Consider the following 72089-nt stretch of genomic DNA (forward strand, 5'->3'; position numbering starts at 1 on the left):
GTAGTTTTATTATAGAGCATTCTCATAAACTACAGGCCTTATTTGCTACATTTCACCCTCATTTAAACTTAGATGGAACACAGTCCTCATATTTAACATTTCACTGATGCTAGAATTAAACTGATGATGACATATCCATCTATTAGTCTATGAGTTTTGTCATTAGTTTTATGTTTATATCAGGAAACTTGTAACCATGGCAGAAGAGAATAAGAAGTAAGGTTTCTACATTGTGCTGCCAGTTAATCTGGACAATTTATCTTAACCTAAACAATAAGTGTACAAATGGCCTAGAAAACTTCCAGGGAAAATAACGTGGTCACACTGGGGTCAGCACCTCTGGATGTTTATTGGGTAATAATTTTGTTCCAGCAGAGGCATAACCCAAAGGATCACTTATCAGGTCTTTCCATATCTAGATTTAGTGATTGTATCACATAACTGGGGTCCTTAATGATGATGGAAAACCAGAAAAGATTGCACATTTACATATATTCTAAAAAAGTTGCAATAATTTTAATTGCATTCAAATGGTTCTTGGAAACATTTTAGTTGTAAATATGGCACTGTAGAACTGATCTTTGGAATGTAATGCATAGTTTGAAATTTTCTTCCCTGTACAAACCTCTGAGAGATTTCTTTTTAACAGCTCTGAAAACAATACTGCCATTAAAAAAAAAAAAATCCCTGTATGTAGGCTACATTGATTCCAAGTTCTCCATATATTCATGTTAGCACATTTACCATTTGTGTATTGCTGTTTCACACAACCTCGTGTCTGTGTCAAACCCAAAACACAGAGGTATGAGCCAAACCTTTCATGATTTCCAGATCCATTATTACAATACAATATTCTAAAAGAAAAGTCTCCAGCTACAGGTTGCTTCTTTCACTGAGGAAAGTGTTTGAATTTTGGGTTGTTACTGCTAGCAGGCAGTCCATATGGTGCTAAATCCTATAAACTAACTATAACTAGGTATAAAATTCATAGGGAAAAATGTAATTTATCACAAGTGCACAGCTGGTGTCTGCCTCTAAGTAGTTGTTTCCTAATCTGATACCAACCTGTTCGCAGCTCTGGTATGTTATTGAGCTATAAAATCAATAACAAATACCATGCATGATTCCCTGAGAGATTAACCATTTATTCCAGCTGTGAAGAACGAATGAAGGTTAAAGCAAAGTAGCTGCTTTAAGAAAGGTTTTCATGAAATGAAGCAAAGCCTTGTATAGATTAATTGATATTAACTGCAATAACAACATAGAATGGCTTGTTTGTTTTAATTATGTTTGTTTCTTAAAACAACTGACTTTCAAACTGAGATTTACATGCAGTTTGCTTTCCCTGTGCTCCCAAAAGTGCTTGATACGTGATTTACATTTCTTCTTTCCCCCTAAATGTTTCACAGTTTCTTTGCTCTTTTCTTTAATTGCTACGAATATCTCGGGGAGGATTGCCTGGGGCAGATTGAGCACAAACACCGAGAGCTGCAATGGTGAAGAGATGCAGTGAGTGAAATTGTCGTGCCCTTTCATCCTGGCTCACAGCTGTAAAAGCTGCGGATGTTTTAATGTGTGCATGTGCAGTGGGAAGGAAGTGAGAGATCAGAGTCGTGGGGAGCAGCAGCAAGGGTGAGAAATGAGTGGGAAGGAGGGAAGGGGGAGCGAGCGGGTGCGGGCGGGCACAGAGGGGCAAGGGGCGAGCGAGTCCAGGGGCCGGGTGAGAATCGGGGGAGAGATGCAGCCTGCCAGTGCTTCCTGCCGGCCTGTGGAAAGGGGATCGGGGACGAGAGGAAATGCAAGGTTTTGCAGTATTCCTGGGGACTGACTGCCGGCAGAATCCAAAAAGCCTAAATTTTTAAGCAAAATACAGCTCTTAGCCTTAGATGTGGTAGAACCAAACTGAAAGTAGTGATTCCAAAGAGGGAAGAAGCACCTTTTGAGTCAAATCCTTTGCTGTTTTATGTGCAAAGATATCTGATATAATCTTGCCTGCCTGTTGCTTAACAGCAGTGAAAAAAAAATAAAATGTTAGTACCTTTTTAATAAACTTAAACATTCCTGCTGTGATCCTTAGATTTTTTCAACCCTCTGTATGATAGTGCTTAGCCCTGTGTACCCGCTGCTCTACCTCCTTTATCTCTGAGCTGGTTGCAATTCATTGTTTTGCATTGTATGAAGTTTGTAAAGGACTTTACAATGAAAGACACTTGGGGTGAGTTTACTTGAGCCTAATTCCATCAACTGCTCCTCCTTGTTTTGCTGAAATAAGATCAGAATTTGACCTCAAAACACCCCAGTGAGAGCAGTATTATTTATACTTATTTTGTAAAAGGATAAATTGAAGCACTGGGTTTAAGTGACTTGCCTGAAGGCATGAAGCTTCTCAGTTCCACTGCAGAGACTTGAATGCATGAATCCAAATGCCAGTGTCCTTGCCTTAAATGACAGATGAACTCTGCAATCAGGATTGTGCTCAGAAAATATCTACTAACAGCCATGGGCTTATAAAACCAATCTAAGCCAGGGAAGAGTCCAGTCTCTGTCTACTTTCCATGAGGAGAAAAGCAGTGCTGAACTGCTTTTTTTCCTATAGGTGCAATGTTTGCTTTATAGGATAGGGAAAATCCTCTTTGGAAATGTAAGTTCTGCAGGTTAGGTGACTGTCCTGTAACAGAAAGCCAATTTTTTTCCCCTCTCATCTCTGTGATGAGTACAGTTAAAAAAAAAAAAAAAAAAAAAAAAGACCAACCAACCAAAAAAAAAGCAAAGGAAAAAGAGAATTCCCAAAGAAAAATATGTGCCAAGTTTGATTTAATAATTTTCTTTTTTTACTCTATTTGTAATTTAATGGCTTTAATTATTAAAGTTTATTATAACATTTTAATTGTTTATTCATTGATCTGAGACACTCCATGAAATTCCTTCACTGGGATCATTGCAGTAAAATTGCAACACACAGGAGACAGATCAAGCTTATAACATTGGCAGTCTCATGGGTACTAAAATATCTTCAAAGTCAACGCATTTGCTGATGGGCAATAAGAGAGAGGTAACAAAAAGTAACTTCCCCAGTCCTCTGCTATTTTTAGTGCCTCTGTGGTTGTCTGTACACTTTTTTCGTGTAGTCTGCTTTATCAGTCATAAAGATAACTGAGCTCAGCTCCAGCCTTGGTAGCATTATCTCAGGCTGTCATAAGAATACACTGAACTCTGGAATGCTGCATGTCCATTGTGAATGATGGTCAGCAGAGACAGCACAATGGGGGTTATGCTGTGTCTTTTACCCTGCTTATTCCATTTTCAGATGTAATGTCAGAAGTCTGATGCACTTTAAAGATTATGCTGGATTTTTAAACTGTTTTGCAGTAAGAAATTTGATGCAGCAGATACTGAGAAGAGCTGACAAAGAAATTATTTGATGTTCCTTTTAAGCCTGTGGAAAGTCTGCTCTCAGACTGTAATTTCCTGGAATTTATTATTCACAATTATTCACTGTATTTTGTTTTGGCAAATCTTTTTAACTCTGTTTTGATCACGCGCAGTCTTCCATGAATAATCATCGTTTCAGACTGGAGCTGTTGTGATAGGTCAAAAGAGAAATATGGCACTGTCATGTTTGTGACTGCAAATGGAAGAAACCACTTCTAGTGCAGCATTTGCAAATGTGGATATAAAATTTGGCACCTGTAAATATTCATGTACATACACTTGCAACTATGCTCTGGGCTTGATCCAAAGCCACTAGAGGTAAAAGAAAGAATGAATATTCATGTTGGTAAAACTTAATTCCTAGATGGCTCACTGAAAGCAAATGTAAAGAGAAAGCAGTATAGACAAAAATGCCTTAATGCCACTAAATGTTCACAGGAAGAAAGTCCTACTTATTACATTCTGATCCTGATGGGGTGTTTTTGCTTATGTGTCAATGAAATAACACACATGCATACAAATATAATTACATTCTTACTTTTGGGACTTTCTTTCCAAAACACAGAAGATTTGCTCCTTATCAAAGAGAAGTTAGGAAGAAACTAGAATTCCAAAATATGTAAATCTAGTTCAGCAGAAATGAAGCTTTTTTTTTTCTTTTTGTGTGTATAAGAGGAAACTGAAAATGTTGAAAAGTGTTATTTGATTTATTACACTTTCCCACAAAGCTCAATGCGTAATACAAGCAGAAGTTAACAGCTTCACTGTGGGTAGTGACTCTTTCATTTTCTCTTAGAACACGCACCTAATTTCCCACATATGTGAAATTACAGTAGTTTCACGAATACAAGCCGCACGGATTATAAGCCGCACCCCCGGTGCCTCGACAATGTTGCTGTCTTTGTCAATAGACAAGCCGCACCCCGAATATTAGCCGCACTTTCGTTCGTCGCGAGAATCCGTGCGCAGCTTTCACAAATTGGCCAATTAGTAACAGGATCGCGGCATAGCGGGCTTTACTGGCTCGGGGCGGGGCCAGGAAGGCTCGGCCCGCTCATGGTTGCCGACGGGGCCGGGTGGCCCAGCTCAGCGCCACGGCTCGGCGGGGCTGGCCGGGTGGTACTGCCGCCGCCGCCGGGCTCGCTGGCCCCCCTCTCCCATCAGCACCGCCCCGCTGCCGCGTTCCCTAGCTCCGCCGCCGGGCTCGCCGGCCGCGCCGCGTTCCCTAGCCCCGCCGCCGGGCTCGCCGGCCGCGCCGCGTTCCCTAGCCCCGCCGCCGGGCTCGCCGGCCGCAGCGCGCCGCGTTCCCTAGCCCCGCCGCCGGGCTGCCGCCGCCGCCGCGTTTCCTCGCCCTGGCCGGCACTGCAGGCCCCCGCACCGCCGGGCTCCCCCACGCTGCTGGCCCCGATTCTGCTGGGCTTCCCCCGCTGCCAGGCAGCCCCACCCGCTGGCCTTCCTGCTTCTGCCATGCTCCCCTGCACTGCTAGCCCCAGTTCTCCCGGGCTCCCCCGCCCTGCTGGCCCGGGCTCTGCCGCCCCCCCTGCCCCGCCCTGCTGGCCCAGGCTCTGCCGCCCGCCCCCCACACTGCTGGCCCCGCCTCTGCCAGGCTTTCCCACCTCTGCCGGGGCCGGCCGGGCTCCAGCTTGACTTGGGGCTGCCGCGGGCTCTCACTTCCGTGTTGGCAGCTTTTAGAATTTTGTTAATGTATTAGCCGCCCCGGAATATTGGCCGCACTTCCGGGTTTCCACCAAAATTTTGGTCAAATTGGTGCGGCTTGTATTCGTGAAATTACTGTATGTACATTTCAGACCTCTGTTTGGGTCAGCTTTTACTATTTTTTTTTGTCTAACAGAAAGGTCAAAATATAATATTAAGAGTTAAATTCTTACTAGATGAATCTGAATGGGAAAAAGCCCACTTAGAATGCTGAAATTTCTCTCTAAGGCAGAGGCTGAATTTGGGAGATGCAGTCATTTGACTCTGACCTTGGTTTTGCTTGACTTGTGTTCGTCTGTTGGCAAGTAGCCATCTTCATGCAACACTGCTATGGCACAGCCTACAGGTTCCATCATGGCTAGTTCAGTTCTTTCATGAGAAATGAGGTGCCAGGATAGAATATCACTCATACTAGACCAGAGGGCTGTGTACTATACAGAAATCTATCACTCCTGTGATCAGTTAATTAACAGATTTGGTGCTAACAGTACTATACATCTTGTAATATCAGGCTGAATGGTGGAGTTCCTGTGCTTATATCTGCATGTCTAGCAAAATATGACCATGTACAGTCAGGAGAACCTGTCATTTCGTAGTTCAAGTACATGGGCTCTATTGTCAGCTGGCATAAATGTCCCACTGTCACTTACAAAGAGCAGTGTTGTCTTGGACTGAGCTCTTGCTTGTTTATAGACTGTTTAAAGGAAGACAGAAAGTAACCGGACATAATTTCATATAATTCACCAAAAATTCCAGAAGTTCTTAGTGGTATGCTTCTGTGTACAAGCAAGGGTTTACCTAATGTAAAAGAGTCTGAACCCTAAATACATCGAACAATTTTATTGCAAAAGTGAACAACTTCTTTCTGTACAGGAAGAAAGCACCTATGAATGAGGAAGAAGATGTATATACATGAAACTAATTCTTCTGCTCAAGGGCTAGTTTGTATCCAACACAGAATATTCATAGTCTATTAGTCAGTCTTGATAACACTGAGCTTTGCACGTGATTTTCCCTATTTCAACTTCCAGACATGAAGAATAATGCCCAAATGTTGCCACAGAATTAAATGGTTGCAATTAGACAGTGACAGTAGCTCTGCAATTTTGGAGCAGTCTCCTCATCTGCATTTCAACGGTTGAGCTCTGGAAGTGCTTAGAGAAGAAAGCAGATTTTTTTTCTTTTGCTGTCACTGCCTCTACCACTACCTTTGTAAACTGTGTGACAGCATATTTTTTTTAAATATTTTGGTAGCTTCCCTTCTACCAGGTGTTGTTTTGCCCTGACAAACCTGAAGGTTAGCACTGGGCAGGTGTGAAGCTGCGAGGGGAATAATTGCTGCAACCGACAGTGACGAAAACAGCTCTTCAGTATGGATACTGATTTGAAAGAAGCATCTTGTATGAACCATGGACAATCGCATTTAACTCTAAATAACATGAAATGAATTTTTGATTTTCCCAAAGTGCTTGAAATTTGACATGGGAGGAAGAGCTACCTGGTATTCCCAGTCTTCCATCTAGTTCATAAATGCCTTTCATCACAAATTGGGACATAAAGTTGCAAATTCTCTCAATATGATATTTCCAAATACCAAAGTAGTCCCATGACTTGCTTAATTTAGTTAAGAATAGAGAATTTCTTTTTTACTTGTTTTGACTTTTATAAAAAATGGTTATGGATAATGAGATTTTTGTTGGGTGGATAAAGGTTCATAAAATCAAAAACCAAACCAGTTACTCAGACAAGGTTATTTGACCTTGTCAAAATGAAGTATTTCAAAAATCTCATGTAAAAATAATATTTGAGAAAATGTTTGAGGCAATTGAATCAGCATTCTCCAATGTTAAACCCTTTTACTTGTAAAAAGAGTAGATCAGCATTAATAAAACAGTGAAGTGAAAAACAGTGGTTGTGCAATATTTTCAGAGGGCCTGAGAGATACAGTAGGTCAAAATGTAATATCACTGAAGCTCGTAGAAATTTTGTCAATACTGCAACATGACTCATGTTCTACCCTGTACTTATGAAAATTCAACATTATCTACTTGATAGACCAGAAAACAGCATCTGTATGTACATATCAGCTGAGGATGCTGTACACTGAAGTTCATCAGCTGAGATTGTGAATATTGCAGTCCAAATGCATAAATTTAGCTTCATTATTTGTATTTTTGCAAACTATAAACTAAGTCTGATGAACAATGACCCTTTATGGCTACTCTGGATGCACAGTGGGTGTATCAGAATGAGATGCTGATTTTATTTGGATTTCTGCCCTTTTGTCCACAGGACCTCAGTTTTGGCATTGTTTGCCTTTGCCTGCAAAGTTCATTTCTGTTTCAGCATCTGCTCATGGACAGGAGTCTGCTCCCACTTTTTGTTTTATGGTACATCTATTGTTGTTTCACCACTATCTATACATGTGTTTGCTGCTCCTCCTTGCTTTCTGCAGCAGCTGCGCTCTTTCTTCTCATGTCTGCCATACCAGACATATCTACATGCAGCCAGGCCTCTACCTCAAGCATTTAATTTGTTCCAGTAAGGAATGGTTTTCATTTTCATTCTAAATTCATTTCCTTTTTACACAGATCTGTTGTGATAATCCTACCTTTTCTACTGTATTGTATTTAAATTACAAATGCAGAAACAAGACTGAGGAACGAAGAAAGGTCAAAACCAAAAAAACAAATTTATTTCCTAGCATCTTAAGATTTTTTTCAAGCTACTTCTGGTGAGAGGTAAGTGTGGGGAAAGTTTCTTGCATCCTATTTAATGTCAAGTCATTTGGAATTTATAAGTACTCGTAAAGCTTCTCACAAGGATTCAACTGCATCACAAATCCTATTGATAATTATTAAGAAATATATAATCAAATATTTGCACAAATATTTGAAAATAAAAAGAAAATATTTATTCTTCATAGTAATTTTTTGTTTTTTACTCTTTAGGGGGCTTTTTTAAACTTGTTTGTTATTAGAAATTATGTCCTACAACTTCCAGATTAATATCACAGAATTAAAAGACTTTCTGTAAAAAGCTTTCTGTTAACTGCTCAAAGGCAACTTTTAAGTCTTGCCAGAATACTTTCTCAAGGATTTTTTTTCTAGAGAACCTATTTGTTGCTGCAAGGTGCAGTGATGTTGAACAGGTAAGATTTTCATGCTTCAAGTGCTCATGTGGCTTCAAGTGCATCTGAGGTTTGCTCCAACAGATCATAGAAGGGCATCAACCTTGATTTTCTCTTTAAATAGCCCCTGCTCACAAGGAAACTACTTGAGATAACAAATAAGTTTCAGAGATCACACTGTAAACCTAAGAAACCCTCATGGACTGAAAGCTACTTAGTCTTGTAAAGAATAATGTTTGGATAAATGACTGTTATCTACTGATGCTATTTGCACTAAAATGCTGGAATGTTGTGGCTTCATCTATGATAGTAAACTGGATAATGCTAGGGCTTGTTTTCTTGTTCCCACATTAGCTGGCACAGTCTGGACCCCTTCCCATTGCTAAGTTCTCTTATTTGCACAGCAGCCTGCTAATAATTAAGCTACAAACTGGAGACAAATGGAAAACAAGTCCTTGCTTTCTGCTGGCTCCCAAATTTTGCCCAAGAAATTTTGGGGATTTGGAAATTTTTTCATTTGCTAGGCTAAATCTGTGCTAATAACTATTCAATTATGAAAATAAGCAATAAAATTCCCAAGAGCACCACTTACTTTATTAGAATATATGTTCCTTATAATTATATTCTAAAATAAAAGATCTTTTTTCAGGGAAGAAGTGTTTCTTAGCATAAGCTCTCCATTCCAGGAGTTGCCTTTTGCACTCACTTTCCCCTTTATATGTTGTCTCAGAGAGCAAATAGCAATAAGTTCACATGAAGAACATTGTACTTACTATTCCCTATGTCACATGAAATGTGCAATTTTATCCATGCATCTTTAGAGGCTTCTGAAAAAGAAAAGCAGCCTGAAGTCTGCTGGGAATATACTGATTAAGAGATGTGATTGAAATGTTAATGAAGATATTCTAAGGCTGACAAAGGAAGATGTCTTCATATTCCACAGGACCGTGAGGTCTTTCATTGCCCAGTCACAGCAGAGGAAAATCAAAATAAATTGAAATAGGAGTAGACCCTGCCCATTACTGGCAAAGAGTCTGCCCTGTGTCTCTAATATTTGCAGTCAACAACGGCAAAAAGCTAAAGGAGAGGTCTGGTAGTTCTCAGCTGCCAGATCAGAGACATACTTTCAAGACTAATTAGTAAACCTCAAACACTTGTAACAATGAATTGTTAGCAGCAGCTTTAGAAATTAATTTTTCTTTTAAGCAGCTTGTATCTTTGTTCTGTTAGTGCAGATCTCTGTTTTAAGTAAACATGCCTTTTAAATCTTGTCTATAAATAACACGAATAAGCTGACAAAACATTACACTTTTGAAAAACAAAATCACAGAAACACATAGTCACAGAATGGGTAAAGCCGGAAGGCAGCATAGATGATCACCTGGTCCAACCTATGCTCAACCACGGTCATCCTGGAACTCAACACACAAGATTATGTTTAGGTAATTTGTGAATATCTCTCTCCAGTGAGGGAGACCCAACAACCTTCCTGGGAAGTCTGTTCAGTTCTTGGTCACCCACACATTAAAGGAATTATTATTATATGTTATTATTGTATGTTATTATATGTTATTATTATATGTTCCTCTTGTTCAAGTGGAACATCCTGTGCAACATCTGTCTCTTGCCCTATTGCTTGGCAGCACTGAGAAGAACCTGGATGCATCCTCTTGACACCCTCTCTTCCGACACTTACAGACATGGATGAGGCCCCCTTTCAGCTGTCTCTTGTGTAGACTGAACAGGTCCAGCTCCTTCAGTCTTCTCTAAATTAGGTACTCCATTCCCCTAATCACCTTTGTCACCCTCCATTGGACCCACTCCAGGAGCTCCCTGTGTCTTTTGTGCTAAGGATCCCAGAACTGGATACTGCACCCCAAATGCGACCTCACCAGGGCTGAGCAGAGGGGCAGGACACCTCCCTTGAGCTCTTCCCCAGGTTCTGGACCCTGCATTTTCCTTTGCTGGATTTCAGAAGGTTCCACTCTGCCCATCTCCCCACCCTGCTGGGGTTCCTCTGAGGGGCTGCGTAGCCCTCTGGGGTATCAACCACTCCTCCCTGCTTTGTGCCATCAGGGAGCTTGCAGAGGCAGCCTCTCCCCTTTCATCCAGGTCATTGATGAATAAGTTAAACAGAGTAATAAATCCTGGGGAACACCTCTAAGGACAGGCCTCCAACAAGATCCTGTGACACTGATTACATCTCTCTGGGATCTACTATTGAGCCAGTTCCCAATCCACCTTTCTGTTCACTCATCCAGTCCATGCTTCCTGATTTGCCTATGAGAATGTTGTGAGAGGCAAGCGGCATTCTTGAGTTGGCAGGATGTCAACCTCCTTTGAATATCAACCAGTCTCTTGGGACCCCTCTTCCCTGCAGAGCCTGTTCTCTTGGGATGGTTCCCAGATGATCCCTTAAGAGGCTAAAGTCGACTCTCCTGCAGTCCATGTTTGCAATCCTACCTGGTGCTCTGCATCTTCCTCCCCCAGTACTGAGCTCCAAAGTCACAGTCACTACAGCCAAGGCTGCCCTCAACTTTCACATTCCCAACAAGGCCTTACCTGTTTGCTAGTATAAGGATCACCTCGTGGGATCCTCCACTACCCATCAGTGCTTTCCAGGGACCTCCTGGAGTGTTTGTGCTTTTCTGTCTTGCTTCTCCAGCTGATGCCAGGGTATTGAAGCCCCCACAAAAACCAGAGCCTGTGACTTTGAGGCTGCTTTAACCTGCCTGGATTAAACCTATTTTGTGTTGTTCAGTGCCTGAATGCATTTATACACAGAACTCAGATGGCAGAAAAGGAGGGTGTCCATTGAGTTTAGGAGCTAGTAATGCAGTTTTCTAGTAGAGGATCTGTTTGAAATCAGTGCTAATGGGCAAGGTGGTTTTTTGGCAAGAGGATCTTAGTGAGAGAGTATTCAGATTGGTGGCATTAAAAATGCACTTACATTAATCTGTCTCTGAGCAGATGTTCCTGCAAATCTTATGTATTGGGTTACTCTGTGACTTTGGGGGAACTTGCTAATTTTATTTCCTGAAATTGAAGGAAGACAAAATTTTATCTGCTCTGCGAGGCTGTCCTAGAAGTCTTGAAATGCATCTCTGTGAATTGCATCTCTGAGGTGGCCTGTTAATACTGAGAATTCAAAGTCCAGGCTACAAATTTTTAAAGAAGGTGTGTTATTTCAGGCTACACCTAGTGCAGGCCATGAACTGAAACCCAAGTAATATTTGAACCTGGCTATTTATGGTTGCAGTGTTCATCTTTCAGTTTAATTTCATCCAAAAAGGATGGCTATTCGGTCAATCTTAGACTGCTATATAGTATGAAACAAATGATGTGGGGCATGGGAACGGTTGGACTGTTTTCTTCAAAACCACACTCCTGGTTTGAACTAAACCAACAATGTGAATATACTCTGCCCTTGAACTGTTGTGAAAATACAGTTTTGAAATTTATTGGAAACATCATGGTGATTTTGATGTAGTATTCATTGAAATGAACAAAAACAGTAGGCCTAAATCCTTTAGAAAATAATTCTAAACCAACCACAATGTGTCTCTTTAGAACCCTCCAACTAATAAGTGAAATAGGAAAGCAACAAAATCTAATTTTATAGTACTACAATTACACAAATACAATAGTAAAGTGAATACAGTCAAACTAATTTTCTTATATCTGTAATTTATAATTAACTAACAATGGTATTTATTTGTTTGGAGCGCTAGGATTTTTGGTTGGTTCATTGAATTGAGTGTAGACTTTTGTTGCACTTCTTTGCTTTAAATTCTTTATGTAGTTGACCTTTCTGGCACAGCAGTTTGGGACCACCACTGATGAAATGTTATTAATATCTTAGCACAGCTACATTAATAATCCAGAGGAAACACAGCTAAACATGCTTCTTCCAGCTTGCTCAGTGACTTAGCACCAATGGTGTGCACAGCTTGTGTAGGTGACCTGTTTTCAGCAGGAGACCTGGATACCCTCATTCCCCATGGTGAAGGAAAGGTGATTCTGTTGGCTGCATCTTCTTGGACTGACACCATATTCTAGGCAGAAGCTGCTTCTCAGCACAACTTTTGTGAGCTCAGGAAACTGACTTTCCTGGAACATCAGTTCCAGGAAACTCAGTGTAGGACTTACACAGACCTCTGCATGACTGGCCAGTTTAGAAGATGCACTGAAAGGGATCTGAAAACTGCACACAGATTCTCTAGCAAGGCCAGTGAGACAGCACTGAGTGTTCTGCCTTCCAGTCCTTTTTGCAGACTGCAAGATGGATTACTTCATCTTAATAGCTCATATGTACTGTTAATATTATTAACATTTATTAACCCCTCTTGCTGACTGTTAATTAAATAATGCAGAGTCAAGCCTTAATTCCTTCAGTGCTGACTAAATATCTCTTCCACTTGACACAATTTCATTTATCATTACCCTATGTCCCTTGTGTTTAATTTTCAGATGAACTAAATGACTGTATTTGGTATTTAAGATACCACATTAAAAAGGGCTGTGAACATAATAAAGATAAGCAGGATTACCAAGAGTCTTCACGGTGAAGCCAATAAACAAACCTGACTGTAGGAAATTGAGTTCTCAAGAAGTGTGAGAAAAGAACCTTGAGTAAGTTTGTCTTTTAATTTAAACTTATGAAGAATAGCAGTTAATAAGCCTTTGCTGAAATGTGGCAATGTTCTCCACATGTGACAGGTTTAAGTTTACACATAAATGCTGGAGCAAATGGATGAGATGATTGCCCAAAATGTGAACCTAAGTTATGGTAACCCTTTACCCCAGCTTGACTTTCTACTATATCATGCTACTGTGAGCCCTACCAGAGCTAAAGAAATGATTTGATGAATGGGCTTTTGAAGCAGTTAAGCTAATGTTCCCATAAACCTTGGGGAAGTATGCAAATGAGTTGTTCTTCTGGATGCTGATAAAAAGCACTATTAATAAATGGAAAATAATTGTTTGACAAGCAAGATAACCTTTTTCATGGTTGTTGGTATGCAATAAACAGTATCAGAGGTTTTAAAATCCCTGTAACAGGAGCACTGCGAGAGTGGTACTTCCCCCTCTGGAATTTTGCAGTATTTTCCAGAGTTGACTTAAAAAGTAGGCTATGGTAAAGAAAGAGAAGATAGGCTCAAGGATGAATAAGATCTACCTCCAAGCTAACCACCGTCTTGTCTTTCCCCATCTATTTTGTCCCAGCTGTGATCCTTGGGGTCATGATTTTGTATACTGAGGGTGGAAGGGATGGAGAAACAACCAGAAAACTGGTAAAGTTCATCCAAAAAAATAGAAGGTTGTCACAAAGTAGACATACCAATTTTTCCTTTTCTTTCACGAATGTTACTGAGGAAAGCTCCTCCACCCCAGAAGTAAAAATACGTGTGGTGAAATATGGAGAAAAATACTGCACAGGAGCAGATCTTGTTGCGTTGGTGTATCTCACAATTCAAGATGGAAAAGGGCAGAGCAGACTTTCTTCATCTCTATAAATAACATGCTGCTTTTTATCTGTGTTAAAAGATTTACAGAATCCTTTCTTTTGGCACTTGATCACTCTAGCTGGCAGTAGAAACACAGGAACTTCATGAACAAAGAAAATCAGAGGAGAAGAAAAATGGCTCTGCAGTCCTACTGGGATCCATTACCATGGCAGTTTGGTCTCTCACACATTAGGTAATGTTTCTTGATTTTTTTTTTCCCCTTTATAGCCAATTCCAGCATAGTGAACACAGAGTACAGGAAAGGCAACCAAGTGTTCAGAAATTAAGGGAAAATTTAGTTTTGACCCATGAGTTATCTAGACCTTGCCGTAGTGTTTCTAGCCAATCCCAGTGCTCCAGTTTTCTACACTAAAGCTCTTGCAGTTGCTGAAATGGAGGCAAATCAAAACAGATCATGTGGGCAGAAGAACAAGTGTGCTGCTACATGAAATGCCTTATTTCCTACCAAAAGTATGGTCTTGATATTAGAACTGATAGTAACACTTTAAAATAACTTGTGTATAGAATTTCAATGTGAATTTTTAAATTAAAGAATACATATCAGAGAAATGCAGCAAATCCAAAATGTGTTTTAATTTTGTCTTGTATTTTTTAGATGTTTACCCCTTCCTTTCCTTTACTGAATTCCATGCCCTTTTCATTATTAGAGCTTAATAAGATATGCAATATCTAAGGAAGGGAGGGAGGAAAGGCAAGGCAAGGCAAGGCAAGGCATATTCAAAGGAAGGGTTTCAGCCATCATAAATGCTGCAAATTTGCCTTTTGTTTAAAAAAAATTAAAAGAAGTCATGTAAACCTTTCTCAATTACAGTGACACTATAATTTGATGACTTGCACTTGGTTATGTCATTGTGAGCTATTCTGATTTCCAGCCTATATCTTAACCAAACTTGGTGCTATTAACAAGAAGATTTTTTTTTTTCTTCTTGTACTCTCTATCATTGCTTCTTTCAAACAAATTTCACTGGAATTCATATTAGCAGATTTTCTTTTCCACTTTGTTGGTTTTTTTAAAATTTAAATATTATATGACAATTATTTGGAATGTACAATTATATACACAGGAGGAATATGAAAATTAGTGAGACTATCTTGTTATCAATAACTTTTTCCTCTAACCCAGACCAGATACATTGTAAATAGTGGTCACGTATTTTATATTGCATTCTGTTCAACTGTATGTTTTCTTATCAAAATCCAGTCATGAAGTCTGTCCACAGAGTGCAATGTGACTTGATTAAAACTGACAGTAAAATAATCTCTATTTACCTATAGTGAATACAATTATGAGCTATTCCTCTCAATTTCTCTCCCTGGGCTTTCTGAACTTTTTTTTTTTTTTGACAATTTTTTCTTAATTATGCAAGTAATTTTTTTCATTAATTGCATTCAAACACCATACATTAGAAACAAAAATAAGAAAATCCCATTGTTCTGTCAATGCATTTTCTAGGAATTCAGTGGACACTGGGTGGTCTCACTGACCCCATCTGGGCTGCACAGACCTAAACACCAGACAGCAAGTGTGTTCCTGCCAGTAAGTAACAATGGGGACTTGGGCAGCTGTGGGAAAGGAATTCCCATCTTTGCTGTGGGCATAGTACTGCATCTTTAGCTGTTCCCTTAAACAAAGCTAACCTGGCAGCAGGGCTGATGACTTCAGCAGGGACAACATGGGACCTAACAACAAAGCCTAAACAGAACAGGAGGTATCAACCAGTAAGAATGCCTGGGAAAGGAGTGGAGTCAGGAGACCTGGGAAATGGTTGTGAAACAGTTTGTGTGTCACCAAAAGAAATTATTTCAGCCTTATTTGGCCTAAAAGACCTGGACATCTGGAGAAAACATTTAGCTTTATAGTTCCATGAAATATCACTGTTTCCACTACAAGACACTACTACTTCCATTGTACACAGTCATGAATATATATTTCTGAGAAATAATTGATTTTTGAAGTCAAGATATTCTAATATTGTCTTGTGTAAATATCAGAGTTATTTTGATTTACTCCAGGTGATATATCATTATTTTTATTATTATATTTTTTTTTAAACTAGTAGTGCATTTAATTCAAGTGATATGATGAGAAGATTGAATTTTTCCCTTACAATTCTTGCTTTTGTAGTCACTGTTTTTTCCTATCTTTCTCTGCATTTAAGGAAACAACAACCAGGTTTACATCACAAAAAAAATATGATTTTTTATGATTACCAAGATTACTTAGTCCTTATTTAAATTTAAATAAGTGGATTTCATATTTAAAAACGAACACTGTTTAATATAAGTAGATGACAAAAATTCAAAAGATTATTATAAAAAAAAAGGAGTAAGATGACTTTTAAAACTTATTAGAAATATGACCTTACAAATGTTCAGCTAAAGTACTTTTAGAATACTGATGTCACTAGATGCATTCCACTGTCTAAAACTAATTCCATTTAAGTAAATTAAATGTGTACCATTTTTCCTTCATGCAAGTTAAGAGAAACTTACAGCTTGTTAGGTATTTCTGATATGATTGCAAACTTTTACTGGATGTCTTGTTTAAACACCTGCTCATATAAGAACTATCTCATTGCCTACCTGCTAAAATGGCTTTCAGTCTGTAGGATTGAGTCTAATGATGGATTTTTTTTTTTACTCTGTCTCAATGCCTGCATTAAAAGTAGACTATGAAATCTGACCATTTCAGCTTTACAAGTGAAAACCAGTTGGTTAATTATAGCAGTCAAAAAAACCCCAAAACAAAACCAAAAACAACAACAAAAATCCCAAACCAAACCAAAATAAAAAACCAAAACAAAACAAAACAACTGGAGAAATTTGGTCATAGTTACTTATTCAGAAGGATGAAACTTCCATAACTCAAAGACAAAACCTGTATGCTGAGAAATTACAGTAATTTCACAAATACAAGCTGCACTGAGTATAAACTGCATCTCTGGGTGTTGGCAAATATTTCATTCTTTGTCCATAAATAAGCCGCACCTGAGTATAAGCCACTCTGTCGTTCGCAGAGAGGACCTGTGTGCAACAAAGTTGCCAATTAGTAACAGAACTGCAGCATGGCGGGGTTTACTGGCTCGGCTCGGGCTGTGCAGGCTTGGCCCGTTCGGGGCTGCCGACGGGGCCAGGTAGCCCAGCCCGGCGCTGCCACTCGGCGGGGCCGCTCGTGGCTGGCCGCTGCCTCTGGGCTCGCTCGCCCTGGCCCAGCGCTACCCCGTTGTGGCAGGCAGGGACGGAGCCCCCCCAGCTCCTGCAGCGGTGGAGGCGGGCGGGGACGGAGCATGCCGCCTCCTCCCCGAGCCGCAGCAATGATGGCACAGGGCGCCCACCTCCTCCCAGAGCCGTGGCAATGGCGGTATGGGGCCCCCGCCGCCTCCCTGAGCCGCGGCAATGGTGGCACGGGGCCCCCCCCGTCTCTCCCCCGGACTGCGGCAGAGGAGGGAAGGAAAGAACTCTCCCTCCTCTCTCCCCGCCCCCCGTGCTGCCTGCAGGGAGCCAGGCTCCACCCACGGTGCAACAGAGTAACAATTTGTAACAATCGTGAAATGCCGGCTTTTACTGGCAGGTGCTTGGCTCGGGACCCTGGCTGGCACTTCTGAGGTTGTAAATGTCAGAAAAATATTCACATATTAGCCGCTCCTGAATATAAGCTGCATTTCCGGTGTGGGAGCAAAATCTTAGTCAAAATGGTGCGGCTTGTATTCGTGAAATTACTGTACTGTATATTGCCTACACAATAACCCCACAAATACAACAGAATTTTAATGAAACATGGAATTAGAATAATATGGAGTTAGAATAGGCCTGGAGTCAGCTGTACAATGATAAAAAAATCCCCAAAATGCTCATATGGAGTAGTCCTTTTTCTTATCAGAATTTTGGAAAAGTACTTCACCATGATTTCAGGCATACCATAGCTGCAGTGAAAATCATCTTTCTTTCTTTTGCTACTCCATCATTTCTATTCTTATAGCTGCTAATGAAAATGTAGAATAAATGGAAAAAAAAAAAGAGAAGTAATTAAAAGCTTTCTCATCTTTCCTTTTTGATTCTGAAAGTTGGAAGAAATTATCAAATATTCTGACACAAATTTATTTCTATCTGTTTTCCATCAGTCACCAAAATTATTCTGAAAACATAATGGGAAAATATTGTAGAAAAGATCTAGCAGGCTGTGGTGTTTTCATGGCATGCTGATTTAGTGAAGAAAGATGAGTCAATTCTAAGTATTTTAGCTGTATTATTAAAACAGAGGGTTTTTGTGCTTTGGTTTTCAGAGATTTTTGAGGTAATTAGGTCACAAAACCAAGCAGTATGATCAAGACCTCCATTTGGAAGCAGTTAGAGTCTAGCGTAAAGACTTGTAAAGTACAGAGGATATGCTCGACAGAGCACAAGTTTATGCAAATGGCACTGTACGCAAGCATTTTTTAATAATAAGGCAGGAAGTCTGTAATTTTTTGCAGCAGAAGTAAGAACTGTGCATCTAATCCTGAAAATGTTACCTTTCAAAGGTGGTTTCCTTTGATTCTGAACCCTGGGATTGAAATTGTACATGATAAATTTTAATATTTAAGGTTTTAATTGTTTAAGATTTTCTTATTTTTAAGTTTTCTGGACAGTATATCTCAGGAGCATGTAACTTTGAAATGTTGCACCAATTGATTAGCATTAACTCAAGTAAAAATACTGAACCATGACATTTAGAAATGTAATCTTGATTCCTCTTAGCTGTTTCTGGCTGGTATCTGAATGTTATGCTACAAAATTAAGTTCTGATGACAGCATCAGAAAGAAATCCCTAAATCACTTGTTCAGTTTGGATTTCTTTTTTTGAGTGTGAGGCAAAAGGGAAACTTACCATGTTAAAATACCAATAGTAATTTTTTTCCTTAACATTTACAATTTGTCATCGCAGAAGTCCAAAAAAAATGTTTTAAGAACATTTTTATGACCCTGTGGGCCCTGCTACATCTGCAGGTTTTGTGTTTAATGCTCCCATCTCACTCTCAGACCCATGTTTGTGGGTTGGGCCATTTCCCCTTGTAGAGCTCAGCCTCCTCCCCAGACCTTTGCTGCAATAACCTTGCAGAAGTCGCTGATGGGTTGCACGCCGTAGCACTCTGGCAGCAAGTATGAGCTGCACCGAAGCCAGAAAGACAAAGTTGAACCGCCCTTGGATCTAGAGCCTGTGCAGTCACCCAAATAAATACCTTTGGATTTTCAGGTTAAGGAAAACTAACACTGAAATATTTAGAAATAAAAGACAGCAAATTTTAAGCATTGTTTTTTGACTTTTTTTTTTTATTTTTAAAATTTTTTAAAATTTATTTAACTGCTACATGTGGCTAGCTGATTTCCTCAGGGAAATGGGAATAAAAATTCGAATATTTATAAATTTTCCATGCAACAGACTCTGGGATTTTTGAAGACCTCTAGAATGGGAAATCAGTGCTATCACAGCTTCCAAAATAGAGATGGTCAGGGCAAGGCAGGGAATGCACTGCCTCACAGCCAGTGTAGGAACTTCTCTAGGGCTAAAGTACAAGTCACAGCAATTTAGGGCACAGGTTTAAAAACCTGAAATCTTTCTCTTCATGATGTTTTGAAGAATATCTAAGTGTATACCTCAGATATATAAGGCATATTTTTACACAGACTAAGGACATTTTTAGTACTTTCACAAGCTTTAAAAGAACTGCAGCTGTCATTGGCTTTGTCATTAAAAACTTTTAATAAAGCCATAGTGAGAAAATAGGAGTCTAAATCCAAGATTTCTTCTAGACAGTGGTTTTACCTTTTTTCTACAAATTTTATCCAAAGTCCTTAATTCCTAACTAATCAACAACTTTCTGAGTTTTTGTTTAGTTGGTGTGTGACATATATTGAGCAAAAAAAGGTCTTCAGTAGGGGAAAAAATAGGTATTTTTTTTTTATGACAACTTTGACTGTATGCAGGATTTAAAAGAAAATTTATTTCCTTGAAAGTTAAAAATAGGAAATAAATGAGGAGGAAGAGAATAAAAAGGAGAAGGAAGATCGAAAAACTAGAATGTTTCAGTGATAGAAGACCAAACTCATGACAATATGCAGATTGAGAACAGCCTCCTGAAAAATATGATCCTTCTTTATGGAATTGCTCATTTGCATTTGCACACAGCTATGAGTGTGTTTCTTCTGTAATTGGCAACACAGAAGATGAGATGGAAAGGGCATTGGCTCAATGATGTGTGAGGATTTCCTCACACTCCTTGCCAAGGTTGCTGGTTACAGTGACTGTAGCTGCAATCTTGTTTTGACTTTGTTTTCTCAAAATGACTGTTACAGCCTTCCTTCTCTCTCAATTGGGAATTAATGATTTTCTCAGTTAAAGCAAACAAAAATGTGGATCTGTCCTACTGTGGGTGTTTAAGCACAGCAGGTGTGTGTATGTGGATAAAGGGCACCAGGACTTCTTTTCTGGATTTACAAGAGAAGACATCTGGAAAAAAACGGAGAAAAAAAAAGAACAGTTTTAATTTTGCATCAGGTTTCTGAATATAACTCTCCAATGTGTCTTTTCCAGTTTTCTGTTATCTCCTGTCAGCCCACTTTCTTATTTTTTCATCTGGCAGCCTATTTGCATGCATGTGAATGATGATTCAAATGTTTCAGAAGCTGTTGTTTTCAACTTTTGTTAATGTTTCCCAACTCATTCTCTTGTTTTCCTACTGACAGGCTGCCAAAATCACCCTCTGGTGAATTCTAAAAGGGTCTGGGTAGCAGAAATTGGACCCAGCATTTGTTGCAGATAATTACTTGATGAGATCTTAGTCACAGAAAATATTTGACAACCCGCACATCTCTATTTCTTAGCAGTCCTCAACACAGGACTATCAGAAGTTTTCTTTCATTAAGTGTGAGAAGCACATTCCTAGATCAAATATACTTTGATTAATTGAGTAACATACTTGATTCTACATAATTTTTGGTAAATTCTTGTGATTCAGCTTAGACTGTATTTAGACCACATCCAAGAGCATACACCATTCCTTCCTGCTTCCGGGAATAATAAACTGTAGTGGTAACCAAATCTGAGTTGTTTCATCCCCGATGTCATTCAATATAGCATTACCAGTAATAGTCTGCCAAGGAACATTTCTGCCAGGTTCTAAATCTACATCTTGAATGAAGCAAAGAAAAAAAAAAATCTAAGAAACCAGTCAGAGACTGTGTTCTGATTACAATCTGTTTTAAGATAGATTTCAGCAATTTAATAACTGCTGTGTGAATACTCATAGATATAGACATAATCAATAAAATTCATACTTTATGTTTTCCACATGAATTTCAGTTGAATGTGATTTATGATTTTTTTTTTCCTAGTAACCTGGGACATCATATTGCATATTTACAAAATACAATAAATTTATAGTATTTAATTTAAACCATGCCGGGATATTGTACAAAAGTTGAGGCCACTAAAACAAGTTCTAAGTCATGTAAAAAAATACATATTCTTCCTGGTAAAAGACCTCCCATAAGAAGAAAATAGAAAACAAAAAAAAATAGGAGAGAAAAAGAATATAGACTTTAAAATTGTGAAGAAAATAAAATAATCAACCCACCATATAGGAACTCAATAAGAAAGAGAACATGCTGGTGCCTTGCAGAGGAGCTTAGGATTAAAGAAAGAAGAGAGACCATGAATATCTGATTGTAATACCAGTTATAAGTAGGACCTTACCAATTCCTGTGACATTCTTAGAATGAAGGCATCTGTTCTGGCCGTGGGATTTTAGAGGGCCAGTTAAAATTGCAAGTAAGGGAAAAGCCAAGCAACCAAAAACCAAGGAGAAATAAAAGGCAAAAGAGGGCAAAGAAAGTAAGATAAAACCCAGGCAGAGTAAGACTCTCCAGTGCTTATGGTAATACCATCCTTTTTTCTGTTGCTTCTTAACAATATTACAGCTGTGTGCTGCTCCACTTGTTCAGCAGGTCTTCTGCTCCTCACCTTGCTCGCATGCATCAATTGCAAGTTTCAGGGAGGAAGGTTGGTTGCAGCAACTTGAAAGAATTCATCTAATTTGTTTTAATATTTATTTACCACAGATCTTTAAGTGGTTCAGCTACAGGTTTTTTAAGTAAAAAAAATTTCTTGTTCAAACCTCAAATCTTCACTTACTAGCCTTTCTGTCCCGACCTGGTGCCCCTTGAAGTCTTTGATTAGTCTACAGGTTTGAACATCTGCTGGGGCGTTCTTTTAAACCTTGTTTGCGCCTGTCGACATTTGAATGAGTTGAGGCTCAGTGCTGGAGTCCAGATTTAAAGTGTGGGCTGCATTATTATTTCCAGAAGAGCTAGAGCTCTTGATGTGAAGAAATTGTAGGTCATTAAATAGCTTCATGTACTCCAGAGGGCATGCATTTCCTGGCAAACACCTTGCAAGAGATATCCCTTCACCTAGGGACAATTATTCCACTGACAAGAAATGCAGCAGCGAATCCTGTACTCTGCTGTCGCACATTCATACAGGTTAATGCTAAATCATCAACATCCTTGTCTTCAAACCTTAACTGATGAATCTGTTTGTAAGGTACTTATTATCTTTGTTTTATAGCCTGGGCAAACAACAAGGCTTAAACCAGTCATTTAGGGCTCAGACACTGTTGCACTCCCCAGACAGAAGGATTTCTGACCAAACACCAAACCAACAAATTAATCTTAAAATAAGCCTTATAGAAGGAAAAATAATACACTCTGGTCAGGTAAACACATTTGAAATGAATAAATAATCACTTAATTGGAAGGTAGTAAAAAAAAAATTCTTAAATCTTTAAAAGGTTAAAAAAAATAAACACTTTTTTTGAGTTTATTAAGCAAAAACATCTTATATGTGCATAAAATTAATGTAACCTTGGGTTTAGAAATTAATCCCTGTATAAGTTCAGAAACTGTGTGGTTCTTTGAAAAGAAGGCAGCCAAGAGTTTATCAGACCTTATTGTCTTCTATCAAGTGTTTGAAAGACATTTTTGTCCTAAATTTTAATACTATATTTTAGGCCAAATTATCTTCAATTACACTGAAAACTGATTTGATAAAATCTTGTTCTACACTGAATTCAAGGGGGAATTTATTGTTCAGAGGTCTATAATAGAAAAATAGAAGACTGCAAAATTATTCAACTAATATGCCTATAAATTATGGAAAATAAGGCAGATAAAGTAGAAAATAAGAAGAACATTCACAAGATGACACTCACACTACCCCAGTGCTGGATTTTGGCACAACCCTGTCAAAACAAGAGTGTATTTGATTTTTTCAGACTCTAGAAGTGTTTTCTGGATGTGTATGTGGGTCAGAAAGTTCAATCTACAAACAATTGACTCTGCACCCTTCCCATATTAGGAAGGCTGGGGCTGTCATCTTTTTATTGAGAGGGTCTATTAGGTTTATTAAAAAACAAAACAAAAAAACCCCCAAAAACCAACCAACCAAACAAAACGGATCATGTAGCATACTGTCTGTGAACAACAAGATTCTGACTGTCTTCTGGAAAACTCTTTGACAGGCCTTCAACAGCAGCTTGGTTTTAACCTTCATTATTTTAGCCCTTTTTTTGTAAAACACACAGTGAAAAATTGGCTACATCTGGGCTCAAGGTTGGCAAAACATGTCACATATAAATTATAGTAATTAAAATAAATAAATTAATTTTAAAAAACCCAAACAACAAAACCAAATCTCCTCAAAATGTGCAACCTTCATTTCTGGTATTTTGAGTGAGTCAAAATGACTTAGAAATTCATGTGTGAAATGCGGAAAGAGAGAGGGGAAAAAACATTGGTCTTTAAACACCATTTTTCAATCAGACCAATTCCTGTTTTTGTGTTAAGCCGGAATGATACAACTGGGGAGCCCAGCACAGCAGAAGAATACATCCAAGCACATTTCTTTTCATGATCTTTGTGTTATCCCAGACTGTAAAATATTCTTAATTTCTAGGACCTTAATTTACAGCCCTCCAAATAACTTTTCAATCTGCACATTTTTAATTTAAAAGAAGACCTGAGCATTAATAGCATGACATAATGCCAACTGGGTGATAAAACAGGAAACATAATGTAAACCAAATTAATAACTATCAATTTCTTCAACTAGGAAAAGTGGTGACTTCTTTAGAGGAATTCTTGTTACGTTTACTTCTCAATTCTTGTTAGGTCTATCTTTAAATATGACCGGAAGGCTAAGGCTTTGCTTAACACTGAGAGCTTTTTAGACTGTTAAACCAGTGCTTTGTCAACAATTACAGCATCCACAAACACCTCAAATAGTAATGATGGTAGTACATGAAAAGCTGATACAATGGTGGTCTTAAGGTAGCCAAGAAACTTGAGTGGGAGAGGATTATCAGGATCTGATACTACCAGAAATGTGAGGGAAGTTGACAAGTGAGCAAGGGTTGTCAAAGGCTATGAATGTGAAGAAAACCATATTATGGCAGAATTATAAATGCAGTGATTTTTAACAATGTGAATAGCAAAACAACCACCTGTTAAATCGTATTGATTTAAATCATAAAAGCTATTGAATTTTCCATAAGCAGCTGGATATTTTGCTGTCATGTGTTTTCTAAAAGAGAAAGTAAAATGAAACTGTAAGAGACAGAAACTGTGAGAGAAACAGTGGGGAAAGAAGGATATGGGACTTGGATTATCTCTTGGGTATGCCTCCTGGGCATATCTTGCAATATGCCTTTGCAGGATAACTGCTCTTTGGATCAGCTTGCTACCTCTGGAACTTCATTTGAAAGATGATTTTCTTTGTCCCTTGTCCCCAGACTTTTCCATCCTATTAGTTAAACTTAATTATCTTATGAAATCCTAATTGCCAAAGTGGGAAACTTAATTTTCCAAACTGCTGCCTTCATTATTGTCACCATTTTTGATTCAGGAAGACTTCCAGGGAACAGTTTTGCTTTTATGAGTAGTTCTTCAGCCCGCCATAGTCCGGAGCTAAGACACATCATGAGATCCCACATTTTTGTCTGAAGTTCATTTGCATCCCAAATTTATCTTCTTGCAGGTTTTGACAGGACAAGGAACCTGATGATGGTGGAAACGGGGAAAATGAAACAGATCTAAAATAATGTGTGAAGACCTTGCTTGGATACAGCAGATGCCTACCCTGATGGTAAATAGCAACTGACGTGAACCAAGCATGACAGATCCTGAATCTCTCTTATTTCCAAGCTTTGTGGAACTGCATGATGCCACATGAAACATGAAATGAAAGTGAGATGTTAATATCATTGAGTAGGTGAGTTGTTAGATATAGTTTGCTTGTAGGTTGTTTTCCCCTAAATGTTATCTCTTCTCTTTTTCTTCCCTTCACCTCTCTTCAGTGGAGCAAACAACAGCCTTATGAAGGCAGGTGGCCCTTGTATCCATCCATTTTTCCTTTTAAATAGAAATGACTGACATAGCCCACATCCTGCACACTTCCAAGACAAGGTGAGTGAGGTAAGACCTAAAAGCATGGGTATATTTGGGTGTTAGTATTTTTGTGCTGTTATGGAGTGATAAAAAGAAACCACAATAAAACCTCAGTGTGTGGTATATTTCTAAAGGCTATTTATATTATGTGTGGACCTAGAAACAAAGATCAGACCAATGCACACATTTGTCATCTATGCATAAATGTGGTTAGCTAAAGATTATAAAGATGGATTCATACTGAATTTCCAGGCACCACTCTAGATGCAGGATAGATGAATCTTTTGTATATGTGTCTACCAATATGTTATGCTTGTTTGTTTTAAAAAAACTCCTCAGTAAATCCCTTTCTGGTTCAGAGAAAATAACTCGGATCCAAGAAAAAAAGGAGCCAGCTTACCTAGGATTACTCTAATTCCAACACTGAGAAATCAAGAGACAACAGCTTGCTAAGGACTTTGTTCTGATGACATATTCCTGTGCCTGTGGGTGAAGGGTGAAATAGCATTTCATTTTTGAGCCTTATCCAGCACCAATTGCTCACGTTTGTCTTTGCAGAGCGTGTTCTTAACAGAGAATATAAGGACTGAGAGGCAGCTTGAAGGATGAATAATTCAAAGAGGAGACCATACCTTCACTGAGGTAAACTAATTTTAAGGAGAGTTTTACCAGGTGACACATGCTTAAGTTTTCATTTGTAATATTATGTTAAATTTTGTTAAATAATATTGTATTTTCTTGGACAGGTTTTTTGCATTCTATGGAGTTCTTATTTACCTTTGCCTTAAACCCATGTAGCTCTGTAGATTTCATTGGCAGCGTTTTACACTCTGTAAATTAAGTTATCATCCAGCACTTGCTTTCTCTGACCTGCTCAGTTATCACATTTCCTCCTTTATGAACCTCTGACTGATGTATTTACAGCAACAGTACCACTGTACCACACGTGTATTGTTATTGGGTTAATCTGGGGAAAAGAGGGAGTGGACAGCATTGCAAAGTGCAGCGGCAAAATCTACTTATTAAAAAAAAAAGAAAGCTAATAACTTTTGGGGGAATACTTCACGATAATGGAGCAAAAATCTTCACTTTCAAAATGCAATTTTAGGGAAAGAAATGGAAAAATAGCCCACAGTTTGTTGTGTACCTGCTCTGCCTGACTAAAGCAGATCTATGAAATACAAGATGATCTTCCTAACAAACCTGCTTATAAATTCAGCTGGAAATATAAAATCCAAACTGCTATAATGAGAATCAGTAAGAAATTCAGCAGCTGAAACTTTTCCTTTTGCAGTGGAATGTGACAGTTTGTCACAATTAAAATGTTTCTCAGGAACAGCACAGTTATAACCAATTTTTCCAGCAGATATATTGTCTTGTAAGTAGTTTCCAGTGATCAGATGCTCAGGCTCATGCTGGCTGCAGTGAGGGCACAGTTTCCCAGGGGCTCTCCGTAGCTCGCCTGTGGATTAGTCTGCCTGTGATTCCAAGTTCTTTCCTTATTTATAGCCAACCAGGTGAGCAAGTTGCTTTTGCTGCTGGTTGGGGAACTAGGTTAGACTGTGTAGAAAAATCTTACATGTAATATCAGTGTTTGGGTTTTCCTCTTAACTCTAGAGAAATGTAAATAAGGAAAAAAGAAAAAAGAGTAATTTTTTTTTAATTACATTAAATAAATGTGTTAATTTTTTTGCAAATTTTTTGTTTTGTGTTCCATTTACTCTAGGATTTAGTTGGTGATGGCAGTAGGCAACCAGAATATTATTAGCAAGGTGGCAATTCACATGAAAGTCCATAATTTCATCATTTCCTTCCTCTGAAATTTTTATCATTTTGCTCGATGCCTCAGTATGTTCCAGTTAGGCCTGGTGAGAAAGAAGCAGGAGTGGATGCAGTCTTGTATTTGGATTTTCTGCTGTGTTAAGAGTGTTTCTGATAATTTGGTGGTGGGGGGTTTTTTAGCAATTAGTTCTTTATCAAGATGGCAAAATCTCTCTTTGAGTGATTAAATCCTCAGCTGAGTCCCGGTTAACCACCATTTATTTTACAAACAATTGAGGTACATTTTAGTCCTTTCTTATTTTTGCCACTCAAAAATTGTCTCACTGGATTTAAATAGATACCTTGAACTTTAATTGGCATACCAGATACCATCCTCTGCAGTGAAAGAAATGTCTGATACAATTTTGGTGATAGGAGGCTTCTTTGGCTACTTGCATAGTTTTGTGAGCTCTGTTATGGGAAGGTTTTAGCTTGAAAATAATCTGTGAGCTTGGTTATATGAATGTTTTAGCTGGGAAATACCCTAGAGACAGGATATTTTTCTGAGTTGGTAAAAGTACTCAAATTCACAGAAGTGATTTTATTATGCTCTGCGCTGTTGGTGAGGAAGGCTGGATTCTTCCCAGGTCTGATCTTGGTGATTCTCTTGTGACATCCTATCTGCCTGAGCACAGTGGTTGTCCTGAGCACAATGGGTTTTTTTCCCTGGATTCTGGTTCCCATAGTTTCCAGGACTTGTGCACATCAGCACTTCTTCTGTGTGACGCTTGATGAGATAAAGGGCAAATTCTTCCAAACAGGAAAACTCCGTGTTTCTCTCATTTAATTTTTGCTAAGTAAAAGTTTACTGAAATTGATTTTATTCAAATGAAGACACAATTTAAAAAAAAAAAAGAAAAGAAAGAAAAAAATAAAAGAGCAAAATACATTGAGGCTTGAGGCTTCACATTATTGCATGATATTTTTCAATGTCACAGGCAAGTCTTCAGTTTGGTATCAATGTATTGATTTATATCTACTGAAGGTCTGGCCTCAATAAAATTAGCATGTATATATGCCTGTCAAGAAACTGTGGTCTTTAAAGAAAATCTCTTCTTGTTATCAGGGCTGTAACTATAGCAGATTCCTAATGTTGCACTTAGAAACCTTGTATTTAAAATGTACTTTAGCACTTAGGCGCCTTCTGTGCAATAAACCAGCTAGTCAGGGGGAAGAAAATCTGTTTAACATATTGGTGATATAATCCTTGTAAAACTAACTTCTGTTAGGCAGAGGCTGCTAAGCACACAACAGGCAAGAGAGAAGGGAAAGAAAAAAGTTGGGAAATGCTGCCAAAATGACACTAAATGTTAATGATCCGATCACAAAAATTGTCCTTCAAACTGGAGTGTGTAGTAAATAGCAATGAATAAATGTACTTGTCAGGAAGATTTGATTTGTCTAGCAAATCCTTACTGACATATACACTCATTTACTACTATATAGCCTTTTGAAAATGCCATTCCAGCAGAGCATAAAAAAGGTTATTTAGATTAAGTATAGCAACAAGATGAGCAGCATACTGAGTTCATTGGACTACAGGCACACTCATTTAATACCCAGTGCTCCATTACTCTGAATGAAGCTGTCTCTGAAAAAAACAATAGGAAAGAAGCAGCAAATAAAAAAGCATAATGATTTAAAAAAAAAAAAAAAAAAAAAAAGAGGTAGAGCTTCAGTGTAATGCTGTGTACCACCAGTATCTACATTCAACCCCTGTATAATAGTGCTGGAAAAGGCATAACCGTATCAGGCAGAGAAAAAACCATCACCACCCTGTCCCTCCTCTGCTTCCTGACGGCAAAATTATGACAATCAAAAATTCATCTTCATAAACATCATTTAAAAATATCTCACAGTGAAAGGAAAAGAAGGAATCAAATCCTACATTACATAGTACTCTCAGGCCTACCTTTTCATTCAGGGGAATTACATGACACAGCCAAATTCTGCACTCAACTGCACTCTGGCTTTATTGAAAGGATCATTAGGTGGCAAAAAAGTAGTCTCACTCTTTGATTGATTGAAGCAATACTAATATCTCATGATATACCACTGGCTTCAGGTTTAATGCCCACCTGCCAGCTTGTACTTTTTCTACTCCTTATCTTGACTTTATTGCCATCTAAAGCCAACTAAGGTCTTCCTTCCAACAGTTTCTGCTGTTACAGTTTAGCAGCTTCACGTCCTCTCCTTCAACACAAGCTTTTGTCAGGAGCAGCCCAAGCATGACAGTCAAGTCAATCATTATTATGATTGCTTTGTTGCATGCAGGCAGTGCAGATCTGCCACAGGAAGAAATGAGGAACATCAAACTAAATCCAAAACAGAATCCAAGGAATGCAAGAGTATGTAGACACCTGCACATACACTCTCATGTGCTCACAGACATGTAGTTGGCCCTTTCACATTTGTGAGCAGTACAATTGCACATTGCCATAAAAAAAATGTGCAGAATTATAAGATGGCAGCATGTCAGACATCCTAAGACTACAGCAGGTTTTTTGCTATTACGCTTTATACCAAGTAGTCTAAAGTAGTGTAAGGATGCTTTATTGTGTTCCTTTCCTGGAAGTCTGATTGCAGTCCTCATTTCTCCAGTTTATGTAGAACAAAGAGAAAGCAAAAGGAGTACTGCACTAAATTATATTAGCTGAAAAATAATACAAAATTCTTTTACTCAGGCCCCAAAACAAGATTTCTTCACCCATCTACAAGAATGCAGGAGGAAAATTTGAAGCTGCTTTTGCTTATGTGGCCTGAGTATGTTTTCTGTCCTACTCTGCCCAGCACAATTCAAAGGTGCATATTAAGGGCCAACTTTTCTGCCAAGGCAAACTAAACATCAGTTTATGCTCAAAGAAGAACACACAAGAAGTTACAACTGCTTTATCTGTCTGTCTAGAAGAGAAATGTAATTGTTTGAGCAGAATGTATTTTTCAGTTGGCTCATCACTATCTCTTGCCTGAACAGTGGAAAACAGGGAACAATTTTCTACTTCCGCCTTCACAGAAAGTAATTACTGAAATTGTTTCAGAGGGTTAAGAAGGATCCCTTAGAAGTCTGCATGAGCTCATTAGCCCCACTCTCCTTTTTCTTCTTTCTCTTTCCCCTGAGGTTTTTCCATTTTTTAAATCCAGTCTTGCCTATTTCTCTTCTCTTTTTTTTAAGAAGCAATGCTGTCATGCTTGTGACAGAGCAGAATAATCAGATCAGTTGAAAAAGCAGGAGATGTAGAGAGGAGAGGAGGAACATGCTCTTTCTTCCTTCAACTTCCTTTCACTAGATCCTGCTCTGGTATCATAGTAAAAATGAGGACCAAGTAAATTGGCTAATGCTCCTGTGAAGCCTTGAATTGGTACCGTGTTGTGGCAGTAGAACAACATGCACATAATCTCTAACCTACTTGAAAAAGCTTATTGTATCTATAGTTTACCTGCTCAAGCATCCACTTTTTTTTTTTTTTTTCTGTAGGACTTCTCTTTCTCCCTCTCTTTTTTTTTTTTTTTTTTGAAGGCTTAACAAAACTTTTTCACTGAAACATTCTTTTTATTCAAAACCTCATTTCTGTGAAAAGGAAAAAGACAGTTTCACACTAAAATACTTTGACTGGTTACATTCATAAACAAAGACTCATAGAAACCTCTTTTATCTTGTGCATAAAAAGCTAACCTAGGTATGCTTATATAAAGCATTTCCTGGGTATCTGGGTATGTGTACAGGGATGCCCTGTACACTTACACAGAATCACAGCACATGCTGAATTGGAATGGACTCATCAGGATCAACAAGTCCAACTCCTAACCCTGCACAGGATACCCCAAATATCACACATCTACTTGAGAGCATTGTGCAAATTCTTCTTGAAGAGGGTTAGGCTTGGGATGGTAACCACTTTTCTAGGGAGCCTGTTCCAGTGCCTAGCCACTCTCTGGGTGAAGAAACTTTCCCTGATATCCAACCTAAACCTCCCCTGACTCAGCTTCAGACCATTCTTTTGTGTCCTTTAACTGGTCATGAGAGTGAAGAGATCAGTATCTGCCCCACCACTTGCCCTCATGAGGGTGCTGAAGACCACAATGTCTCCCCTGAGTGTCCTCAAGGTTGAACAAACTAAGTGACCTCAGCCAATCCTCATAAGCCTTCACCTCCAGACCTTCCCCTCTTTCACCATCTTCATGGCCCTCCTTTGGACATGCTCTAATAGCTTAATGTCATTTTTATATTGTGGTGCCTAAAACTGCACACAATATTCAAGCTGAGGCCACACCAGTGCAAAGCAGAGCCGGAAAATCCCCTCCCTCAACTGACTGGCAATGTCTCTGTGCATACTAAACAACTCCGAGCAGTACCTCTACCTCTGTCTGTCTCTCTTTTTTCTCTCTTTCTCTGTTCATAGCAGTTTATTTTTCTTGGGTGCTTCACTGTAAATCTAAATTATGTGCTTATGTGCAGCAAAGCACTCAATGTTCACAGTCAGAGCCTAATTGAAGGAATGGAGTTTAGCTGAGCACTCTTAGTATGAAACTTCCTGAGGACCCGAATGCAATTTATTTTGAACTAACAAGGTTACTCAGGATTGTCCCTTTGCAAAGACTGAAATGTCAGGTGACACCTTTATCATAAGTCCACTTCCAGCCCGAGCAAGAGAGGGACAGTTAACAGGCAGATCCAAATCCTGCTGAGAAAAATAAGAGCTTTTGCACTTTTCAGAGCCAGTAGGACTTGGCCAGTAACTGAAGGACTGAATTTGGGTTTTCTCCTTATCACCTTTATGCAGAACTATGAATCACCATTTCAGAGTCCTCTTCAATGCAAAAAAAAGTTGTTATTGGAAAACTACATACAGCAATAAAGAACCCTGTCCTCATATAACCCACATCAATAAATAACTCACTTCTAATTGAAATTATAGAAAAGGTTTTGCACTTCTACTGCCCATTGTGAGAATACAAACCACAAAATCTTATTAAATTATTAAGCAGAAACCGATCCTTTCCAATTCCCTGTTTAGTACTCACGGTATGATGCAAAAGTCTTATTTCCCTTTAATTGGCTTATCTATAAAAATGATAATTTTCAGACAGTTGGTAGTAAAATCCCTCAGGACTTCAGGAAGCATAATTCCCTTTTTAAAATTCTCTACATTTATTAATGAACTTGAAAAATAACACTTAAAATTGCTTGGTAGGTTTTCCCTCCTGTGCATTGTACTCTCTACAGACTTTAGTGGTGAACTTCAGGCAGTTCTTCCTAATTTTTGCCTCCAAGCTATGCTTCCCAAGTGCTAACCTGGATAATCATTGTTAAATCCTGCCCATTAAATGTTTTTGAGAAGATGAAAAGTTGCATAGCTGATGTATTTCACCAAGGCCAAGACATGGGAAGGGAATGGCAAGATGTGGACAAAAAGACATGTTCACCCTGACTTTCATCACTGTCCTTTTCCAGTCTGCATTTTCTTATTTTCATACTAAGAGAGAACAACTGTATCAATTTCAGTCTTGACAGCACAGTTTACATTAAGGAAAATGGGAAGGTGAAAAAGCAGATTCTCTTTCAACTCTTATCTTCCAGGACTACCTTTTTTTTTTTTTGTTTTGTCATCTCTCCAAGATCCAGAATTAAGATTCTAGACTTGTCACTGAATTCTTCAATGTTACTGCAATGCAAACGAAAGATGTTAGCAATCATTTGAAAGGCACAAGTTGTGCCTACAAGTGACGTAATATTTTGAATTTTTTTTATCTTAGGTATAATTTCCTTAAGTTTGATCACCAAAAGAAGTAATGCTAACATTTTAGAATAAAATTCTAAATTCAGTCCACCATTTCAATTTTTGCTTTCTCATTAAGGACTGGGGACATTAACTCAGCTGAGATGCTTATCCTTTGAAAAGTGATCAAACTTTGTGTAGGCTCTAAAGCTGAAGATATTGCTTATTTGTTCTCTAACTACTTAAAATATTTTTGGATTTGGTAACCTTGAAACAAAAGCTGCTAGTTCCTTACTATATGCCAGCAGATAATGAGTATATGGTGACTTGGAGGACCAGCATCCTTAGTCTTGAGCAAATGAGATCATAAAATGTTGCCCAAGCATTATCACAGAAAATATCATGTTCTTAAACACTCTTTTATCACTTTTCAGAAGCAGAAGGCCGTACACTAAATGTTTACATGCTTCATAGGAAATTTTCAGTTAAAGTGAGGTGGGATTTCTAACACTGACTGGTATGAATGTTATTGAGGGAGAATTGAACTACTGCCTGGCAGGGAGACTCAGCTCAGTGAAGGTTGTGGTGAAGATTTGGAAGTGCAAGAGGTTTGGAACTAGTTGTCTTTAAGATGCCTTCCAACCCAAACCATTTTGATTCCAATGTGCTATGTCCAGATTAATTGGTGGTTACCATTTCCAGCTTGAATGAGTCCTCCTTCCCTCTTGAGTCTTGTGATAAAAACCGCTGTCCCAAGCTGCAGGCAGTTCAAATAGGTAAAGGGGGGAAAGAAGGAGGAGGAAGGGAACTACAAGATATTCACTCAGTGAGCAGAATGTGAGCCCTTCATCTCAGAAAGGTGAGTTTCGTAACATGAGTAAAGAACAAAAAGAGCAGATCTACTCTTGCTTTGCTTAGGCAACTACTCATTCACATTGCTCTGTTGCATACAGAGATTCATTTCTAATTGAATTGGAATGGCTTGGTAAAAGACAAGCCTGCAGTCACATCTGCATTTAAGGGAGAGGTGAAATATGACAGAGATGTGAGTTGGTCTTACTGGCTTAATTAGCCCACTGTTTGAAGAAAGAAGGCGAAAGTAAAGGGGAAAACAAAAAAAAAAAAGGTTTTTACATGCAATTAATTTTGTCAAAATAAATAAAGAGCAACATAACTGTAGTAAATGGAACTATAAACCAGGAAATTCAAAGGCAGAATAATGCTCAGGTTGTGTTAACAACCTGTATTTATGGTTTGTGGCTGCAAAAATAATGCAAATGTGTGATTTTTCTGCTTTTTCGTTGATGGATCGATGGAAAGACATTTAGATATCTATCAAGAATATAAAGTGCAACAGTATTCTATGTTATTATTGCAATTAATTTTCTTAGTAAATTAGAATACAAAATTCCTATATTTTGATAATTTATATTTCCTATAGCCTTCATTGCTAAGGTGTTATGCAGTTTTTGTTTGTTTGCTTTTTTTTGGCGTTTTGCCTTTTTAACTTTTTTTTTTTTTTTTTTTTTTAATCTATCATTCCCTTTTTGTTCTTCTCATTTTTTCCCTAGGCCAATACAAAAGTCTGGTGTGGATCTGACAAAGCAGGTCGAAGCTGCAGAAGACTTCTAAATTTTATATCTAAATTTAGAATTCGAATATTATTTTTATATATAGTAAGATTATTCTATGTCACAAAGAGCTTTATTGGAAAACAGGAAAAATGCTCATTTTTTAGATTGGGAAATTGAAGCAAGATAGAAAACAGTGATGCTGCAGTAATCAAAACATCTGTCTTTTTGAGTTCGAATACTTTCCCTACTGAATCATACTGATAAATAAATGGGAGCTTATTATCATCTTTGTGTTACCACTCTTGCATGATCATTTGCTCTGTGAATTCTATTAAACAGCATTTAACATAGAGCAAAATCAAAATCCCTCAGGTCTATCCCTAGCAAGGACCCAGCACAGAGTTTGAACTATTACCTGCGGCACTGTGAGGAAATAATTTTTGCCAACAAATCTAGATGACTGGGTGTATAATTTTACTGCTTCCTCACTGGCTGAATGATCATGTTAGTATTGCAAGCATAAATACTATCCTTCACTTTTGCCAATATCCTGCCAATTCTCATCTAGCTTGAATATAGAATTAGGTGGAAACAAAGCAAAACTGTTTTTCATTTATAATGTGGGCAAATATTTGCAGAAACTATTTCGCATTATTTTTCTCCTCTGTTCAGCATTCTCAGTTCCCAGTGGTACAATGAGAGTTTGAAATACAGAATGTCTCCCAGAGGTGCTCAGCAATTTGCAAGAACAGCCCCACAGCTAATATATTTTTGCTTCAACAACTTCAAAATAAATTAAAATATTTCTGGTTTCTACTGGCACTTATAAACATTTAACAGATAGGAGCTATTTGAGCAACTTATTAGGAGGCCCTGTCTTACTGAGTTTTCTTTCTTTTAGGACAAGTTCATCAAGGCAGTATTTCAATGTTTTATTTCTTTTCAGGACAAATTCATCAGGCAGTATTTTAATGATTGGCATAACTGCATATAAACAGATAGGGAAAAAAAGGAAAAAAAAAACAAAGGACACTAAATGACCACCTTGTACCTTGATTAACTGTGAAAATTTTCTGTATAAACTGCAACTCAACTATGCTTGGTACACAGGCCATCAAATGTGCAGGGAAGAATGCTTGCATTGTGAAAAAAGTGGTGTATTTTCCAAGATTCTTGAAACCATTGGCCAGCGAGCTAAATGTTTAATTGAAGATATTACAGAAAATGGACAAGATCCAACTGTTAAGAAAACTTTATTTCATTAATTTTTTTCAGAAATTTGTGGAGACAAGCCTGTATAGTTAAATTCAGGCATTTTATTACAATTTTATATTGACTGTGCAAAGGATTATAGGCTTTGACTATAAAGAATTAGAGGACATTCCACCAATAATTACTGTCTATGACTGAAGGCATCAAGATGATGCAAGTGTTACTGCAATACTGAGAAAACAAACTATAGACACGTGCTAAGGGAAAAATTGAAGGATATCAAAGCAGTGTGATTGCTATTTTTAGTTTTCCAGAACTTTTTATGTTCCTTACAGTTATTTTTCCTTTCGTTTACTGTAAAACTTGTAGGGATAAGATGCCAGATATCAAAATTTTGAAGTTTTCCTTAGAAAATAGTTAATTGCTGCACAAAATCAATCTTTATTGTAATGTTTCTCTAAACACACCCCAAACTTCTTGTGGTTGAGCAGGTCTGGAGATCTGAAGTTAAATCCAATGTGAAAAGAATGGGATAAATACGTTAGACAGGGATTACTTACTGAATACTTATGACAACTCAAAGTACCCTTGTGTTTGCTATCAGAATTTGCCCAATATTTTTTTCCTGCTTTTGTTTGTTTGTCTTCATTAGGTTTCTGATTAAAAGATTGATGTTGATATTAAGTCTACAGCATTCAGCTTTTAGGTGTGGGTAATGACTGATCAGATAAATTACGCATTTTTCAATTTCTCTGGTACAATGAGTCACTTTTTATAAACACTTGCAAACAAATTTATTATTATTTATTTAAATTACCAATTGACAAATAAATTCTAACTATAAGCACATGAAATTGCTTTATTTTTAAACATAGATCTAGCTCCCTACTTTCAGGCCTGTAAGTACTAAAAGTGCAGTTTTCCCATTTCAGAACTAGACTCTATTTTATTGACTTTTTTCCTTAGGTGTAAATTCCTGAATCTGGGTGCACAGGCCTGAAGTATCACAATAATATTTTTATTCACAACCTTTGGAATAATACCCTTAAAATATCCTCTCCGAAACCCATTAACATAAGCCCTAATTTTGACCTATTCAAGAATTAATCCAGCTATTAAAATTGCTAAAATATTTACCTGTTTAATAAAGTACTCTTGAGGTTAGTATTCTGCAAGTCTGACCTACTCATCATTACTATCACTGCTATTCCTCACTAAGTTTGTAGAGTCTATTTTTTATTTCCAAAAGTGGAATTTGGTAATATTTTATTTTAAATACAGGTGCTTAAATGAACTTCTGTACAGAAATACATCTTGTATCTATTTAAGGATAATGTTCTGAGCATTGTGGTACATGTAAACTTTTCTAGAATATAATATGAAATATAAAAAACAGATTATCTGTAGAAAAATGGCTCCCAGAGGGAAGTAGAAATAGCACAGCATGAAATGCCTTGTGCTCTGTAATGTCCTTAGCCACCAGCATGGCAAGTGTCCTGTGGAAAAGACAAATGCCTGACTTCATAGTATATGCAAGGATGTAGCTCAGGAGGGTTTGCTGGATAGATATGAAAGCACAAGTGGGAATTTGTTCTTCTCTCACAGCACTCCTAATGGCATAAGACAGCGGGAGAATAATCCTGACTGGGATCTGGATAAATAAGAGCAATGATTTATGTTTTACTTAAACCCATAACTTGAGGGTAGGAGGGCATAGGGAAAGAGAGACCATGCTTTACTCAGAGGAAATCATGAAATTACTGTACAGTATTTGTTTTACACAACTATATCCACCCAAAGATGTAGGGCTTGGTTTGTTACTTCTTTGCACTTTGTAAATTGCTTTTTATCATACCAGGAACAAGATACAAAGTCTACTAAACACTACCAATTCAGAAATGTAGTGTTTTACATACTTGCCTGGTACGTGTTCTTAAGAGCTCCGAAGCAATTGTGACATCAGTCTGTTAAAGGCATGCAATTTGCTTTACTACCATATACCATGCTGAACAGCAGTGAAGCATTGTGAATGTCTAGGATGAAGGACATAACAAACTCCTATTATTATTACAAGAAAGACAGGAGAAAAGCTACTGCCAAAAAAAAGCAAACAAATGAACCCAGCGATGAAGGATATGTATAAAGTTGTGTGATTAAGACACTTGGGAGCGTAAAGGACATATCTGTTACATGCAGTAATGTTAACTTTTTCCATTGCATGAGTACATGAAAATGAAAAAAAGTATTTGCAAATCCTAAGTTTCTTTAACATGTCTACACTCTGTGACTTTCAATAATCTTAGATTGTAGTTTGTTTCCTTTAAAGGCAGCATTGCCTGTTTAGGTAATGTTCAGTTGGTTTATATAAAGAAAACTTTGTATAAAGATTAAGACATCTCAAAGTTAAAAGTTTGCAGAGATAAAGATAGAATGGAATAAAAAGAAGCAATGGATAAACATAGAGTAGACAAAAGCATGAAAAGATGACAGGTGAGCAGAAGAAAGAAAGCTTACCAAAACGTTAACTTTGGAAAGGAAAAGACGTTGTTTAAACTTACTGTGAGTCTCAGTGTCCAGCTGAATAACATTACTGATATTAAGCATACAAAGGAACTGTGCTAAATGTGAAATTTTTTCACAGTATAAACTTTGAGTAGTGTTTTGCTTTGTTATTGTAATGGGTAAAATGAATGGAGTTATCTCCACTTCTACTAGGTTTATTCTCCTCCAGGTTGTGCAGAACTTTATCTGTACAAGCCTGTCACATACTGCACATCAGGGAAGTTTGCACTTGGTTTGAGTTGTGCTAGAACAAAGAAAATTAATAGCTTTTTAATTAGCAATATAATTTATAGGGGGTCAGCTCTTTGTCTTAAATTTAAGTTATATAATAGGAAATTCCAGATCTTTTTCTTTTCTCTTCTATTTATTCTGTCTCCAAATTGAGAAAATCAGTACTCCTATGGAGGGTCAGTTTTAACTATGCTCGAGGGTGGCTCAAGATTATTGTGCAAGTTACAAAATTATTGGAAGCTGTTCACATTATTAGTGTTATAATTGGAATGAATATTTTAAGTTTCTAGTTTTAGGGTTGCATTCTCCAATATGTCAAAATGTAATGCTTTGTTTCAGTTTTTTAATCTTTTTTTTCTTAATATGTTATTTCATTAGACTCTCTGGGGAGAATTGAAGTTGAGCTTAGCAAAGAATGAAATGAGTCCATACTTACACTTACTGAAAACAAATCTGTATCAAAAATTAAGAGTGAGAATTCTTGAAAGACCTTACAGGCCTTAGTAATCTACTATAAATTGAAAAGGATAGGAGTGCCAAAGATTCTCAGACTCCCTTAAGAACTCACCTTTCTAAATCCTCTTGAAGGCAAGAAAAATGTCAGAGGAAATGTCCAACTCCTTTACCACACAGCTAAGCAGATCTGATAGTTAACTTCATGCCCATCACAAGCAATACTTTTCACTTTTTTATGAAAGAAACATTGGAGGAAAAGAAAGATGATATAGGAGTCTTTGTAGAAAATTTTACCAAAAACAACTGTGAACTGGGGACTGTGTATTTATGAATAGGCACAGGATGTTTTAAACATTTTGTGAAGTATGATAAATTATACAGTGATCATGGTGATTACAATTTCTAACGGCACTTAAAATGAGGAGCAGGAGTTGGAAAGAGCAGAACTATCTGTGTGGTGGGGTAGATAACGCAACCTTTCCATGAGTTTCTACTTTCCCTAGTGTAGCTGAAGAGCATTTGCAATGTGAAGATCTGTCAAGCACAATGCATTGACTGATTTATTTTGCAGAAATATCTGGGGGGTTTTTTTGACAAAACTTGCATAGACAATTTTATGAATATTTGTACTCTTATTTTCAGAGTCAAGTGGTTAAGTCCTTAAAGAATGACCCAAATTTATGTACAGTAATTTCACAATTATAAGACGCACCATTTTGACTAAAATTTTTGTCTGAACCCGAAGTGCGGCTTATAATGAGGTGCGGATTATATATGGACAAAGAATGAAAAGTTGCTGTTTTAGTTTGGAGGACAGGTGTCTGCTGAGAAAGGCAGGAACTTCTTTTTGAAATGGAGAATGTAAACCCCCTCCCTCCAAATTATTATAATTTTGGAATCAAGGGGTTTTCAGGCAAAAATATAGGAATTAGGAATAACAGTTCTTTTCTAGGGAAATTAAAATAGAAATACAGTACTACAAAGAAACAAACCCCAAACCCTGACAAAGTCAGAGTACAACCTGACGCCCCGTCAGACAGGGTGTTGGCAGCAGTCCCATTAAATGGTGGCTGCATCCTCCTGCAGTGACAGATGTGATTCAGTTGAAGCAGTGCTCCTGTAGAAGGTGCAGTTTCCCTCTAAAGGTCCAGTCGTGATTTGGAGAAATCCGGTTTTCCTCGGGAGTCCAGTGGAGAAAGGGGCTACCTTAGTTTCTCAAAACCTCTGTTTTTATTTTGGTAAGAAATGTTGGGCTCTTCCCCCTGGCTGGAGCAACTTCCAATGGGATGAAGTAATTTTATCAGTCACACAGTGGGACTCAATGGGCCATTAGCAGAAAATGACTCGCTGGAGGAAGGATGGGTTGTGAAAAGATAAAGAGCAATGCCTTGCCTGGTTTCAATGGATGGCCCATTAGCAGAATATCTCCCATGGAGATAAGGATCACTGCCTCTGCCCTCAACAGGTGGTAATAGATTAGATACCTTTTATCACACTTCGTATTGTAAAGTGCGGCTTATAATCGTGAAATTACTTTAATCAATGGAGGACTTTTATTTTACTTCAACTTGCTTAGGATCAGTGATCAGTGATCATTTTCAAAAGGGAAAAAATAAAATCAAAAGTTTCTTTCTCTTAAACACCAAAGGTCAGCTGTACTAAAATTGGAATTAATTCAGCTTCCTCTAGTTTAGAAATGTATTTGTGAATTTTTCTTTCCATGACACACTTCAAGGTTATCACGAGACTTGTTAGCATATACAAGGAGACAAAATGCCTGTTGTGGCAGAAAAAAAATGTATTATTTTTTTAAGCATTGGTTTATCGATACAGGTGAAACAGGGCACAGATTTAGCATCAAATGAGCTACCCAGAAGACATATTAATTGGAACCGCAAATTTAAGTGAGCAATATAAAATGCATGCTGTGAGCCAAACCTGAATTCATAACAGGAACTCTTTTCATTGCAGAAACTGGAATATAAGAGCGAAGCCAATTCTGTTAGAGGACTTAAATTTATTTTATTGCTCACAGCTATCAAACTCTCAGTTAAGGTAAAGCATTATAATTTCATAGATTTTACTGGAGCTATGCAGTTTATACTACCCAAAGATCTCACTTATATTTGGCAAAAGCAGCACAGATTTGAAGTACTGAGTATACTGATAAATAACTTCAAGGAAGTTATTAGTAATTAATTCGGAATATTGAATTCACCCAAACACCATAGAAAATTCTATAAAATTAGAAAGTTTTCCTTTTGCCTGTTACTTTATCTGTAGGGACAGAGATTTGTTATGATTCATTTCTGAAGGTGGTTCAACCCATTTCTTAAGAGATATATCTTAGGTGATCGTCTGTCAGGGTTAGGCTTGTATCCCTTCAAAGGATATGATATTCTGTAAATAATATGTCTTTGGTAGCTATTGTTGTGGTTACTGTTGTCAGGAGAGGTAATAAAACTGACAAGTAAAAAGAGCTCATCCTCCTCAAAGAATTGACTTGTTAGAACCCTCTCACACACCTTGTTCCTGCCCTTTGCCTTGGGCATGGCCATCTCTCCGTTCTCGTGATTAGTCTGTTGCCAGGCAAGAATTGCAACATCAGTTCTGCTCCTGATAGGTGGAAACAAAAAGAGTGGGGATTTTAGCACTCAGTAACACAATTTAGAACACAGCGAGATCCCAATCTGGCCTTCAGCACCTGCATCTTACCAGAAGACACAGAGAGGCAGCATTAACTAGACCCTTTTCCAATTAAAATCTATATAGAATAGGGAAAACCATTCTGAATGGAAGATTGGGAAAGTTGTCTGAATTTTTACTTAGTGCCCTGCTCAGAAAAGAAGACAAGGCATGTTTAGTAAGCCTTATAATGCATTACTAAATGAGGCCCCATCTGGTTGTTGAAGTGAAGTGTAAGTTTTCATCCCAGACAGATTCCCCAGTGTGTCTGCACCAGAAACCAACCATCCTGCTAGAAGAAGCAATAGCAACAGAATATGCATAATAATAATAATAATGATGTGAAGTAAATATATGTCACAAAATGATTAGGTGAAGGTATATGTAATGCAGACTCAGCAGATATCCACAGTGTACTACAGCTGTGTCCTGTGAGGATTTTAGCCACATTTGGAGTCAGGGATAGTGCTATTACTGCTATATATCAGGATTTTATAGTTTAGTGTTTCATAATTTTAACTGAAGTTTGCTTAGAGGGTGGCAAGAAAGGAATAAGTTGTTTTGCTGTATTAAGGCTCAATATTTGGATCTATGGAATTCCTCTATAAAGCTGGTTCAGTTGTTTCATCCGTAAGAAAACAATTACACAAAAACATAGTGATACCTCACTATACTTAAAACCCCTTAGAAATTAGTGGCTAAGATCTCTTGCTTCTTGTCTTTTTAACTGACAGTGCAATGCTGCCCCATTCAGTTTTGAAAACAACTGTCACTTTTTTTAATGTATTCTTTTTTCCTTACACCACATTTGTTTTAAAGTTAAGTGATTTGACAACAAGTCTGTACCACTGGGAGCTTTTCTACAGACTTCAAGGGGAACACAGCTGAGATCTGTATAGATCTTTACCTTGGCTTGAATAGACTTTAGATGAGTGCCTCTGGTTCATGTTATACTCAGCTGTCAGTCTTTAGATAAAATGAAAAAATGCAACTCCCTCAGGTAAAAAAAAACAAAATCATGTTTTTCTTGCATCTTCTCTATACTCATGGACAATGCCTAGTTGATACACCTTTGTGTGTTTCTTGTAAATGAAAACCATAGCATTTCAAAAGCAGCCCTTCCATAGTCTTGAATTTTCAGTACATGACCTACCAGATTATCAAAACTGTTTTCTCTTAAATTACGATGAGCTGCAGAACTTCACAGGAATTGTGCCTTGCATGTCTTGGCATTTCTTTGCATGCATAGAGAAAATTTATGTGAGTGGGTTTTTTAGAAGGTTCCTTAGTTGAATATCACTTCCCACTCCATAATTCTATTTCTCCTCTTTCTTGGAGAGGAAGGACATATTTTCTATTATCACAAGAGCCTCATGAATGGTCTTTATCTACTTAAGTATTCCACCTCTTGAGGTCAGCAATAAACTTGAAATATAACTCACATGAAATATTTCAGCATTTTATAAGAAAATGTTTAACAGTTCATGTTGAAAAAGAAACCATAACTTTTTTTCTTACACAGTGAAGGCTTTTTCTTACACTTCTTTTTCTGAAGAAATTAGATAATTTTCCCATATACCACACATAAATATATATAATAAAAAGCTCTCCAAACTTTCTTGGAGAAACAGGGTTTACAAATTTATTTCAGTTAAAAGTAATAAAAGCAATTAAACAGCAAAGAGTTCTGAGGTTCAGCTAGTTTCTTAAGAGTTAGGGACATTATGGACATTCATCTCTTAAATTTTTTTTTGTCCTTGTTTCAGGATAGATAATAGCATAATAAACAGGTACACTAGATCTAATTTTGACTTAAAAAGCCAAAGGTAGGAGATAATCATACACAACTCCCCACTATAGTAGACAACTTAAGTCAGTCTTTATGGTTATTGAGAGGTGTACAATCTGATTATTGAGTTTTATATTTTTGTCTTTTTGAAGATGAGACTCCTTACATTTTGCAACTTACAACATGACAACCCAGGTTCATTTGATCTGCCAGCTGAATTGTGTTATACTCCTAGTATGTCTGGTGAGATGGTGCTTGATGAGGGTTCAAAACAAAATAAGAAACTTGGAAAATCAGCTCTTGACTGCAACAATCCACTTCAATTTGCAGCATCTGGAAATAAAATCAAAATCTTCCTGAGAAGAATTAGCACAGCAATAATGAGCATAACAGCAAAGCATAATGCATGATAATACGTTTTGGTCTTTTGTCAATGAACATTATATCCTCTTCAAAGGTAATGTGTAAGTAACAGTATCTTTTGCCACATATTGTTAACCTTTAAAAAGTGCACATGCAGCCTTAGATTTTCCCTGCCCATCTGGCTACTGAAATCTCTGGTAATAGAGACAAAGAAATCTAAGACATGGCAAGTTTCCATCTAAAATCTAGTGGGATCAAAAGTTCCTTCAGAAGTGCTGCCTCTGTTCATATCTGTTTCTTTCAAACAACACCACAGAGAGGCTCAACATTAGCCTCTCATTCTTCTTCATTAGTATCCATCAGATAAAGGACATTCTGATTGGACTGCTTCTGGTATTTAATGTATGACCAAGATGACATCTTTCTGGGAAGGGAATACTTGGTTCAGCTTTTAAAACACAAAGAACTCCTTCAAGTGAACTTCACATTCATGTTTTATTTAGATCATCCCAGATACTATGAATCACTTCCTATTATGGATAATTCAAACATCCAAATTCCTATGTTCTTAAACTTCAAATCCATGCCTTCTACCTCAAAATAACACAGCAGAAAATTAATATAAAAATCTGGCCTAATCCCTTTCATTTTCTTAAATGAAAAAGGACAATCTGTTCCCTCTCCAGAGGTTTGCTACAGGCAGAATGTCCAGATGGATGTCAAATAGTAGAAAAAAGTCAGTGACTTATGAATTGTTTCATTCATTAGTCCACAATCATCTTAAAAAATAATAAAGACAAATATGATTTTCACAGCTTAAGACACTGAAGTCAGAAGGTAAATACTCTAGTCACTCTTACAGTATAGAAGAGTTCCAACCTGGAAACAGAAACCAGAACTGGACTTAAATAGCTCCTTGGGTATGAAGTAGAAAACATGGCAAGTACTAATTGTAAAAGTTTGTAAGATATTTATTTATCTTACTGTCTTTTCCTTAGATCTTATGACAGGACAGATTATTTCACATGGTGTTATTTAGCTGATAGTCCCTTGTAAAAGAATTTTGAGTTACCATGGTCTTGCGTCATAATCTGTCTGTGGATTTTGTAATTTCTGTATCTTGATAGATTTGTTTCTGTTGCATCCACTACAGAGTATCCAGTGCAGGGGTGAATTGTAACCCCACAAGCCACTCCTCAGAAACTCCCCTTGTGCCCTCCCTTACCTTCTGACAGCACAGTCCATTACTAAGAGGACAGACCTGCTAATTCTAAGCGAAATAGGAACCTCAATACTAGGTAGCAGGGTAATGAAATAATGAGAAACACAAGAAACTGAGGTGAACTGAAATAAATTTATTCAACCAATAACCAGATTTGACCCACAAAAATGAGCTCTGGGAAAAAGGTTCAAGTCTATGTCTTAATTACTGCTAGGATTTCATGGTAGATTAGATTAAACATCTATGTGGAATTATATGCTGTATTATCAGACAAGATCAACAGCCACCTGTTTCAAATGGTGCTGACTCTAAAGAAGTGACCTTGACAGTGGCAACTTATACACAGTTCTGCCAGATTGCACAAGGTGCTCTCCTAAGGATCCAAATCTTCCAGATTGCCTTAAATTTATTTCAGATATGACTCAGTCTCAAAGTAGTTTAAAAATGGGTTAGTGATTTTGGAATAAATTACCCTTCCATAGTTCAGAATGTTGTTTCACGGAAAGTCCTACACAATTATTAATCATACCGATAGTAAAAAATTAAGTTGTTTACGATAAGTAGAAGACTGGGAAGAGATTTACTACAATAGCAGCCCTGAAAAGACTTTCAGAAATGTATTTACTCTGATGCAAATCATAGTTGTTTCTCCATTGCAATTTCCATGTAAAGTGAATCCAGGGACTAAGACGAAACATTACAATCCAGTAAAGAAAAAGCCAAATGCTAAATGTCTTATTATTAATTAATTTGCAGTCCCTAATGACAATTGAAATTGTCTTGACAGGAACCTCGTAAAAGAAACACTTCTAATTGTTAAAGTCAACAGCAAAATTAAATAAATGCCTGGACAGAGAGTGGTGTATCAACTTTGGAATAACTGTATTTATCAGGATTTATTTTTTCATGAGAAAGATTGTATTTAATACGTAGGTTTCAATCGCCATGATGTAGCTCCACATTGTCGGTCTAGAGAGCACGTTGCAGGACGATGCTATAAATTCATTAAATAGAGTGTGTTTTGTGACAAAGTAGATCATCCAATCACGGAAAAGAAGCAAGTACCTTGGCTTGAGGCAACCAAACACTGATACCCAAAGGAGTACTTGCAAGCAGTCAGTTTGCAATAACACAAGCTACAAGTTGCTTGTGCAGAATAATCAGCAAGTAGTTGGGAGGAACAAACAAATGGTAGCAATCATTGGCCCCTCATAGGTAATTACCATAAGAAGAAAAAGAACTGAAGTAATTGAATAAAATGTACATAGATTGTTTACTCAGCTCTATTAGCAACAAGCAGCACGCTCTCATTAAAACTAAAAGACAAGAAATAAAGCATTGCTTAGAGCCTCAGTGAAACAGTGATGTTGGTTTCCACAACATTACCTGACATTTTAAAGGACAGAAGACAAGAATTCAAAAGGACCTCATAAATACTTTTGAAAGTTTACTTATTCTCTACTGATTATGTACTATTACTTGAATGCAGATGACACTGCCAAAGATTTCACTGAAATTTGGGCAACAATTTAGAGCAGGATTTCACCCATTCTGATGTCAAACACAGTCTGCTTTTTATTTTGATAGATCTTAGCAACTGGTATGGAAAAGAGATAAAAACTTTCAAAGGTAAAATCCTTTTGCAGTTTTTTTTCTTTTTTTTTTTTTCCTTTTTTTTTTCTTTTTTTTTTTAATATGTCTCTACTTCTGCATTTTTTAACATTTTTTTTATGCCTATATTTTCTTTTTGTGGTAGGGGAACTTAAATGTATCTCCTTTAAAGAAATTTTTCTTGGCCTAAATGAATCTTTCTATATACCCTTCCACAATTTGTCAGCTAGTCCAAGAAACCTCTTCTACAAAATAATAAAAGCACAACTGGACAAGTCAGCTTCTCTTTACTCATATAGACAGTCTGTGAAGATTCTGCTTCCCTCAGGGCTATAGGTAAGCAGGCGTTAGAGAAGTGCTTTTGCTACTGCACCATTTATTCCACTGGAAAGATTGTCCTTAACAGGAGTCACACAGGCCAAACTTGCAATTTGTAGCTTGGTTTTACAGATGTTTCCTATAGTTTATGGACACATGTATAAATATATGTATGTTCATGTACACAGATACACATTTTTCTTGATATCCACTTTCGTCTGTTTCAAGTCTTTTCTCTGATACAGCTCTTCCTTTAAGCATTTTAAAGATACCAGTTAATTGATGACAAAGCTAAATTTGGGTCCAAAAAAAAAACCCTGAAAACCTTCCAGTATTAGCTAAGATTAGTTTTGAACTGCAACTGTGCCTTCCAAGAGAGTCTTTTACATTAGTAGGTCATACAACTGAGTCCACAGGGAAATAATCTTATTTATTATTTACATTTTAGTAGCACACCTTGTGTGAGGCTCTGTCCACAGAGACAGCCAAGCAGGTGGTTCCATTGATTTCCTGCAGCATTCCCAAGTATGGGTTTTCAAAAACCCCCCAAAGGACTGTTCAAAGCAGAGGAGCAAGGAGATGGCATCTGGATGTATACTTTGGTGTTGCAAGCAGTACTTAAGCTGTGCAACATACTATGGGGCAGAATTCTCCAAACTGGCTTCAAAAGTTTGATCTAGAGCTGGAAATGGCTTAGGGACATAAATTCAGAGTGCCAGTTAATTAGCCCAAATGAGAAGGAAGCCTAATTAGCTAGGACAGTACTCCCTAATAGCTGTGCATACCATTCTTATGGTGATTCTATGTACATCACTGCTACTTACAGTTTTCAGATGTAACCAACTTTTACTCCAAGAGAGCACTGGTGTGAGCTTATATTTAGCAACTAGGGTAGCAAAAAAAGCTTTATTATCTCCAGTTTTTCCTAGTTTTACCATAAATATGTCTCTGAATTCAAGGATCTCATCTTTCTTTTCTTGATTTTACTGCTCAGAATCAGAGACAGACAGAATTAATTTATAATTCCAAAAGTAATAGGAGGTTAGAAGAAAAAAAGTGTGATATTTATCTGAGGATACACTTCCCTTAAGAGTCAAGTCAATTTCAAATTATTCATAAAGAACAAGAGTATGCAACTTATTTTCTTCCTGATCCACCCCTAGGAATGGAAACTTGGGAAGTGCCTGGAAAAAAAAACCACTAATAAGCACTTAAAAATTAGGCACAATAAGCGAATTTGATAGTGGTTGCTGAAATATTGCAATGTTGCCAACTTGTCATGTTGAAGGGAAGGGAAGTTCCGGGAAGGGAAGGGAAGGGAAGGGAAGGGAAAGGGAAGGGAAGGGAAGGGAAGGGAAGGGAAGGGAAGGGAAGGGAAGGGAAGGGAAGGGAAGGGAAGGGAAGGGAAGGGAAGGGAAGGGAAGGGAAGGGAAGGGAAGGGAAGGGAAGGGAAGGGAAGGGAAGGGAAGGGAAGGGAAGGGAAGGGAAGGGAAGGGAAGGGAAGGGAAGGGAAGGGAAGGGAAGGGAAGGGAAGGGAAGGGAAGGGAAGGGAAGGGAAGGGAAGGGAAGGGAAGGGAAGGGAAGGGAAGGGAAGGGAAGGGAAGGGAAGGGAAGGGAAGGGAAGGGAAGGGAAGGGAAGGAAAGGAAAGGAAAGGAAAGGAAAGGAAGGAATTTGTGTACTTTAGGGCTCAGGAAAAAAATTATTCTGCTGGTGAAGTAGCACTGTACTCAGCTATTGTCTTAGGATATTCAAGGCTGAGACTGCTATGGTTTTCCTTCAGTACAAAAGAAAACAGAAAGGTGTGTTGTTCCTTTTCAGTAGAATTTTTCTTTTTTTCTTCACAACTAATTTCTTAAAAATCACAGTTATTTACCAGCAGTGTCACTTCCAATCTTCTCCAACTCCTCTCTGTTATCCCATTGCTCTCAAATGGAGAAAGGGTAAAATGTGAGATGAACAGTAAGATTAAAAAGGTTTCTGGGGATCAATTCCATCACTATTAAGGGCAAGAGGACGTGGGTTTATGGTCTGAAGGTTAGTTCAGTGCTTTCTCCAGAAGAAAAATTTCCTGGAACATAAACATGTAATTTAAAGTATATTGTGTCAGCAGCATTTTTGGGGCCAGATCCAGCAGTAATAATTGCAAGTTTCCAGGCAAGGTGGCCTTTGGGTTCTCATTAGTGCAGTAGGGTTGCAATTGCATAGTCACTTGCACTTCTGCTCTCTGTGATCAACCTTTGGCAGCTCACCTATCCAGCAAGAGGCCAGCCTGCTGCAAACATGGGGGCACACATTCCCTCCTTCCCTCCTGCCATCACTGTATTCTACCAAGTTGCTGCCACACTGAGGAAGAAAACCTTACATGAAAATGTGAAAGTGGTGTTTCTGTTTGCAGTATTCTGATATTATCTCTGAGGAACTAACTCTTTTTACCCTTTACCCTGTGTAATGCTCTTGAAGAAAATTATGTGGTCAAAGGAGATAGCATTTGTTTTGAGTTTTTATCCATTGTAAGAGACTAGGGGAAAAAGAAATTAGTAACATGAAGTCTGAAAACAGATAATTGCTAGGTAAGATAAAAATGCTGTAGCCTTTCAATGTTACCATTTTCCTCTGTGGGATGCACATTGTCTGCCATGTGGCTTGGAATTATATTCAGCTCACTCTTCCCTTACTCACAGCATAACTCCATTCATTTATCAGAGCCCATTTTTAGCTATTAAAAAACTTAAAAATCCCTCTTCCCTCCCCAAGTGAGTTTTACATCTAAGTTATTTCTGTGCTTAGTCACATTCTTTCAAATCTTAAAGTGTCTGCTGGAACCTAACACCATCAGCTAGAGATGTCTAGAAAGTGCATACACATGCATTTAGACACACACCCACGTACATATGAAAATACGTTACTCATTCAGATATATCTCCGTGCATTAAAACATATTTTTACACCTAAGTGCATAAACACAGAATTTATTGTGCCTCTGCCTTTAGTTCTAAGAAATTACATAAACTGTTTGTGTCCTTATCAAGCTGTAGAGATACAGACTGAATTCAGCCGCAGCATATGTATTTACATGTACTCGAATATGTGCATGGGCATGGGTATGTGAAGTCTGTGTGCATATGGACACACAAGAACAGTCTCCACAGCCTTCCTAATTTGTGAAGCATACTCTCCTGTTAAGGCACTATGAACAGCAAATGAAGCAGAAAGCACCCAGTACTTCTCAAGTCAGATGCTATCTTGAGGCTCCAAGGATTTCTTAATTGAGTAGGGTGAGGTCAGGAGCTAAAATGACTGAGCAGCAATGATGTGTGCAAAAACATTTTTGCTGCTTCAATTTCCATTCCTGACATCCTGGAAATATCTCTCAGAGAAAGAAGAAAACCTTTTGAGTGTCACCAGTGCAGAAGGACAGGATTTTACACTGAACAACTGAAAGAATAAATGTATCCAATGCAAAGATTTATGCAAGACAGCACAGGTAACATTAGTTTGCAATTGTGAATTCAGGATACTGGAATTATTTCAACTCCTGTCCCAAATATACACTATGATCACTTTAGCTTTCTTTATCCCTTTATCTTCCAATTAAATTGGAAATGCTTTGTTGCAGGCATTGCATTCTGTATAGCTCTAAATAAAATCAAGACTCAAGTCAGGAAGAGGGCCACTGAAAATATCATAGGTATATAAAACAATGGTCAAATCAAGTGATGCCTCACTTGATTATTAACCTGAAATAAGAAGAAATGATGATTAATTAAGATGGATTTTACATATCCAGTGAGTAGTATTCTCCTATGTTCATATAAAAAACCAAGTATTATAATTTGTGTATTCTTGTTGGTTTTAATTGGATAGCTAGTGTATAAACTATTATATAAGCATGTGCTGGAACAGACATACATCATAAGCCATCAGCATGACCCTACTCCCCATGCCAATTTCATACAAGCAGTTGTTTAAATGGTCTTCCTTTCCTCGGTCTTCAGGACCTTTTGTGGGTGACCTTTGAACTTGTTAACTCAGAAATTGGGTTAAAATTCTTCTTTTCATATAAATCTAGAACTGCATACATTTGAAATTATGTTTTCTGTGAACTTTAAAAATACTACACTTTCATGATGGATAATGCACCCAAAGAACAGAAATATTTTATGACTTCTTAAAACTGGAAATATCTTGAGGGAAAATACAGTATTTACAGATACCTTCTAAGAATTTATTTGTTAATTTACCTCACAGAATGTGTGCCAGGTGACTATAATATCTCCATAATTACCAGAATTACTACAGCTTATATGACTCTTCTATGTCCTTTTATCCTAGATTGTATCAGAACTTTCTCTGATGTTCCCTCTTTTTTTCTTTTTTTTTAATCAGTTATAATTTTCTATATTTTTTTTATTTCTCACTCCTTCAGATCTCCCTTTCATTGCATGACTGATTCTATGCCTTTCTAAACCCTTTCCTATTCAACAGTGTCTAAGTTCAGATCTACTTCTTCTTTCATCTCCTTTTATTCCCTAAATCCAAGATCCTTATTTCTCCATATCCTTATAATACCATCAATTCCATCTTGATTTTGCTGATACCACACATCATCCAGTTTCTGCTTCACAGTTTGGCCACCAACTGAAATTTGATTGACTGGCTGAGCATAGATAGGACTGAACACTGAACAAGCTGTTATTTAAATCTTTTCATGGTCAGCTTTTTAAAGTGCACCAGAAGAATGGAGACCATCAAACTTCAGCACTTGTCAGCAATTTTCAAACTCACTGTGTTTAATTGGTTTTGGAAAAATAATTTTACAAATCTTGCCTTTTTTATATATGAGACAGTATATCCACAGAATCACTCCAATCTACTCTGGAGTGCTCAACCCTGGCAGCGAATTTGAATGCCCCTCTCTCTAAAATCTTTTTTGCTGCAGCAAGTTTTCAGTATCATTGATGTCTTGGCATACTAGTTTATGTATAATTAATATAGACCACTTAGGTTTCATTGAAAAACACCAAATAACCCTGGTTTATGTTATTTGGACTCTACCTTGCCAACACAGATTAGGAGTTGAGATTCTGTCATGCATTAAATTTTTTATGGGACCTGAGTAATCAGATGATGAAAAGCAGGTCTTTACTCCCAGAAAATAAATCTTTAGTGAATTCTTCAGGTCTTTGAACACAGAAAAAATAAAATAAAATTAAGACTTGTACCACACACTGTGTTTATCCTAGATTAACACAAAGTAGACAGAATGTAAATATTTAAGATATGACCCATCCACTGAGGAAAGCAATTCTGCATAAACACTGTCAGATTTCAAAGAAGTGTTTTTCAATAAGTCACATAATTAATATCTGAGAACGCTGCTTTGATGAAATTCCCCTCCTAAATAGGAGTTCATCCTTGTGAACTTTTGTTTGAAAATTTTATTTTAAATCAGGCTGTACAAGCCTGCTTGTATTTTTTTAAAAAAGAACTAAAGGCATTTTTCATAAGGAGGCTTGGGAAAACAAAGCAGTATGAATAGACCAAAAATGATTGAAAATTTTTCCTTTCTGTCTTCTGACTTAAGCCCTTTCCAAGAACTGGACGGGATAAATAATATTGGATTAGTATAATGCATCTTTCTGGTGAGATCAGGAAGAAACACAAATAGACAGAAAGGTAAAATTATTATTTCAAAATTGTCTTCAGGAATAAACACTATGCCTGTTTTCTCTGGCCCTGGGTCCGATAGAGACCAGATAGTACTTTGAGGAGGAATAAAAAGGTATGATTAAAAAAAGGTGAACTTCATGTTTTGGTCAGACCAAAGGCCATGTTTCCCTCAATCTCACAGAGGGTTTGCTGCTTCGTTTCCCAGGGTTTTTGTCAGCAGAAGTTTGAGTCCATTATTCTTGGAAAAGGAAGACAACTCTGGTCTTCTAGTCAGATTGATTCCCATGATCCGTAAGGTTCTCATTCACAGTCCCTCGTTGAGATGTGAGATGACTAAAGCACCAGCTGATTACTTTGCATGATATTCCACTGCAACAGAACAGGGAACCTTTCAGAGCTTCAGGCACATCAGAAAAGACAGGTGGCTGCTGATACAAATGTTGAAGTGAACACAGTGTTCAAATACCTCTTTTTTTACTTGAGTTTTAATTTGGTTCATTTCTATGCTGTAAAATAATTTTTTATGTAACTTGGTTCTTTCTATGGCTAATATTTCATATATTATACAAGCTGTCAGAAGAAAGGTGGCTATATTGTCTGGGGACATTTAGAACATTTGGTAGTCAGCAAGCATAAGAGGCAGTTCAGATTTTCAGTATCAACTTATTAAACTCATATATCTTAAAAATCAGCACAGAGATTTCTATGCACAATGAGGAAAATGTTCATTCCTAGCTGAGATAGTTAGCATCTCATTAGAAGGAAGAGATTACTTGTTTTTTTCAGGAGAGTTAACATTATTGAGGAGTGAAAGTAAGAATGATGGAAGATCTGAGATGTGAGAGGTTTTGTTTCTAGGCTTCACTAAAAAAACATTAGTTGTGATCAGATGTCTGACTAGCCTCATTCACAGCAGGATAAGAACTCAGTTCAGTACAGACGAACTGCTTAGAGACTCCTCGTAGAAGTTTTGCTGAAACTAAATTGAACAAAAGAAAATTTAGTCTAGAACCCCTAAAGAGTATCTGAAACATACTCAAACAGTATTGCACTTATCTATGAGAGCATTTGGAGAAAAGGTACATTTTCAGGACACTCGGATAAAGCGGACTACTGATCTGTAAAAGGAGAGGTAGGAGGAAGCACGAACCAGGAAATTATGGATCATGCTTTCCGAGATCCTAGGAACATAAAGATATAGATAAATACAGATTATATATACATATAGATAGACATAAAAATCATTATATTAAAAAACTGCTAACAACAAACCAACTGAACAAACAATAATCTGGTTTTAACACTCTAAAAATAATTAGGGAAGTTAGAACCAGCACAGATTTGTCAAGAAGAAAAAAATATCCGGCAATCTGATTAGGTTTTCTGAGAAAAGGTAGTCTGATAATGTGTGAAGAAGTAGAAGGCATCATAACTGCCGAGATTAACAGATATGCTGCTTATCTGGAGAATATTCAGACAGAGTAAAACTATAATTTTCAGAACCCAAAAAAATTTTGAATGGAATAAGCTTTCTATTTATTCCTCACAGATAGAACAGGAAGCAATGGGTTTAAATGACAGCAAGGAAGATTTGGGTTGGCAGTTGGGAGAAACCTTTTCAGCTATAGGCATAGCAGAGCACTAATGTACACTGCCAAGGGAGAACGTGCAAACTTCTGCCACTGTAAGCTTTCAAGAACTGGTGAGACAAAAATCTGTCAAGAGTAGTTTACTCATAGTTGATCTTGCCTTTGGGCAATAAGATGTATTAGATGACCCCTTGGGACTTAATTTACTATGATTCTGTGATTCCCATGCAAACATAGCACTGTTGAATCAAATTAAATTAATGTCTAGAAACTTATACAAATTACTTTAAGAAAAAAAGAAGAAAAATGAAAGGCACATTTAAAGAAATGTTACATGTGAAGGTTAGACAGTTTTCATTTTCATTTTTATAAAAAATCGTAAGGATGAGGAATGCCAAATGAAGCTACATCTTCTTGATGAGCTTCTACCTCCGTGCTGTCTGCTGGTTACAGTTCCGTTTCACAGCACATTTAGGTACCTGTCTTTTTCACTACCCACCATTTAACTCTCCTAGTTGTAGCAGAACTTTCAACTCGAATAGTTTAGTATCTGGAAAATTGCCCAAAAGTAAAGATTCAAGGTAAATTATTTGTGTAATGACATCCCTCCAGAATACATCTCCACTATCCTCAACATCCAAAACAACAATTAGGTTTGCCATGGGGATATAAGAAGACACCCAGAAGGGCTTTTGAGGGTGCAGGACTGGCAAGGACTGTGTGACAGAGGTATGGTTTCTCATAAGGGCTTGGCCAACCCGGTTGCTCAGTCTTGGGAGCTGAATTTGCTTTAGGAAGATCATTGTTAAGAGCTTGAGAAGTCTGAAGAAAACTTCAAAAGCATTTTATTCTACGTAACAGAGGCTATTAGCTGGCACTGAGTACTGAACAGTTAGAATCTCCATCACTGCTTTGCTCCAAAGATTTCATTTAATCCTCTTTACTTGAAACACTTACCTGAGGAAAATAAAATAAAATTTAGGTATCTTAATCTCCTATTTTCCAACTCAACAATACTGAAAGATTCAGAAAATTGAAGTTACACTTCCTTTTTACTACAAAGAGAGGCCAAGCGTCTCATTCAAGCACATCAGAGAAGTCTGTCAAGATAGGAGTGAGGAAGGTAAAGTTCTGGGCCCAGGTTATCTGCGTAAGTCGAGAGAGATGAATTAGGGCTAACTCCTCAACACTTCACTCATCAGCCAGGATAACTTTGCGGTGTGTAGATCAATTGGATATTCTACAGAAAAGTACAAAGGCTCTTACAACAATGTACTGTCAAAACCACTTTCCTGTATCCTTGATCTTAGAAATGTGTGATAGGAGGTCTCTGCAGCGAGGATACAGCTTTCAAAAATATGAAGAGTTCTATATAATCACAATGAGATATGAAGGTACAGGAAGTGGAGAAAGTTGAAGGCATTGTTCTGATCTCTGCTGTTGGGTTGCATTTTCTGCAGGAGTATCTTTCTGTTCAAGACCACTGCACCCCTAAGGCTGATCCTATCTTTTCTTTATTTTTGTAGAAGAAACAATTGTTTACAGAGGTTGAGTTGTTATTCATGTGCAGGTCTCAGGAGGGAATCGGGCCCCATAGCAGGAAGTACTGAACATCTGAAAGCTGCAGCTGCCTTTTGCAGACTCCAGAGGAACGTAAAGTTCAGACTGTGTTTGTTTCTTCAATAAACTGAACACTACCTAAACTGAAACAAACTTCAGAAGCTGTTGGGGATCCGGGATCATTATGGCAGATGTCTGAAAATTAGAGATTATCATGAACTAACTTGTGTATGTGCATTTATGCACATCTTTGTGCAGATAGACAAATACAGTTATTCACTAGAGGTGTTAGGTACCTGAGAAATAGAGTCAGGTGTATTCAATTTTAGTAGGGGACAAAAATGTATTCTCTATTCTACAGCAATTCAGTTACTGATGGTGATGGCTGGAGACCCCTCTAGATTAACTTGGCAGTGGCATTATGGCTGCTCTGTGGGTATTTTAAAAGGCAATCTAGCAATGAAAAAGACCAAGCAGAATTGTTAACATGCAACAAAGTGTTTGGGTAGCTGAGCTTCTCACAGTGAGAAAAACCCAGTGTCTCAAAAAACCCAAGACAGGCAGTTCTGCATCAAGAAAAGTTTCTTAATTTCCAGTGCATCACAGAAGTTAATATAATTGCAAATAGGACTTCTTGTAAGTCTCATCTTCTCTTATGGTCTGGTAATTTTCCAATATTGCACCTTTAAAGTACAGAAGTGCAATGTGATAATCCCAGTTGGATCCAAAATCTAATTATTGCAGTGAAGAAACACAAAAACAAAAGCACCAAATTCCTCATCAGAGTGAACAAGAATGGTGCAAATTCAGGTTCACATCAACACAGGGACTCAAATGGCTGGAAACGTGTTTATAATGATGTCTGCTATGTAAACCAGTTCTGCACAGCAGTTGTGGGGCTGCACCTGGACTACTGTGCCCAGTTTTGATCCTCACTAGTGAAGAAAGATGCAGACAGACTGGACAGGGTTCAAAGGTGGGCCATGAAGGTGATCAAAGGCTGGACAACCTGCCCTAGGAGGAAAGATGGAAGGAGTTAAATCTTTTCTGCCTGAGGAGAGAGGGTTCAGTGGGGAGCTAATCACAGTATTCCACTAGTTTTAAGATGACTACAAAGATGACAGAGGCTCCTTCTTCACAAGGGACCATGAGAAATGCAAATGGCAGTGGGTAAGAGCTGTACTGGGAAAGGCTTAATCTCAATATAAGAAAGGAGCTTTTTACAGTGAAAACAGTCATTCCCTGGAACCACTGCTTGTGACAGTCCCCATCACGGAGAAGTTTCCCAAGATGTGATTGAACAGGGTTTTAGGTAATTTAATCTAGGCTTCCTTTCCCACAGAATGTTGGACTGGGTGATATATCAAGGTCCTTTCCAACCTATGTTGTTTCATGATTGATTCTATAAACACAAAGAATGCACAGATCTGTTTCTTCTCTTTTACTATCTTCTTATATTACTTTTCTTAACAGCAAATAATTCACAACTTTCTATTAGAAGAAAGTAGTCTATTCTTTCACAAGAATATGCATGACAAATCCTTTCTGGCAGAGGTGAGGCTCATGTGTGTAAGATAGTCCAGATTTTACTGCAAGACCTATCTTTCTACTACCTCTTTGTATGACATCATATTAGTCTAAAGTGATTTCTTGTGTACTGTGGATTATGTATACATTGGATAATGTGTCTGAAGGAAAGGCTTAAAACTTATTCAGACTGCTTAGAGCTACCTGTTCCAAGGTTCTCAACTTTGCTTTGGAATTGCAGTTGTAGTTTAAGTCTGAGACCTTATGTCTGCATTTGAATGCAGTGTTTTTCTTCTTTTTTCTTTATAAATAGACTAATCCCAGAAATGGGCTGCTAAGCATTCAGCTGATGAGAAGGTAAATAGGCAAGCTCCACTTTGAGTATCATGGCTCACTCCATTTAGTACACACTTTGCTGTCCAGGTTCAGCTCAAAGAAACATTTTTTCCTACCCTCCATTTTTGCATGATGGCTCCCAGGGGCAGTAGTTGCTGGGAAAGATAGGTTCTCCTAACACAAATTAGTTCAATGCTTCATAGCCCACTGATAAGAATGAGAATTTGAGGTTTTGGTCTGTTTCAAAGACTGCGCATGTGCTTGACTTTAAAAGTTGCTGAAATGGCATTGGGAGGACAGAATCTCCCAAACTGGTGTCTGGACTATCCTCTCAGCCTCATGTGGAAAAAATACATACTTAAAGAAAAGGTTAAATGGGACTTTGGCGTGTCAGATTTTTCAAAGTCGAATTTTCAGAGCTCGTCTGCAGCTGAAGTCCAACTTTAGCAGTGTTTTCTTGCTGTTCCTTACTACTTGCTCATGAGTAGTGATATTGATAAGCTTGGGTAGTTAGGCTCCCAGCAAATCCATGCCTAAATTCCTTTAAAGTACGCATGCTAAATTTTCCTTTTGCCTTCAATGCATTGACATTTATATAGTGCATCTGAAAATTTACAAAAACTATTGAGGAAAGCAAAAAAGCAAAGATATTTCCTTGGATTTCCCTGCTAGCCCAAGTTTATGAAGTCAACACAGGGTGCAAGCACAATTTTTATATCTCTACCGTTGAAGAGAAGTGGTTTTGACATCTGGAGCCTTTTCTAGACCTTTCATTTTAAGATCAGTTTAATAATACATATTTTTTCTAGATATCAACCTGGGAGTATTTAGAAATTTCTCTGATCTTTCTAAATAGACTGAAAACAACAATAAGGATCTAATACAACACTTTGTATTAATGACATAAATTAATACAGAGAGATCACTGCTGTAGTCAAAGGTAATAACAGAATTTGTAGTTTCCAGTTTTACCTTTACATATTTTTGGTCACTGTATGCAACATTAACTTCTGGTTATCCTATGTTCTTTAGAAATGATAAAAAAAGAGTTTAAACCATTATAACATATTTATATTAAAATAAATATAAAGTACATTATGCGAGGGAGAAGAAATATGTGAATATTTACTAGAAAAATTTCCATATAACTACTTAATAGAAGATTATAGGGAAAAGAATGAAAATTATACTTGCTAATTTGTACTGAGCTGTTAGAGAAATAACTTTGGAGGCTACTTAAGTGATTTTTTAAACACAAAAAAACAGTGAGGCAAGCAAATCCATCACTTAATGCTCTTTGTTCATTTTAAATGAAAATACAGTAATTTCACGATTACAAGCCGCACCATTTTGATTAAGGTTTTGCTCCGTACCTCAAAGTGAGGCTTGTATTCTGGAGTGACTAATATGTGAAAAAAATTCTGAAATTTGCCAACCGGGAGTGTGAGCATGCAGCAGCCCCAAGCGAAACCGAGCCTGCGCGGCCCCAAGCAGGGTCAGGGCTGCCCCCAGAGGCCACGGGGGAGTGGGGCCGGCAGGGGAGGGAGGAGCCGTGCCGGGTCGGGGCCATTCCCCAGCAGGGGAGGGGGGAACCGAGCTGGACCGGGGCAGTTCCACGGCAGTGGCAGGGAGGCCAGGCTGAGCCCGCACGGCCCCGAACCAGTAAATCCCGCATTCGATGATTCTGTTACTAATTGACCTCTTTGTGAAAGTTGCACACGGATCCTCTCTGTGAACGACAGTGCGGCTTACAATCTTGTGCGGTTTATTTATGGAGGAAAAATAAAACGTTGCTGACACCCCAGAAGTGTGGTTTATAATCTGTGCAGTTTGTAATAATGAAATTACTGTACTTTCTTTTACCTCTTTCCCCATACCTGAGCCACATGCTTTCTGTTTTTTTCTCCTTTGATTTTGTTCCTTTGCTTTGTTTGCAGTTGGTTTTGGGTGTTTGTTTTTTTGTTTGTTTGTTTTAAATTTGCACAGTCTACTCCACAGCACATGGATATTCCTGAAGGAACTGCAGCCTGTGAAGAGTCCAGGCTGGACCATGAAGGACTGCAACCCAGGGAAAGTCTCACAGTGGAACAGGAGAAAAGTGTGTGGAGGAAGAAACATCAGAAAGAAGTTGACTGCAGCCCCTCACTCCTCATCCCTTTCAACTACTTGGGAAAGAGGATGTATAGGAGTTGGAGATGAGGGAGTGAAACTAACCTGGGGAAGAGCAGGGAGTGGGCTTTAGTTCTTATCTGTTTTTTAGTATTTGTCTCTTCTTGTCTGTTTCTCACCATCAAACTATAAATTATTTTTCAATCAGTTAATTTCCCCCAGATTTAATCTGTTCTGTCCACAACAGTAAATTGCTAAGTGACCACCCCATCTTTATCTTGACACTCCAGCTTTTCCATCTCATTTTCTCCCCCTGTCCTGTTGAAGAAAGGGGGTGAGGGAGCTGCTGGGTGTGCATCTGGCAGCCAGTCAAGGTCAAGACACCACAGATTCTTTCATTCTCTGCAACTTGCAGAAAAACTTGAAAACCAACAGATTTTATCTAGTCAAATAATATTCCATATTACAAATACATGTGTCAATGTGAAACCTAACACATGTTTCTCTCCTTCAGGTTGAAATAAAAGATTTGTGTGGAAATACTTAAAACTTAGCCTGCCATTTTCTTTAACATATGTGAAGTCAAATTACATCCATAATCCACTGTCATACTCGGGCAATTTCTTAAAAATAAACATACTAAAGTGCATATACATTCCTAAACATAATAATTTATTCTAGTTTTGGTATGAGAAGGTATTTTTGCCCACAGCCCCTGATGTATACATGTCACTGAAACAGAATGTAAAGCCAACTTGAAAGACAACCAAAAAAATTATTTGAGTAAGAATGGGAAATACAGATTTAATTAGGGCAACAATGAATAACTAACCTCACGGTCAAGTGATTCATAGGAAAAAAAAATCCTTCTTTTAAAATATAATGACAAAGTAATTGCTTCTGATAGTGTAATACTTTGGTCAAGGCAAAGATCACATATGGTCTTCTCCTTCCCAAAGAGTGACACATAATAGAAGATGAGAAAACTGTCCCAATCCGGACATATCTGTCTGTGAACATGACTTTTCAAAGTGTTTAAGAGTAATATGCAAAAGTGATGACTTTCTGATGAAAAAAACTCATCATTGCTGCTGGAATGACTTAGGCTTTGGACCCATGTCTCTTTAATTTCAGTTTCAAACTCTTCTGTTTGGAAATATTAAATGGTCAGGATCCATTAACCAAGGATTGCAGCTCCATAGTGAGCCAACCAATCCATCCAAACACTTAATTAATTTCTTATTTATTTCACTGAGTGCTTTGTGTAGCTCAACTATTGAATGTACAGGTTTCAACACCATAAGTTCAAAGCATAGGTTTTTTCCTGTGTGTCAGAGAAAATTATGTACCTATTTGTTATTCAGAGGCTTCTCTGAGGATTAACAACTCACTACTGGCTGCAGTTCATGCTCTTCTGCAGCAATATTTCCTGTCCATTTGGCTTCAGAGGAATATTTTCTATTGCTGTTTTGGCCATCATGTAATAGAGAAGTCCTGCAGGCCAGATTCAGACACACAAAGCTGTGCCCAGAAGCATCTTTTCCCCCAGTATAATATGGCATAGAGAAAAGATGTTTCTTAATAAATTCATCACCATCTAACACTAACTTGTAAAATTTTAAAAATTATTTACATTTAGAAAACAGTGTACTGAATTAATTGTATTGAGTAGAAACACAAGAGTGACCAAACTTTTTTTTTAAGTAAAAGAAATACCATAAATGAGAAAATTTTAACTCTGAAGACTTAAATGCTTTTGTGGGCAGTAATGTTAGAGAAATACATGTACAATGATTCTATAATTTAAAAAAAAAATACAGAGATAATTGTATCTTACATCTTTTTGTTGGTTTGTTTGTTTTCCAGAGGGGATTATTATAATGCTAAGTTCATAAGGAAGCCCCTAAGGTAGGTGTTAAACATTCAGGTCTAGTTATAAACACAAAGGCAACCAATGCTTTAACAGAAGGAAATATTTTACCAAAGGTGAAGAGGATACATAATATTTGCCTATTTAGCTGACCTGTGTAAGCAAGTGACCATTTAGGGGGAAAATATAAGTAAAAACAAAAATATTTGTGCATTTTGGTACCCCTGAGGTATTGCCATCGAAAATATATAGTCTAAATGATGTATTGAAAGGATATTTTTCAAACTGAGAAAATTGAAAATATTAAAATTTGTCTTATTTTTCTGAATTAAGCTTATCAACAGCACTGCAAATATCTTTAGGAAAAGGAATTCAATGTAACAAAAATGAGTACTTGTTGCCTGGAAAAATGCATGAAAAGAGACACAAACCATTGAATCTCAGACGTAAAGTGTGTATTCATATGAGTTATGTCTGTGTACTTATGAGTTTTCATGTGTATCTATTAGGAATTTTGATATTCATATAAATTTACTGTTTAATAATCTAATATTTACATTTATTCCCATGTCTGTGAGAGGCAGAACAAGTGTCTATCTGGATAGATCCTGTTGCTACTGATCATTGTTCTTGGGAAGACTTGGAATCCATACTCTTCATGAAAATTAAAAATTGTGTTTTCTTAAAGATATAAATGGACGTGTCCATGCTATAGGTAGAATCTAGAGACAAAGGCTGCACCAAATATTCAGTTTCAGATATTTGAACTTGTCCTTCATTCAGAAAAAAAGGATTTGGGATTGGTATACTGTGCTGCAAGAATTCTATGCTCAATGGTCTTTTCCACATAATGAATTCTTAGGTAAAGTACATATTTAGGTTTTATCTTTTACACAATTTTAAATTTATATTTGCTTTCCAATTGTCCTGCATGATAGAAGAAGGTGAGATAACTTGATTTTCTTACAAAGGAATGAAACAACTTGATAACATTATAAAGAATAAGTACTCAATTTCAGTGCTTTATAGACAAGTAGAGAAACACATTAGATTATTATTAGGAATATTAATTACTGTGTCTTTTTGACACAAAGCACAGATCAACTTGTACTTACGTGCATTGATCAAAGTTTTCAGATCATTTGTTTATAGAAGTAAAGAAATCACTAATTGCAAAGTTTCATCATATTTTCTTTATTTATCTCATGTTTCTGTAAATATAAATACTGAAAATTATTGCCACAATAAGATATATGCAAGGAGTATATTTGCACAAACCATTGAGATTCGCTTGGTCTCTACAGACCTTTATATGTGACTAAAATCTAAAGCTAAAGTTACCTTTAAATAGACTTGTATATGGGTAAAGGCATTTGAAGCAAATTCTGTGGCTATTATGTCTTCAATGAAAATTCTACATTTCCTTAGAGGAATTTGAGAATGAGTGCTTCTAGCTCAGCACTGCTGACAATGAGAACCAAACATTTCTCCATCAGATTTTGTCCCTGCTTGTTAAGTGGTGGGGGTCCCCCAAAACAGAGAGTTCAAAGTGCTAATATGTGTTCAGGTGCTCTTGGGAATGCCCAAGCACCTGCCCTGGGAGGGGGGAAGTTTTCCGCTGTCTTTTCCAGCACTGGATGCCATGCAGTCCTCTGAAGCATATTGCAGAGCTGTGCTTTGGGTGATTGCAGAGTAGAAGCTGCTTTTTTGCACAGTTTCTACAGAGGGCAACATCCTGCCCTGATCTTAGTCTTGGAGGTAATGATGATCTTTGAGTCTTTTACACCGTTACCACAAAATTATTAACCAGCTAGTTACAAACTAATACAAATGTGATTTCTGAAAGGTAAGGAAGATGCTGTAGAAAACTGATTTTGGATTTTGTGTTGATTAACTGAACTAAAAAAAAACACACAAAGTCTTAGAAAATTAATCTTTTTATTTGGAGAAATCGAAATCAGAATTTTTAAAAGTTGAAATAATAATGAAAATTATTGGTATTGCCCTTCAAAGATCTGTCATTTTTACTGCAAGTAAGGCAGAAAAATACTGGGGAAAGATTTCGAGACTTAGCTAGACAAATTACTTCTTCTGTAAGAGAGTAAGAGTAAATAGGAAGTCTATAAGGCCTGTAAAAAGAGATCATCAACTCCATCAGGGAATCTTGAAAAGGTTGTTGTAACAAGTAAAAGCTACTTCAGCTATATAAAGGGGAAAAGAACAAGAAAAACAGAAGTGGGGTCAATATACAGTGGGGATATGTTGGAGATTAAAAGGGAGCTGGGAACTGCCCTCAAATAAATAAGCATTTTTGTCCCAGTTTTCAGTAGAATAATGATGTCTGGTAAAGTATGTCCTGTGGAGATAATCTCCACTAACACAAAAGACTTTCTCTCCTCCACTAAGTAAGAAAAATTAGTGTAGTAATTATAACACAGTTGCTTATTCAAATTTATAACTATTTATGGCAACATATCAAGCTAATTTAAATTCAAGCAAATTCAGTTTCATCCATTGTTATTAGCCTGGGATTACAGTAGCTGTTGAGAATTCATATGTCCCCTGGTTCTTTTTTTGATAGCAAGAATCTCCAAATTCACCCCATTTCTTTTGAGTGGATTTTTCCTCACTTCAAAATCAGTGAAAGCATTAATCAGCTTTTCCAGATGAATGAGTTTGAATTCCTTTGTTTCCTTCTCCCTTAAAAGTTAAGTTTAAAAAAGACTGACCAGGTTTCTAAATGGGTGATTTGAAACTTTCTCTTTTTCCAATAGGGAATGAAAAGATATATGAAAGGACAGATACTTCTCTTTCTGCTTTGTACGTTCAGCGATATAAAAACAAAGCCTCCTGAGAGCTGGAGCCTTCTCTCTCAAGCGTACATCTCCTTTTGCAAAAGTTGTATTAACAGAACTTTGGTTTTCTTTCAATTTTTACAGTCTTCAAAAAAAAAGAAGCCAAAACAACAACAAAAAACAACAACAAACTCAACAAAACAAACAAACAAACAAACAAAATCCCAAAACCCAGTAACAGCAACAAAAAACCAAAACAAAACCCCAACAAAACAAAATCCAAAAAAACCTAATGCTGAAAAGTGATTATAGCACAACAGATAATATGGTAAACAAAGACACAAACTTCTATACAGTGTACATGTATGTATACATCATATATGCTCTAAAAGCATCTGAATTTAAAAGTTACAGTGGATCCTTGCTGTAGTTTTGCAGGTTTCTTTCAAAAGGGACAGCTTGGTAAATAAAAATTTGGATATGAAAGTTGCCAATCTAATTTTGAAACAAAAGCAAAAAAAAAAAAAACTTTCTGAGTACTTTTTGGATGTTTAAGGAGGAATTAGTTATCTTAGTTTCTACACTGAGGAAATAAATATGTACACAACCATATGTCCAGAAAGAATAATTCTTTTCTCCTTTTTCCATCTATCATTGGGGAAAATGAACCACCACATTTTAAGCCAACATTCAACAATAATCAAAACATGAGCATGAACTCTGATGGAAACCATTACTAAGGAGATGGAAGTGGTGAAAAATGGCGTAAAGCCAGGAAAAGTCTCTTAGTGGTATATTTTACTATAGATTTTACAAAGAAACCTCAATTAATTTTAAGATAGACTTTACTTAGTCTAGGAAAGGAAATAGATGAAGGAGTTGCCTATGAGGGCAGATAGTTGTCCCTGATAACCCAAAAAACCCTTTCCACTTTCATCTGCCAAAGACATGACATACTTCAGGTGGGGTTATTGAACTATTCACCACAACTTCCCACGGGGATTGTTTGACTTCAGCATTACCTGCATCAATCAGGAGCTGGTGGAGAGATGCACAGCAAAGAAATGAAGAAGTAAGATCAGACTACATGTGAAATCCCAGACTGAGTCGGTAAACGGTTGTCTTTCTTGGTCCGCTTTATGTTTGTTAAAGACCTAGTTCCTCCAGAGTTCACTTCTGAACTAATGAGTTTTCTGATTTCAAACTGACTTGAGTGCAAGTTGAAGCCAGTATTTTAAGAGACAAGAGACAAGAGACAAGAGACAAGAGACAAGAACAGTCCAAGTTCACAGGGCATTGTTTAGTGACATAAGCAGAGAAGTTTTTCGAGATGGTCAGACTTTCTAACACCTCATATCCAAATTCCTGTAAATTCCACCTGGTCTTTACAGCTTTCTGAGCTATCTCAATTTCCAGAATACTTTTAAGGTGAAACCTTTCTAGTAAGATAGACAAATGTCATGACTCTCTTTGTAGAAACTGCCGTTTATCCCACTTTTCTGGTACCAAATTTGTTCTTCCTCTTCTATTTACTGTTCAGTTGCTGCTTTTAAGCCCAAAAGTAAACACATTTTTGGAGAGCCGTCTAGAGGCAGTATTGTTTGTAAAACTTCTTTGGGAACTATGTATTATTGTTGCACTAGTAGCAGCAGCAGCAGTAGTAGTAGTAGTGATAGTAATAGTAGTAATAATGATTATGATGATGATGACAAAAACGTTATTATTATTATTATTATTATAAATATTACTACCATTATCATTATTATTGGATAAGTTGTAAAAAAATCACATCCAGCACATCCAGTATTCATCCAGAATTTATTTCTCGTCTTATGAAAGAAGATAAGTAGCTAGGTGACATATCATGTTATGATACACAGTAGCAATGTGGTATTTGCCTAATAGAGAACAGAGAAGAAGAAGACCTGGCAGAACCTACCCACAAAGAAGATGACTTTTGGGTTGTTTCCCGCTTTACAGAAGGAAGCAGTGATGTTGGGAAGTGCCTGCACACCAGGGATGGGAAAAGGCTCAGACTTTCTTTGTCCTCAGAGCCTTAGGTGTCACCAAGTTTTGACTCCATTGCAATTCTTGTATTCCCAAGAATTTGAAATTGGTCAGAAGTAGACTTGGATAAGTGTCTGAAACCTCATTCCCTACCAACCAGTGGAAAGCAGAGGTCTCTCCCTACTGAGCAACGCAGTGAGAAGTGAAGGGAACACCTTGACTCCCTCCATGGGAGGGAGTCTGCTTCACTTCACTGTTGAGACAGGGACAGTGGCCATGGTTCCCTCTAAATTGCAATTCCTGCAGATAAATGATCAACTATTTTAAAAATAAAAAATATCACTAAGGTTTCAGAGCTCCTGATATGGAAAAAAACAAGAAGAGATAAACACTGAGAGTTCAGTTATCAATGAAAATTTTAGAAAGAAAATTAGCACTATTTTTAAATCTCATGGATTTTTTGTGGAGGCAAGGAGATGAGGGAAGAGTACAGAACTGAGAACAAGAAAGACTGATTTTGTGTTTTTAAAAACAATTTGGGTTTGGCACTCCTCCACCATCTAGAACACCTAGATGTACTCGTGAAGTTTCCTATTGCATTTTGTGGCTTTTTATGTATAGGATGGAACTATGAATGAAAAATTATTTTAATAGCCTGTGTAATGCAAAAAAGAGGAACAGCTTTTTCCTCCTGTCTTGCTTGCATAATCAGAGCCAGGTGAGTAGATTTTTCCCTTAGGTATCTAGAAAAATTTCTCCAAAAATCAGTCACACCCAAAATTTCATCTGTTCCCTAATGTGCAGTTAATACTTATCAGATAAAAGTATCTGATTTTTTTTTTTTTAGTGCTGTTAGTTTGTTTGAACATACTATTTTGAGAGCCACAGACACTTTTCTGTTTGTTGACTCATTAGCACTAAAATGCCATTTTTAAAAGGTCTTTGACAAAAGCCCAAGAAATCAGAATTAGATATCTGCAGACAGTGAAACCAGATAATTAAGAGGGAATATAGATATGTCAAAGCACATATTTGGTGGTTATGATATATCTTAAAAAAAAAAAATATGGCTAGAGAGGAAGATATTATTTAGGGTAAGAAAGAACAAAAAAATAAAAACTGGACAGAATTGTCTATTTGTATTTCTTATGATAATTTCTCTAAAGTTTCTTTTAGTCTTTGCATTCCAAGAAACACTAAAAATAATCTGTAAAGCAATCAGACTTTAAAAAAACCCCAAATATTTAGAGAAAATAATTCAAGACTTTAGGACTACATCCTCTGTAATCCTTGCGAGATTGCTGATCCTATGGTTTTCTTGGTTACATAGTTAGACAGAAGAAAAATAAATAAAGCTTTTTGATGCATCTGTAGTCCTGTGTGCAGCATCTTCCTAGCCAGAGGCTAAATGTTGAATGTATATATGATTGCAGTGGAATCAATTTTATTTTAGTTATATAATGTCCTCGCTAAAACAGTCCTACTTTTGATAATATTTTAAACTTGTAAGTTTATTTTTGGAACATTTCTACCAGTCTAACAGACCTGACAATTCCAATCCTTTTAAGGTCAAAGCTTCTGGGGAAAAAATGAAAAAGAACACAAGCTTCTAAGAAGATGTCAGAAGCCTTTTCAGACACCTAATAGACTTACTGAGCCAAATGCAAACATTTTAAGAAAACAACGTGCCATTTAGTGTCTTTGATATATCACTATTCACTGTTCTGAAGGCACAGATTAGTATAAAATCTGATCAGTTCTTCAGATAAGCTTTATAAAATAAACTGTTTTTTGGAGAGCAAGCCTCAAACAACATAATGAAATGAATTAATCTGGTTTTGACTTGTCTGTGTTTATACATTTCAGAAGAAAAAATAAAACCGAATACTACAATATATGCTATTTCTTAAAACAAAAGGGTTGACTCTTTCTTTTTCCATTTTTGTGTGGTTAAAAATATAATGGAAAGAGACTTAAATATATATATATTTAATATGCAATTAATCATGACAATATAATATACTGAAATTTTAAAAGCCCATGCAATCCTTGGAGCTTGAGAGTTTTGGAAAACTCTATATAGTTATGACAGTATATATGAGTGCATTTTGTTTAAATCAGTAACAGCACTGTCATGGAATCAAACAAAAAGGAACTTTTATGTTACAATTTTTACCTGCAAGTATGATGACATTCAACTCTCAGAAGGTAAAGGAAACAAGCATCCTCTCAGACCCAAACAAAACATACAATCGCTCTAAAACTTTGGTTTTTATGATAAAAAATATGAAATGCTTTTCTACTGCAATGTAGCTGTGCAAACACCTTCAAAATTAGGATTTTGCCTTTTACGCTGAATAATGGATCCACCTGTCAACGTACAGGAGTAGGTGTAATCTTTATGCCAAACTATTGGGAAATGCATGTCTGATTTTTATATTGCACTACACCTGGAACATTATATCAGGTGCAATACATATGACCTAAAGGAATTTTCACATAAACCCATAACTGCACAGTAAACAGGCAGTCATGGAAATATTATCCTGTGAAACCATTCTGCTGGCACTTGATCCTTTCAAATGAAAATATGGCACAGAATGGCCATTTTATCTCTTGCACTTCTAAAGTTTACAACAAGGCAGTTCTCCTGGCTGGTGGAGAAAGAAGCTGTGATCAGACACTCAGCAGCAGAACTTGAGCCAATAGTATTAATATTTCTTTGCAATATTATTTTCACAATAGTAAGGAGGTCTTTCAAAATTTAGGATATACATTACAGCTGCATGAAAACTTATGTCTCTGGAATTTCTTTATGAGTTATCTTTCTTGGGGTTCACATAACACGGCACATAACAGTCTAAAAAATTATTTTCCCTTTAAATTAAAGAAAAAATCTATAACATTTAGCTGAGAAACAGAAATAAGAAATAGTATTAGTTACTTCACTAAACTCTGTATAACCAATATAACTAGATTTGATTTAAGATTAATAGAAATTTTGAATTTAGAGAAAAAGCCCTCAAATGTCACATAGTTTTGTTGCTTTCAGATGTGGAGTCTATTTGCAAAGATTTTCTTTCTTCCTAGCAGAAATGGTGATTTGTTTCTGCTTGAGGTATTTGTCAGAAAGCAGACAAACATTAATATTTTAGAGACCAGCCTGCTCCAGAACATAATCCTGTTCCTCTTATTCCAGCCAGAAAACAAAGCTGGCTTATCAACTGTGATGTTATTGCATTTTTTTTAACATAGAAAAATATTGCAAAAGAAGTATTTTATTCTTTCTCAGCTTTGCTGAAGGTAATGGACTTCCATTCTGTCAGAAAAAGAGAATTTGAGACTTTAGATATTTTTCACTGAGGGGTTATTGTTTAACTAACACTGTAGTTCCTACACAAGGAACTGTTCTTTTGTGTTCCTGTAGCCAAAGGTGGTGTAAAATCCTACATCCATTAGAGTACATCTGTATTTTTCCAGTAGCTTTGCACACACATCAGTCTCACTGTTGCATTGTGTGAGGTAGATGAACTATTAAGTGTCAGAATTATGCTGAAATGAGGATGTCTTGCTTTCTAAGCTAACTTCACAGTTACATTGCAGGAGAAATGCAGGATTTAGGCAAAGTGTTAGGAAAACATGAGTGTTTTAATCTTGGTCTCAGAGTACAAATGCCTTGAATACATGAATTGTAGGAAGCAGGCATTTCAATGTCGACTACAACACTTTATTTGTTGTTAGTATGTCCTGGTAAATTTTATATCAAGCAATGATTATTCCCTGAGATAAGATGCACAGATAAGATGAGCTTTGAAGATGGATTCAACCCTGGCTTTAATGGCAACCAATTGTTAAGATCCCAAATTGTCTCATTATAAGATGTTTTCTGTCTTTTAATTAATTATAATGGGCAGTTATATTAATTAATTTGTGATAGAAACAGTGTTGGATTCAAAACAAGGGGGATCCTACTGTGTTTCGAACAAAACAGAGCACCTGGACAAAATTCACATATTATATACCTGTAATATTTTACAATCTTAAACATTTTGTTAATTCAAAGCATATCATCAACAGCAGAAAACATTTATTTTTATTGAAATACATGCAATAAACTAAATGCACTGTGTCTAGCTGCAGGGTTATTCATACATACTAACCAGATAACAACCTCATGTTCTTGATACTGGTTTGGACATTGATAGTTATTGCCACCCTGAAAGTGTTTATGTTTAAGAAGACAGGCAGATGTGTGATCATCTGTTTGAAAACAGAAGCAGGGTTTCGTCTCCAATCATACATTGTAATCCTTGTTCCTTATCCTTTGCTCTGCCACTTCCCTCCTCCTTCCTTGTTTTTTAAATGCAAAAGCATATCTTCTAATTTCTTCTCTTTTGCTCAAGGGTATAAAGAGATTTAGGGAAACACTGTCTGCATGAAAACACCAGGAATCTACACTATCGTTTCTTTTCTTCCATCACTGTGGAGCAAATACTTGATTATTTCACATGCCAGTTTTCATTAGTGTTTCCAGTGCTGTGTCCCTTTCCTTAGCTTCTGGAAAAATTCCTTGCAGCTAGCTGGAGTTGTGCTTATTCTACTACTGACTTGGCTCTGGTTTCAGATCAGGATACATGCAGAAGTGAGCCAAAATCCTGTTGCCTTTGGATTGTACATTCCAATAGCTTAAGACTACATTCTAAACACAATCGTATCCATTTGTAATTAGGGAACCTGAGTAATAGCAACTGATGGAAAAATCTAGGTTCAAAGGAATCTCTGGAGGCCATCTGCCAGAACTTTCTTGTGAAAGCAAATCCTTATTCAGGTTAAGATTTTCAAATCAAGTCTTAAATATGTGCAACAGAGAGATTATTTTGGGCGTCCTATCCAAAATCTCAGTTGTTCTTTGTGTGAAGAACTTGTAAATAAACTGAATTTGCCCTGAAGAAGCTTAGACTCATATTCTTTTTTCCTGTTGTCATGCAACTTCATGAAAAGAGTACCTCCATCTTCTCTTTAACCTCCTTTCAGATATTGGAAAACTGAGGTCCACCTGAGCTTTCTCATTAAAAACGAGTTCTCCAACCTTTCTATATATACCAGGTTTTTAATTAGCTCAACTCCTTACTGGAGATTGTACTGGACTCATTCCCACCTCCCTCTTTTGAACTGAAGAGATCAAAACTGGACATAGTATTCTACATGTGGCCTAAGAAGTCCCTATATAGTCAACAATAATTCTTTCTTCAGGAACAGGAGTACGTTAGTAAGAATATACCAAATAAAAAATATAGTGTGTGAAAGTTTAGCCATCATGTGAGTGTGATTGTGTACAGACACTTATGTTCACAGTATACACACATAAATGGGGTTGTAGGTGAGACTCGCAGCTTAAAAACTTCAGGTAGGCATTTAACCACTTCTATGCCTGCAGAAATTAGCATGAACATAATAAATATACAGTAATTTCACTACCATGGGGTGCATTGGATTATAAGGCACACTTTATTTTTTGCAGCTAGGATCCGCCCCCAGCTCCCCCAGCGCGGTTGCTGGCTGAGGCCCCGCCTCAATCCGGCAGCCACGGGGCCCTGGGCCCGCCTGTACCCGGCAGGAGCGGCGCCGCGGGCCCCCGGGATCGCCTGCACCCAGCAGCTGCAGCTCTGCAGCCCCGCCTCCACCTGGCAGCCATGGCCCTGCTGGCTTCCCCCACAGCTTGCGGCTCACACTTCCAGGTTGGCAAATTTCCGAACTTTGTCCATATAAAAGGCACA

The 72089-nt window shown here is 37.3% G+C and overlaps 1 long non-coding RNA gene across 7 annotated transcripts; it reads left to right on the top strand.

Annotated features, from left to right (window-relative positions):
• The first annotated feature begins 1442 nt into the window (after nt 1-1442).
• LOC117007262 lies at nt 1443-60172 on the top strand. Of its 7 annotated transcripts, none has more exons than XR_004420108.1 (8): nt 1443-1632; nt 12749-12910; nt 13826-13978; nt 15260-15343; nt 24878-25086; nt 25197-25305; nt 25846-25929; nt 59469-60172. It is a non-coding gene; the product is annotated as an uncharacterized LOC117007262 (long non-coding RNA). The 7 variants fall into 7 exon arrangements; XR_004420110.1 differs by having other exon boundaries at nt 13865-13978; nt 25197-25314; XR_004420104.1 differs by having other exon boundaries at nt 13865-13978.
• Nucleotides 60173-72089: the final 11917 nt, after the last annotated feature.

This window comes from Catharus ustulatus, chromosome 1 (assembly GCF_009819885.2).
Source record: "Catharus ustulatus isolate bCatUst1 chromosome 1, bCatUst1.pri.v2, whole genome shotgun sequence".
Classification (NCBI taxonomy): Eukaryota; Metazoa; Chordata; class Aves; order Passeriformes; family Turdidae; genus Catharus; species Catharus ustulatus.